Below are 72,089 nucleotides of genomic sequence, written 5' to 3' on the forward strand. Positions count from 1 at the left end.
CTGGACAGCGCTGTAGCACCCATCCTTGGGCACTGTAGCGCCAGAACTAGGGTGTTCCAGCCCTGGTTTTTCCCCTTCGAGTTCTCCAATTTTCAAACTTCATAAACTGAATCCAAACCTCAACCAAACTCACAAATGAACCCAAAAACACATTCTACAAGTCCTAGGCATCAAAACCCAATCAAACTTTTCCAAAAACTTCATTTAATTCACAACTATCAAATCCAAAATTCCAACTAAAAATCAATTGAAAAATAGAGCATAAACCAGAGTTTCCATGGATGAATTCTTACCTCAATCTCAAGATTAAACCCTCTTCAATGGTAGAACACAATCCTAGACCCTCAAGGCTTGATTCCCTAGCTTGAATCCTCAATTGGAGCTTCAAAATTCCAAAGGAAAAAGAAGAAATAGATTATCGGGGAGGAGGAAGAAGAGTACTCTGTTTTCCTACCTTATTTCTACAGCCTTCAAACTTAATATATAACCTAAGGTCAAATGACCAAAATGCCTCCAAGCTTAATTATTTCCTTAACAGCTCCCAAGGGAAAAATCGTCCTTTCCCGTTTATCTCGTTAATTATAATTAACGTCCTCCAATTCCTGTTATTCCCAATCTTCTCAAATGCTAATAAATCATATCCCATTGCCTTTTAATTCTCAGTAATGTACTAATCATCGAATTACCCCGAGACTCACCCCGAGCCCCGAAATTAACTCCGTTATGACTAAACCGCTAACTTGCATTCAAAGATCGTCTCATGCCGAATAGCTCGAAAAAATCCACATTATAATGTGGCCTCATCAATAATTCACCAACATGCATGAAAATATACAAATATGCCCTCAATGGGACAAATTAACAAAATACCCTTATAATGAAAAGTTGACCCACATGCATGCATTTATCATCATATAATAATATACTTCACATAATCATGCATATGATCATTTAATGGCATAATAAATCAATTATGGCCCTCCCGGCCTTCTAATCCGACCATTAAACCTCATTAGGGATTTTGGGGCATTACACGCCTCATCTAGGTTAATCCATTCTTGAGCTCGGGCCAAGAACTCGTCCATACTCTTAACTCCTTTTCTTTGGAGTTCCTGCCACAAGTCGCCCCCGACAAGGATTCCTGTCCTCATTTCCATTAGCTTAGAGCTGTCATCAGCATCTCTAGCTCATGCAACAACATTGGCAAATCTACTTAGATATGCCTTCAACATTTTGTCAGGTTGCTGCTTTATGTTGGCCAATGAATCAGCCTCAACTCGAGCTGCTTGTGAAGCTCGGAATGCTTTTTTGAACTCGGAGGAAAACTTCTTCCACGAGCTTATGAAATGTCTCTTGTATTGCTTAAACCACTGCCTGGCTGGCCTGATCAGAGTTGCATGGAATAAAATACACCTTAAATCGAGCCCAAAATTGTGAGCCATAATCATGGTGTTAAACATTCCGAGGTGATCTGACGGATCTCCATCTCCATCAAATTTTGACAAGTGTGGCATTCTAAAGCCCACCGGATATGTGGTCGCCGCAATATTTGGAGCGAAAGGCTCGAGCTCATCCTCTAAGTCACAATCGTCTTTTTCTTTCCCAGATAAAAGTCTCTTTATTTGCTCTTCCATCAAAGCTAATCTTTCGAGGTTTTGGTCCCTAGTCCCTAGGTTACCTAGGGGTTGTTCAACAGCTCCCATCCTATCGTATGCGTTTGATGGGTTATTGTCCCTCCAAGCTCAAGCTTGGTTTTTTGGGGCATTCCAATTATCGCGTACTATGGACGGACCTCCTTCTTGTCGAGTATAGCTAATATCTTCATTTCGAGCTGGATTTCTTCTCTGTGAATTCAAACGATCGCGCAAATCGGGTTGTGGATCGTACCGAGGGCTCTGTGCTGAACTCAACTGATTTCTTAGGTCGCCCTCAGACCGACCACTACGACAACATTTGGTCTAGCAACTCCCATTTCCAAAGCTTACAGCTCACGGTTGGGGCTGAGGATCTTGATTTTCGACACGTGTCCGTGGGATGTAAGTATTGGCAGATGGGGGAGGATTTCTCCTCCTGTCTTCATAAGATGGAATGTCCCGTTGAGGATGAGGAAGTGTTGGACGTCTTATAGGTGACGGGGATGCCTTATTGGTGAGGCTATCCTCGTTCCATCAGGGCGGACTAAATTAGCCTGTCTCTGTTCTACTCCCATGTCTCTAGCTCTCTGTGCCTGGCGATCCGATCGTGACGAAGGAGGGTTTGTTGGAACATTTTGTCTTTGTGAGCCTGTCCCACCCCCTCCTCGTGGATTTCCATGGGCATTCCTGGGGACCTGTGAAAAAGGCACCGAACTTGGGGTTGCAGTCCTAACCGACCGACTGACATGCTGACGATCCCTATGATGGTCATTGGGTCGAGCATTTTTGTAACGACCCAAAATCGCTAATAAGGCTTAAGGGCCTTGATTAGTGTGCCAGGAGGGCATGTTGGGATTTATGTGTGATTTTATGAGTTAAATGCATGGTTATGATTTAAAGCATGTTATTTGGCTATTTGTTTAACTGAGATGCATGGCTATGTGTATTAGTATGCATGTAGGCCCGGATCGTGTTAGAAGGGCATAACTGTAATTTTGGCCTTGTTGGGCATAACTGCGTTGATATGTGATAATTGTATTCTGTGAATGGTACCACGTGAGTGTGGTTTTATTATTGTGATGCACGTGCCGAGACGGTCCTAGAGAGCTAGTTAACTTAAGAGTCACAACGGGATTTCTATACCCGGCTCGGGAGGAGCCTAGGGGTACCTCGGGAATTTCATGGTTAAGTTGAGATTTAGCGGGTAATGGTTATTGGAGATTTAGTAACCTGGGTAACCATTAGTTACTGCTGAGAGTAACAAGTTTTAGAAAGAAAATGGTAGATATGAAATAGAAATGAAAGGACGTAAGTGCCCTTGAGGTTTAGTTGGGAAAGGATAGGCTAGGAGGGGCAAAATGGTCATTTGGTTGGGAATTAGATAAATGGAAGCTGGGTTATATGGGGTACACGGTTTGGGGCTTAGTTATTTTGGTCATTGATTGGCTTTGTTAAAAATAAAGAGAAGAAAAAACTAAAGAGAAGGAAAGTTAGGGCAATGAGAAGAAGAAGAAGAGAAGTGAAGGAGCTGAAATTTGGAGACTTAGGAGATGAATCAAGGGAGCTTAGGATGGGATTCTCTACTTGAGGTAAGGATTTATGCATATTTAAGTTTGATTATGTTTAGATTTGTGAAACTTAAAGCTTGAGTTAAGTTTTTAAAGTTTGAGTTTGAAGTTGCTGATTTTTGCAATCTAAGGGTGGATTGTTGGGTATGTTTGTGTTTTGAGCTTGAAGCTAGAGTTTATGAGTTGTTGGGTGGTTCATTTGAGGTTTTAAATTGATTTTGGGGTTTGGGTATTGGTTTGGTGCGATTTGGAAGGATTAAGTTCGGGAAAAACGTAAGAGAAAACCCAGATTTTCTGGGTTCGCGTATGAGCGCCCCGGCCCTGTTCTTGGGCGCCGCGGCGCGAGGTTGCATCAGGAGGAGGGCAAGCCGCTGGGCGCCGCGGCCCATGAAGGGAGTGCCGCGGCCCTAGGCCAATTTGGCAGCCAAAAAGTTGGGTTTTTAGGGCTTTTGCCTGGGGACACGGGGGATGGTTCCGATGTTTTGTTTTATGGAATTATAGGTCCCGAGAGTGCGGGATTGGTCCCGGGAAGTGGTTTTGGGTTGATTAGTATTGAGGGATGTTTCTTGTGTGTTGTGACTAGGCTATTGGAGAGGCTCGTGCTAGAGGACCGTGCTTGCGGCTTCAGTGCATCAGGAAGCTCGGAATGCAGGTAAGAAAACCGTAACACCCGAGAATAGGGCATGGCCCCAGATTGTTTTATGTGCAAATGTTTAACCTTAAATGAATCATGATGTGTGTGAATGATTATTTCGAATGTACTATATGTGTGATTGTGATGAAATGAACGGCAAGGGCCGAGTACGGCGTAGGCCGGGGCGGCCGTGGGGCCGAAAGTAACACACAGCACATGGGATGCTATAGTCAGGGCGGGGCCCGGTGGATACATGTGTTATGCTATATTCAGGGTGGGACCCAAGGGATACATGAGTTATCCTCGCGGTGAGAACCGATACCCCAGGCTTCGGTAAGGCTCTGGGGCGGCTTGGCCGTGTTTGCTTAGTCTAACGGTTGACTTGTTTATCTGTGGATTATCTGTTATGATAAACTGTATAAACTGCATATGTTATGTTCTGCATGAGTTTTCTTGCTGGGCTTCGGCTCACGGGTGCTCTGTGTTGCAGGTAAGGGCAATGGCTGAGTCAACCAACCATGAGTACGGAGAGCGTGAAGCGACGCGTACATGTTTGGCCTGCCCGACTGCTTTGGTTGGGGGTTTATTTGAAAATGGCTGTAATAATCTATGATTTTAGAACTGATCAACTGTAAACTTATTTCAAGATGTAAATAGCTTTCAAACATTATTTTGGGATCCCAAATGTTTATTACTTGAAGTTTTTATTGAAACAACGCATTTTTAAAGATTACAGCCTTAACATTTAATTAGTCACACTTTTGTTTCAAAACCTCGGTTAGCGAGTTCATTGCACACTGTTTTGTCTTAAAAACTCACTTAGTAACGGCTCTAAGGAAGTAGGGCGTTACAATTTTGGTGATCTCGCTCCGCAGGTACAGAACTTGGGGTGGCAGTTCTGACTGATTGACTTGGTTTTGATCGATTATTCCTGTGGGACTTGCGAGATCCACTTTTCCTCTTTCTGACATTAACATCGGTTGCAAGAAGGGGTAACCGAACCAAAACCTCCTCAATCTGCCTGTTTTCCTTAGCGAGACGGCCTCTCAATTGCATGTTTTCCAACTCGATGGCAGTTAGGTAATCTGGATTTGGATTCGGTGGCAATGACACCGAACTCCCAGTGTCACCTTGTCCCGCCGGTTGTTTTCCCAGACGTTGCTGGATCTCAGGGCCACGCTCGTTTGAAACAACGGTATGATGGGCCTCTTGCCCACCAGGATGTTCTGTCTCATTATCGTGCATTGAGCGAGTAAGCACCATGATGAGAATCGACTGGGATTTTGTTGAAGCACTAATAAGCTCTCAATGAAAGCACCAAACTATTGACGCGGTTTTTTGCCAACAGTGTATTAAGAAATAATAAGGCAGATTAATGCTTAATGGAAAACCGTACTGAAAAATAAACAGAATTCACCCAAGAACACATAACTTTTGTGTGGTTTAGTGGTTAAAATCCACCTAGTCCACGAGTCAATATTATTGTTTCTCTCTCTATTTTGGCAGAGTTTTGGTATTACAGAATAATGGTCCCCTTTCCTGTCCAATATTCCTAATATTTATAGGGGAATTCCATGGACAGGTTTGGGTAACTGCGTGAGTCAATCATGCATTTACATAATGTCTATATTTAATATAAATAATTCCCATTTATATTGGGATATGATTTGATAACAAGATAACAGGTTCCTATTATCTCGGATCATAAATATGACAACCTGGTCATAAATAAACGTATAAAAGGGATCCCTGAGTATGCAATATACTAGAATTACCACAAGCTAGATATCTCCTCCAAGCTCATGCTTCGCCAGCTATTTAATATTCCGAGCTCGCGCTTCACAGCCATCGCATCCTTAGTTCGAGATAAACTCAGGCTGCCTAACACCACGTATGATCACTATGAATCTCGAGTTTTCCACATGGATAATAAGTAGATATTATTTCCCTTAGTCATTTCTTCGTGTATTTATCTGCCAGCTGTACCCGAGCTGAGTGAATAAACTTGTGCTAAAATTAAGGTACAACAAAAAGATTTAAAATTAAGTTGTTAATCTATTTTTAAATTTGAATTTGAATATTTATAGAAAATATCTAATTATTTAAATCTCAACCAACAAAAATATCTTATTTTTAAAAAAATATATTTTTAAATACAAAAGAAAATCTGATATTTTTGGCTTTGATTATAAATAATTAATTTTCACAATATTATTTTTTTTTAATTTAAAAAAAAAAATTCACCGTGCGTTGATGGCAGGGGTGCGCGCGCGTGACGCCTTCTGGCTGCCGAGGTGTGCGCGCAGGTGGCTGGGCTGGCTGCCTGGTGTGCGCGCGCGACTGGGGGGATGCGTGCACACGCGCGAGCGCAAGGAGGGGTGACACGCGCGGTGTGTGCGCCTGTGGGCAACCAGGACAAAATTTTCTGAAAAAATGTTTTGTGCAATTTTTCAAACCAAAAATATTTTCTAATTAATTTTTAACATGTTTTACACAAAATAAAGCATATATAAAAATTAATGGCATAGAAAACACAACAAAATAACCTAAAATTGCTAATAATCACATAAAATTCAATATGCTTCATAAAATCATGAAATCCATCCAATTATTCAAACACATCAAATAATTCAATTTTTAACATGTTCATGCATAAAAATAAAGATTACCAAAGTCTCTAAGGCCAGTTATTAGGAAAACTTACACAGGATCTTTATTTATTTTCATGTAGATCTAATATTAAACAAATTAATATGAGATAACCTAGAACATGTTTCTAAAATAGAATTTAAAGAGAAATAATGATAAGAATACTTACATTATATGCAGTGGAATGAATGAGTCATTCATTCAGTTTCTCTAATCCTTGTATCATTTCTGTCGCAGGGTATTATCAAGAAACTAAACCGATCTTCAATTTTCTTCATAGCCTTCCAAAGTATCCTTAGAATCACCTAGACTAGAGTGGGCAGTTCTCAACACATGAGATAGATATAGAGAGAAGAAGAGAAAAGAACAATAAGGCTTAGAAAAGGACTTATGTTTAGAGAGAATCTAAAACCTATCAGAAACTTGTGTCTGTCATCTGAAATCTGACTTGTGATTTCAACTCTCACTTAACATTCCTTTTATAGACTCATTTAGGTCATTTATTTAATTAAAAAATCAATAAAATAATAGCCAATTAACAGCCCAAGGTCGAAATTATCATGGGCTTTAGGCCCATGAAATTTCTCATTTGATTATAAGCCCATTGGACTTAAAATCAAGGCATGTATTATTTTCTATTGATTTAATTAATTGAATAATTATTTAAATCATTTATCAAATTAATTATTTATAATTTGAACATTGATTTAAACTTATTTATTATTTTATATACCAATTTATCTTAAGTAATAAATCTGCCATAATTTCCCTTTTCTTCTCAAAATTACATAACTCTGTGAACCTATCTAAAATTGACCTGGTCAACTTTGATAATTCTAATTGATAATAAAATCAATTAATTGAGACAATCTAGATGATTTTATCCAAGGTATAGTGGGGACCGTGGGCTTATGAAATCAAGCACCAATACGTTATCCTAAATCTAACAAATAAATTACTAACTTATTAATTCCTCGTGACTCCACTAAAGACTCGGAATTACACTCTTGAATTCATAGAACGCTCTATAACAAATATAGATACTCTATTAATTATCCATTGTTACAACCATAATTGTCACTCAATCCTCTATAGACAGTATACAATGAGATGGGACTAAAATACCGTTTTACCCCTCATTGTATTTTATCCTTAAAACACTTGATTCCTTGTAAATGATATTTCAGTAAACTAATATTAATTATTGAAATGAGATCTCCATCATTTAGCACCTTGAACCAAACTAAAAGGAAACTATCGTTTCACTTCTTCATCGGAAGCTATAGATGTTCATATCTATGATTAACACTCCCACTCAATTATAATACTGAGTTCCCAAGATGTAAGTATGGTCCAAGTAAAACGACCCAAGGAGATAACCGACGGCCTGCCTCCGGAATGCTGCTGGTTATATAGAGTGATTGAAACCAGTACCAGCTTATCGCCAACCGTCCTTCCTACAAACTCTGCCAACACCAAACAGGGATATTGATTTAGCCGCACCTGAACCCGCAACTGCTGCCTATACTCTGCCTACTTCTTGTGCCGACTTCGCAATCCTCGCGGGTACCGATTTCCTCCTGCTTCGTGCGTTGGGCCTGTATCCCCCAGGATTGTCTACTCCTCTTTCCCAGATTTCCCATACTGTTCTATTAGCCAGCCTGTATACCAACAAGAGCAACAACTTTTATTCAAAAAGTCACATGTACCGCGTGCGCCGCAAGAGCCCCAACAACAGATTTGTGATTGACATATTGCATGTTCCCATGTCCGCCTGTAACTCCTCATGAACCTAAAAAAACAACTTAATCAAGCTACAAACTGAGCGCCTAGCGCAGGTTATTATTCCAAGCACCAAGAAGTTGATGTACGTACAAGCGAAAGACCACACCAATGAACCAAAAGACCGCCTTTCCTGCGTGTGCATATCGTTGACTCCTCTACTTAATGGGCTATTTCATATTTCATTTCGAAACCTACTTAGTTAGAATTTCTATTTCGTCTATACGCCCATGGGATATATAAAATGAAAAGAAAGATTTGTTTTTTGCGAGACAGGATCACCGGGAATGGAATACATAAATTTAAAAAAGAGAAGTGTGTACCCTTGACTAACCAAAGAGGAGAGCTATAGGAGCAAGACTGTGTTTGGACTTGCTGAACGAAGATTGTGTCTATTTACGCAAAAACAATCCATATAGGTAGAAAGCTGGAAGCTTCAATAGTTCCCTGCTGAACCTTAGAGTGTTGTGATGGGGTATTTCAATCCGTCCCTACTAAAGCGGCTTAGGCGTTGCGGGCATCAAGGTTGAAATCCTTCGAAGAAGAGTCCAGTTAACCACTCCTATCATTGGCTTCCCGCATCCTCAGGGGGTCGCTTGGACGAAGAACTGGCAAATCGAGTATAGAATTAGAGCTCGGGTGGGGCATCAACCACAACACAGGTTGCAGACTTATCGAGATGCTTCCTTGCAGAACCCAACAAGGGATGTAACTCAATAGAGTGAGTGGGAAACCTTGTAAATGCGAGCAGGAGAATATAGATGGGTCTGTCTTGTCTTAGACTAGCCCTATTCCATCCATCTTGGCTATCTTGAGCTTATTCATAAGCTTGGGGCTACTTTTCATTTTCCGCATACTACTAGGGCTTCCAGCACTAATTCCTACGCTTAATCAGGTCTCATAGCCTCCATGTGACCTTCACAGCCTAATTAATGCACTTTAAAAGTGCACTTCTATAGCCCTTCGCCGAGCATTTTAGAGTTTATTTCTCAGGATGTGCCTTTATCATCACCGGTGGATTGGCATACTTATTGTGAACTTTTGTATGTGATTCCTGTTGTTCGTTACCAGTGAGTGTAGCATTGATTAGTTATATAGTCTTGAGAAATGGTTGAGCATCTTGTATAATAATATAGGTTTTAATAATGTCGAGCATCTTTTCGCTATGCTAGCTTCTTTGATTCAGAGCTAGTTTCAAACAATAGGGTAGGGGCTCTTCTCGCGCTATTGCGTACGTACTTAACTTAGCTAGTTAAGGGCTTCTATCTCGCTATATTTTAGCTAATTTTAGGCAAAAAAACACAGGTTTTCAAAGCTAGAGACATTCTCCATGTTTTTTTTTCGATCGCTCTTCTTGTGCGCGAAGTACAGCAAGATATAGCCACTTTTCTTTCAAGCGCGCTCATCAAGTTGAGAGATCGATTCTGACATTGAACAGGTTGCCTCCCTAGGCGCATCGGTGCGCGCGAAGGTTTTGTGGGCCCACGACATCTTGATCCAATCCCTCTCTTGACTTGCAAGATGTGCTTTACTCACCATAGAATAGATCGAGGGAGGTTCAAACTCCCATTGCCTGCTTGTCAGGCTAGATTCCATCCAATCTTGTTTGACTGCTTATATACAAAATTTGTTAACCCGGCCAAAGGTCTTTCTTTAGAGCAGTAGTTCGGCTTGCACATACTTAATAGGGTGACCACGAAAGAAGCAGGCAAATCTCTCTAGGTGAATAGAACCTACCTCGGAAAACTAGATAGGCTGCTTCCGAAAACTATTACTGCAGATTGACATTGGAGGCGGCCCAAACCTAGGCTGTGAGACTTCCTGTCGAGTACAATTAGGACTTGAAGTTTGTTTACACAGTAAGATAAAGAAAATTATATAGAATAGGACTCAGTCTTGAGCAACAACTATAGATTATATTCTTTAATATAGCATCAACATGAAAATAACATTACAAAGCGATATAGGCATTCATCCCATCCATCAACCGAGAAAGACACTATAATGCCCCAAAATCCCTAATGAGGTTTAATGGTTGGATTAGTAGGCCGGAAGGGTCATAATTTATTTATTATGCCATTAAATGATTATGTGCATGTTTATGTGAATTATATTATAATATGATGTTAAATGCATGCACGTGGGACCACATTTGATTATAGGGGCATTTTGGTAATTTGGCCCGTTGAGGGCATAATTGTGTATTTTCATGCACGTTGGTGAATCATTGTTGAGGCCACATAATAATGTGGATTTGTTCGATCCATTCGGCATGAGACGATCTTAGGATGCAAGTTAGCAATTTTGTCATAACGAGGTCAATTATTGAGATATTGGATAATGAGAATGATTATTTGATGATATATTTGGAGTTAGTGAGATCAGGAGGAAATTCTGGGAGTTTTGACTATTTTTCCCCGGGGACATTTTTCGGACTGCGAGCATTAGGATTTACTTGAGATTACTTAAGCTTGAAGTAACATGTCAGAAGGAAAACTACATTCAAACACATTTTCTCTAGCACCTGTTATCCCTTTTGACCATTCGTCGCATTTTCGAAGGAAACTTGAGTTTTAGGACTCAGAATCAAGCGAGGATCGAGGCATAGCGATTCTAGGAAATATTAGAAGCTTTTTAACTGAAGGATTTAGCGAGAAACAACTTAATCAAAGGTAATCCAAGATTTAAGTTTTTAGTTTTTGAGTTTCTAAGCTCTGATTTGGATTTTAAGTGTTGATGAGTTTTTTATTTGTTTGAGCCTCGGGATTTGATGATTTTGGATCATTGGGATGTTTTGGAACTTTGATTTTTGGATTTGGAGATGTTTGAGTAGGTTTTTCGAAGGATTTAAAAGTGGAAAAATGAGGTTATGGTTGAGTTTCCAGGTGGGGCCGCAGCCCTGTTCTTGGGCGTCACGACTCGAGCTTGGTGCAGGTGGGCGGTGGTGCTGAAGGGCCTGGGGACAGTGGCGCTTGGGAGGCTGGCCGCGGCGCTTGGACAGATGCTTGTGGCTGGCACCTCTGTCATGGCTGGGGGTCGCGACTCAGTGAGGTGGGGTTGCGACGCTTTAGGGCATTTGTGGCCAAAGTAGTGTTTTGATCATGGGAACTCAAACCTTAGGCCTCGGGATCGTTCCTACAACTTAGTTTAGTAGGATTCAACATTCCGGAGGCTAGGTCTTGGTTCGGGAACCTTTTATTATTCATTTTATTGATGGAGTCCCATAATTGGTTATGACTAGGTGACCGCCAAGGAACTAAAAGGCAGATCGTTCTCGAGGGTCTTTGTTTTACTATTTCTCGCTCGAACCAAAGGTAAGAAAAATGCACCCCATATGTGACATGCATGGTTATTCATGAGGCATGTTGAGTGTTTAAATGTGGACATTGATTACATATCAAATGCTTAGCAATGGTGTCTGACTAATTAGTCAGAATTGGCAATGGTGTCAGTATTAACTGTGAAGCTGTGACTCACTTGTCAAGTTCGGCAGTAGTACTGAGCACTGGTCACATGGTATTGACTAATAAGTCAAGAACGGTCTTAGCATGTTTAACGCAAGCCGCCAAAGATTAGATCTAATCGACATCTGCATTGAATGACTCACAATGAGCATTAATGTCGGACCGACCTCAAGTTTGATGAAAACTAAAAGCACTTATCTAGCCTATGGCTAGTCACTTATAGCTAGGGCCAGGAGGCCCAGGTGAATGCTTTGTCACATGGCTATGGGTGTTGAGCCCGTAGTGACTACCCATCAGTCACTCATCTGATTAGAGCTATACGCTCCATCATGGTTAAACAGAACCTCAAGTGTTAAATCACTCATCTGATTAGAGCTATACGCTCCATCATGGTTAAACAGAACCTCAAGTGTTAAATCACTCATCTGATTAGAGTTATACGCTCCATCATCATTAAACAGAACCTCAAGTGTTAAATCACTCATATGATTAGATTTATACGCTCCATCATGGTTAAACAGAACCTCAAGTGTTAAATCACTCATCTGACTAGGGCTAAAAGCCCCATCATGATTAATGGAACCTCAAAGTGATATTCACTCATCTATTCAGGGCTATAAGCTCTGTATGATTATCTTAATCATCATTTGATATTATTTACATTCAGTAATGAGTTTTTTTGCGGGGCTTTGGCTCATGGGTGCTATGTGGTGCAGGTAAAGGGAAAGAAAAGCTCACCCAGCCTTGAGCGGAGAGCTTAGATGGTGATGTGTACATATGCGGCCGCTTGACCACCACGGCCAAGGAGTTTCTCAGAGGAACTAGGGGGTTAACCCTATTTTTTTCGCTTAGGTAGGCGGGTTGTAAATTTTACTCTGTAATGACCATTTTGGATTGTAAATATCTTGTAAACATTTTTTATGGGCCCATCAACAGTTTTATGTTTTAAATAAAATATATCATTTCCTTTTTTATTGGTTTTTCACCTTAACTTATTAATGACACCTAGATGCACGTTTATAACCAAGGAACTCGATTAGTGAGTTAAGCACAATTCAAAGTTCACAGTAACGGTCTTGGAGTAACCAGGGCGTTACAGACACCTACGTTACACTAACTAGGAGCGCGGTTCTTTATTCAAAAATACGTTACAAAATGAGCCCACATATAAACGGGGGCACATCTGCTCATTATTTGTGTTGGTGCATTCTTTCATTATTGCAGGCCATTATTTCCATACAGATACATAAAAGTTTACGCCTTCACTATACTAATTGTGGCACCAGCTCGGGCCGGATGGCGGAACCGGCCTTCTTATAGGCAATAAAACCGCCCCATTCTGCGACAGAACTGCGGGCACCACTAATTCATCCTTCAAAAATCCCGGACTTAGCGAAAGAGAAGAGAAGAAGGAACAAGTGCAAGAGTGGTTGGTCACCTAGGAAAGAAAGATAATATATATTATTCCCCCAAAACAAATATCTAATATCTACCTTTAGCGCATATTTCCTGCTTTGAAGAAAGGAAGCGAACAACCACCTTTTTTGCCGGATTGATGCTTGAGAGACCTTAACAGAAGAAAGTCACGTGAATCTCTCCGATACGAAAATTCATTTCGAGCTATGAAAAGGAAGAAGTTCATTCCCAGCTAAGTTCTTCAAGAAAGAGGGCTAGGCCTAGGAGAGGAGATTCCTCTTCAATCAGGGATTTCTGTTGTTCGAGCTATCTCCTCATCAAGTAATTCAGTAGTCGAGGATTCCGCTATAGCCTTAGGAATAGGGTACGAATCGGCTGTGGGAATTCTTGCTTAAGCATTCTTCGCGAAACCATTAGTATGGCATTTGGTAGAAAGCCCATTCATATGGTTAGGCAATTATCGAACCACTAAATATCTCCTATCTAGCTTAGTTTATTACAAAGAAAGAGTTGTTCGAACTTGTTTTAGGGTTCAGAGCCTAGAGGTGGGTCCCACCGCGTTCTAGACCATGATTCTTAAAAAAATGAGTAATTTGAGGGTGAGTTGAGGAGTTCTTAGCTTTCTAATTCATAGATTTCCTAAGAGGAAGTCTAAGGTGTCAGCTTCAAGTGGATAGCTTTCTTCCTTTTTGAGGTGTATTCTGTGAGCATCATCCGATGGGGCAGAAGATGTTGCAGTGGATTCACGCCTTGTCTCTGTTCCTGCTTCAAGCTGAGTAGCCAAATACCTTGGGTGAAAGCTTAAGTTAAGGAACAAAGCCCCGATCGATCTAAAAGATTAGGGACTCCCTACATCGAGCTTCTTGCCCAACCCCATTCCTAAACTACCCAAGGAATGTAAATATTTTAGGGATTCTATCACATCAAAAGTCTCGTATCGACTGACCTTGTATTCCTTTATAATAGGTTTTGGTTAGAAGAGATCTGGTGCTTTAGTTGCTTTGCCAGTCATAATATTTACTGCTTGACTCAATAGGAGTTCCAAGGTAGCAGCAAACAATGCCCACACATGCATTTCGATACTTTCACGCCCCTCTAGAACTTCTTTCTCATGGATCTATGCTTTTGAAAGTGTCATCCAAGGGCGAACACAGATAATAAGAATCAAAGGGGAACGCTTTAGTATTCGATAACAGGGCTTTCGTATTCAATAGTTGGAGTTTCCCCTATATAAATAATTTGGAGTTGCAACAATCTATTCGAAGTTTAGGGTAGTAAGGGTAAGGTACAGAACCAGACCCAGAATCAGAGACTTTTCATGGAGATTTTTCCTCATGGTAGTAAGCTGCAAAACCTTCTTGTACTAACCACACTTAGAGCATTACTAACCCAAAGCAAGGCCAATCCCTTAGGGCATTAGCCAGAACCAGATAACTTAGGCTTGATGGTAATTCACCTGTACCAACCTAGTCACAAGCCACAATGGATCCCCGGTAGCCAACCCATAAAGGGGAGGAGTTAGCTGGTAGGGAAATCTTTCGTGTAATCAGAATAATCCTTGAACCTTCTAAGAGGAGAGCTTGAGAAAGACAGTCTCGACGAGGTCCAGGTTGTGTTGTGAACAAAGCTATAGTTCTACTCGCTTGGGATTTGCGTGGTAAGTAGTTCGTTATAGGAATGTGAAGAAGAAGAAAAGAAGAAATCCTTTCTAGATCGGGATAGGGAAGCGTTAGCTTGACTTGACTCCGCTCACCTGCTAAAGCTACGTAGTCTTTTCAAAGTGGTGAAGTGGCTGTATGGGTTTTACCCGATTTATCAAAGGTATTTGAAGTGCCCTTCTTTATGTCACTAGGCATTGGAGTGGTGCTTAGCCAAGAAGAAGGTAGACCTATTGCCGTTTACAGCGAGAAATGGAAAGAGGTCTTTACTTTAAATAAAGACAAGAGAAGAGGAGATATTGTTCCATGGACAGAGAAGCCAAAGACAAGATGCGCAAGCAAGTCTATTAGAACGAGATACCGATACAAATACATTTCTATTCTATTTATTTAGCGATTTTAAAATTATATTTATAATATTAGAGAATTGTATCGAATGAAAGAAAAGCGAAGCGACTTTCTAATTTGAATTATTGAATTTGAATATAAACAAATAAACGGTGTCTTCTTTCCAGCACAACAAGCAAGTTTTTATTCCATAGGGTAAGCTGGTAACGAACAAGTCAATCAACTCAAATAATACAATCAGTTAGAATACTAACCACTCAGAATTAAGATTGAATTGACCTATGGTCAACTATATGATATGACTATAATAGATAATAACGGTATGTTTACTTATCCTATCAACTGTCAATATCGGTCTAGTCCAATGTAACAAATACATCTGATCTTATCTACTTTGCTAATGTTCTGGAATGAACATAACACTACGATGTGTAAGTAGATCATATCGTAGATTTGCAAGTCAGTGTAAATCATGTGCACTGACTAATCTTAGGACTAACTTATTTTGAACATATAATCATATTTATATTCCACTGTGATTACGTCACTATAAATATGATTAGCTATATGCTCGGGATCTAATAAAAGTTTATATTAAACAAATAATCATGAAAATAAAACATGTGAGCAAAGTGATTGACCAAGTCAAAAAATTATTTCTATTCTTTTATTGATAATAAATGAGATTATAAATGATCCACTTCAAGTTCATCGTACAGAATATCAAGTAGTTGCTCATACGTCACACCCTTCTCCAAAGGCAGAACTTGATTTTCAGCATCCCTGAAAATCCAATCCCTATTTTCCAGTTCCCAAACACCACTGAATGCAATAAATATGGAAACATTCGAATCTGTATCAAAAAAACAAAAACAAAAAATAGGTCAAAAATTAAAACTATAACATAAAACAGCAACAAATCGATTTCTATCGAGATATGTTGAGGCCTATCAAGGTCTATTGAGTACAATCGAGGCAAACAATCCAATGTAATTCTCATTACCTATCAAGGTCTATCGAGGACAGTCGAGGCACATCGAGGCAGACTGTCCAAAATTTCTTATGAACCCATCGAAGCACATACTACATACATTAAGTTCTATGCCTTTATCGAGGTCCATCGATGACCATCGAGTCATATCGAGGTAGCCAATTTCCCTAAACGTATGAGGGTTTTATCGAGGTTCATCAAGGACCATCGAGGCATATCGAGGTAGCCAATTGACATAAAACATATGAGGGTTTTATTGAGGTCCATCAAGGACCATTGAGTCTCATCGAGGCGGACAAAAAACCCAGAAAAAAACCGAGAAAGGAACGAAAATCCATTCTGACAGTAAAAAATTACAATAAAACATGAAGGCATACACATATCTGTTCAAAATAGCACAAGCAATGTATATAAACAAATTTTCTCAGTACATATAACAAATATATACTTACCCATACAATTTGTGCCCCTAGATCCGAAAGAGAAACCAAAATGAAGTTTCTTGGCTTGAAATGATTCACAACTTGCTCCTAGATACGAAATACAAAATGACCTCAAAAATTAGTATAGATTAAGATAATGGTGGTTGCCTTTATGTATGAGAGCTTAGAGAGATAGAGAGGGAAAATGTGAGAGATAGAGAGGGAGAAGACAATAGGAGAAAAAAAGAGGGAAACTTATGTCAGGGGCATTTTGGGTATGAAAGGGAATACTAAGATAAAAATGTGATGTTTTTTTAGCTAGGTATTATTTTGACATATCAACCCCTATTATGCACCAAAAATCAAATTTCCCTTCATAAATGGAATAAATGCTCCAAGAATTAGCATCTTAAATAAATGTTTTGGGAATTGACACGGGGGAAAAGAATTCAAAGTAAATGGAAAGATACGTGCAGCATATGAAGCTTAGAAATTATCTGCTTAAACACACCGACTGTGGGCAGTATGCAAGTTTTTTTAAGAGTTTTATACTCTTATTTGCCCAATATGTACTTATTGAATATATTATACGTGTGCATACAAACATTTGTGTCTGTTCGATCGGGCTTGGCTCAGATTCCTCCCACTAGTTTTGTATAGAACAAGTGCATCAGCAGCACAACAGGGTTTCAGATTCATCTACTAATGCAAAAGTTGTTAAGCTTGTCACCACATTCGAGAAAGGAAACCTCTGAAGAATCAGAACACACTGATCCAATCTAGAATTATTTTAACAAACAATCTCAGGAAATACAGGCAACAATCGGGATTATAAAACTCCCTATTCTGCACACTAGTCAACTCTAAGGCCTATACATTCTTTAACCAAATGTTGATCAGTCAGAAGTTATTGCCCATTGGCTCACTCACTCACATGCCGAACAACTTGTGTCCTTGATATCATTAGGAATTCCAAACCACAGAAGACCCTTTTTTTGCAAACTGACAAGATTCGAATCCTCCCATGGTTTTCCCCATCAGGGCCATTGCAGCAAGGCTTGGAAAGTGCTTCTTTTGAAACTTGTCAGTAGCCCCCTTTTGGCATTGTGTTTTTCCATCCATTACTGCTTTCGACTTCTTCAAAGAAGATACAAATTCATTATGGCACCACCTTCGAATCCAAGGATGTGATAGTGTTGCATCTCGATTTTCCTTCACTGAATCCAATGGTGAGGATTCATCATTCCATAAAAATTCTTTCTGATTTAATGCTGCTTGATCTGTGCCACCAGAACGACCTGTGATGGGCTCTGAACTTGATATGCTGCATTTCTTTATTTTACAAAATATATTATTTACTTTTTCATGGGAAAATGCTTCTTCCATTTTGGAGCCCTTAATACCACAAGCCGAAGTAGGACTTAATCTGAGACGCTTGACCCATCTACTGCTTGTATCTGGTTCTTGACAACCTACAGGGAATACATTGGACTTCAAATTTGTGGGCCGCTCAGCATGGGAAATGAGGTGGTCTGCATCCAAACTCTGTGTTTTTGAAGTGCCTGTGTCTGTAGAACTAGCACAAACTGCAAGTTCATTTATATCAGGTAACTTTCTTTTGGGCAATTTTCCTCCAATTTCTGTAGCTGGTGCTAAAGCTGCTTGAGATTTACAGTACTGCTGCTCCCATTCCAAGTACTGTAAAAATCACAATTTTAACAGTTTAGTAAAATACCACAGAGACCAATAATATTTTTAAGAGTTTAGGTTTACTTGTAAATGATATAAATAAAAAAAATTGACATAAATGTTTGAGCTCAAGAGTGTTTATGCACGTCAAGAACAATCTTTTAATTTGCAAGCTAAAATGTATGGAAAGAAGGAAAACATTGTAAATAAAAGAACATGGCACATCAATAAATTCCATCTTATGGCCAGTCTGTTAGCATTTCAATCCTTATCTACCAAATGTTCAAGAGTTCGATCAGTAAGCTTGCCCAATTCAGATTAATTCAAGCAAAAGTAAAACAAGCAAGACAGATGACAACAATGATGAGTATAATGAAGAAATCAGATAAAATTTGCAAGAAATGAGTGAAAATTACTTATGCACTACTCTATCTTATATTCTATTAAAAACTAAAAGATACGGTGGGACATGGAGATCAAAGCGCAAATGCTTTGTACAACAGAGAAATGTACTGTCACCGTAATATGAAAAAAGGAGGGGGGGCAGTGGAGTAAAGCACAGACCACACATATCAGATCAACTTTTTGCAAGGACTGTTGAAGAGTACAGGTTAAGAAGAATCAAAAGAACTATCAACGCTTACCTTATGTGATGAAGAAGAAATCAACCCTGCAACAAACAAAGAGAAACTCAGCAAGAAAAAAGAAAACAATTGAGTTGAAAACATGCGTACAAAGTGATAAAGTTGCCAAAATGGCAAACAAGTTGGGTTTTTGATAGACCTCCCATAAGGTTTACCTACATGCGTCATAAAAGAGCCAACTAAGTTGTTGGTTGGTTGTTTAAGTGGCTGAGCATTGTGCTGATGGTAATATTTATTGTTTTAGTTGGTTAGGTTGTTGGAGGATCAATAACCAACTATGACTGTCTCGTTAAGTGTTTTGGACTGATGAGATTGGCTATCTCAAATTAGCTACCACATCGTTCTTCACTCTAGTCTCTAATTTGGGGACTAGGGCTTGAGTAATGAGGGGAGGTTTTTCAAGAGTATTGGTTGAGCTCTATTAATTTGTATCAGAGTTTAGATTCGTAAATGGAAAGAAAGAAAGGTGGGGCTAGAGGTAAAGCTTTAGAGAATGAAACAGAGTCTAATGAGAGAGGAATTGTTGAAATTACCAAATCCAGAAAAATCTTTAAAATTGGTTTAAGAAATGCAACAAGAGTTCAAAGAAGCTCAAAAGGCTATGGCGAATTCCTTGACCCAGCTCGTGAAGAACTTGGTGGTGGCTTTGGCAGGAGGTGCGATGATGGGAAAGATAGCATGTGGGTGGCTGAGGAGGCAAGATTGAGTGTTTGCACGTGCAAGATGGGAACTCTGACAGCAACAGTGAAGACAACTCCAACGCAGAACATGTCAGAGATGACATAGGCAGTGATTGGCGCGGCAGTCAGATAGGCATTCGTGACAGACACCAAGTGGTGGCAGCTGAGTATGTGTTAGTTTAATGGGTCACACCCAAATTCTTGGATTTTCAGGGCCAAAGATTTACCCTAAATCAACTTACCATTGCAGAGAAGCTGGAGGGTACCATAGTGTATTATTAATGGCCCCCCAAAAAATGCTAATTATGCTAGGAGAAACAAGAAAGACTAAGAAGAATTAATATGTATTTTAGAAAATAATTTTGTTATCAGTTAGTTTGTTCAGTTGGATATACTGTTCTATAAATACTCTTCCCTAGTTTGAAAAGAGGCATTCGGGTATTTTGGGAATTGAAGACTAGAACTACCTTCACCATTGTAACTGAATCCTTATCTTCAATACAGAATGCTTTCAGCTCAAAGTTCTTTTCTCATTCTCTAATTTTTCTAGCTGCTCCTCTAAATGTCTCCAAGTATTATGGCTACTGTCACATGTAGATTTAGGAACCCAACAGTGTGGCATCAAACCTTTCTTTCCTTGGCCGTGGCACTCACAAGAAATGAACAATCCCTCACTGAGTTGACTGCCAAAGTTACTGCACTACAACAAGAGTTTGAAAACCTCAACATTCCCTTGGTTCAAGAATGCATGAACCAGATTCCCTCTCTTCAAGAATCGGTCACTGAGATGAAACAACAATTGTGGTAGACACTAGTTGATTTTGAATAAAAAGTGTTCACTGTATTGATATCAGAAATAGAATTACAAAGTTTTCCAAGTCTTCAAGTCACTTGGTGATCTCCACACATGAGAGAATACTTTCTTGTCTAATCTCAACTAATCAACCCCTCTCTCATAGCTTTCCAGCTATTTATACATTTAGAGGGACTCTCTGCTAGCAATTTAATAGATGACAGTTGGATTCCTAATTAACTCATTAATCCAATCAGCAATATTAATACAACTAAGACAAGCCTTTTAATAAAACTAGGATGGGTCATTTAAGCGGTATGCTGGGTGTGCTTCCTCCTCGAGTACGTGTGCTGTATTGGAGGTCTAGCAAATTGGTAGCCATTCCAAAGCTTCAAGTGGGCATTAAGACCTTAGTCACCAACATGGAACTTCAATGGCAACAACCATCAGCTCCTTTGACCTTGCTGGCACCAGCAATTCTTGAAGTCAGTTTCAGCACTCCAGCCACGTCCAAGAATGATCGAGGCAAAGCTCTAATGGGTACAAGAGCAAAGGTGATCATACCATGTTTGTCAAACACTCTACATGTGGGAGGACTTCTATCCTTATTATTTATGTGGATGATTTCCATGAAGAAATTGAGAATCTAGATAAGGGGCTCACTAAAGAATTTGAAATTAAAGACCTAGGATATCTTAAATACTTTCTAGGCATGGAGGTAGCAAGATCATGACCAAGTATTGTAATTTCTCAACGAAAATATGTCTTGGACCTACTCAAAGCATGTAAGCCAAAGCATGCTTAAAAGAAGATAGTCTACCCATTGATTGTAATTTCTCAACGAAAGTATGTCTTGGACCTACTCAAAGCATGCTTAAAAGAAGATAGTCTGCCCGGTGATAAAGGTGAGTACCAATACTTAGTGGGGAAACTCAATTACCTCTTCCAATTCCATCTTAGTGGTGATTAGTAGGATTGTAACAGTATATTTGGGATTGTCAATTGGGAATCAATTAGTTAAAGAGAAATTATTCTAATGTTTGTTAGCTTTAACTTACCTCTTCAAGTAAAAATAGGAGTTGCTAGTCAGCAAAGGATATTTGATTGTATTTTGTAAGTTGTTACTTTTGGGGAGCATAGCTCTTGTTGGGAGAGATCCAAACCCCTCGAAAGTTTGGAGTTTTACCTTTGTATTTTTATTCTACATTTTGAATAAAGTTTCAGATTCAATTTCAGCCAAGAAACCATATTGATAGGAAGAAATTCCTATCAAATTAGTACCAGAGACAGGTTTTGATCATCAACGATAATGGCGTTTTTTCAACATTGTTTTGAAGAGAAAGTAGAGGCTGTTCTTGCAAGATTTGTTCGGCTTTTGTGGTTCGAAGATTTTAAGCAGCAACACAGGGAAGCATTGCAGCGGTGCACCTTGCCCAAATTTAACAACACCGACGTCGATGCATGGATTAATCAAATTGAACGGTATTTTTCTATGCAAAACACGACAAAGGCACAAAAAGTGTTTCTTTCCATTGAATATATGTTCGACGATGCCCTCATGTGGTACATAGGGATAGATAGGGTTTAAACCGTGTGCACGTGGATGGAATTAAAGATTTTGATCTAGCAAAGCTTTTGACATCTATCAGTGGCTCAAATTGTGCATCTAGAAGATTCATAGCCAACATCCATTGAATTGGCCCAAACACAATGACCACAAAAGAACAAAGAAGAAAATGATGGAAATAACCAGCTTACTGTACCAAATCTAGTATTTGATCAAGACGTTGCTGCCAGTTTTCATGATTCCAACAAAGAGACTATATACTAGGTAGACGATGGAAGACAAGACATTTGGTCATTGCAGCTGCGTGTGGGATGTTCCAAACCAAAGAAGATGGTGGTGTAGCTAAGAAAAACCCACCTAATTGGATCTATTTGCAAGGATGAACATGGGCAGGTCAAGAACAATGAGGGTAAGATGAGTCTGTAGGCTCTTTGGAAGAAGGAATTGTACTTGAAAGAGTCATCTTCCTCAAGAACAAGCAATTGTTTTTTGCAAGAAATCCCAACCTCTTATTTGCACCATTTGTCGCTACTCGAAGGTGAATCACTACCTTAAGTGAAGGAGACGCCACTGCCTGGTGGTTACCAGGATCCCCCAACCACTACCAATGATGACGAATAAGTTATTTGATCATGGAAAAGACAATACTCCATCCGAAGAACACAACATAAACGAATCTCAACCAAATTTTCGAACTCGGCGGTGGAGGGTGCGACTCGACGAAGAACCATCACCAGCATTCTTGGTGGTGGGTTGGAAAGAGAATGAGCGATTGATAGTTTGGGTGGAATGGGCACATAAACGAGTATAGTTAACTGCTCAAAATGTGATTATGAGGCAAGGATCAAAGTTGAGATATATGGGTGAGTCCCAGTGTGTATTGGTGGAGGAGCAATGTCGTTTGCCGAAGACAGAGGATAATGTCGAAGCTAGTTGTGTTTGGTATAAATTGAGCAAATACGCCCATTTTGTTGCTTTAAAGCTTCCATATAGCAACAATTATTACGAGAAGTAATAAGACTTCATGGAGTTCCACAAGCAATTATCTTAGACTAGGATAGGATTTTTATGAGCAAGTTTTGGAAAGAACTCTTCAAGATATAAGGGCCAACCCTTAAGACTAGCATAACTTACAACCCACAAACAAATGGGCAAACTAGTAAACTGATGCCTTGAGACCTATTTATGTTGTTTCTTATATGAGAAACCAAAGCATTGGCATAAATGGATTAGTTGGTCTGAATATTGGTATAACACCAATTCCCATTCAGCAGCCAAAATGCACACCCCTCTGAGCATTATATGGACGTGAGCCCCCTAAGATAATGATGTATGATCGAGGCACAACACAAGTATCAGAATTGGACAAGTTGTTAAAAGACAAAGATGCCATCTTAGATGACTTAAGAATACAACTTATGAGAGCAGAACAAAAACTGAAGTACTATGCAGACCAAAAATAACACTATGAGGAGTATGAACTGGGGGATTTAGTATTCTTAAAGCTACGACACTATAGAGAGAAGTCTCTTGCTCGACTGGGGGATTTAGTATTCTTAAAGCTATGACACTATAGAGAGAAGCCTCTTGCTCGACGAAGGAATGAAAAACTATCAGCAAGATATTATGAACCTTTTAAGGTATAACAAAGAGTTGGTAAGGTTGCATACAAGCTGGAATTACCCCGAACAACAGCCATTCATCCTGCCTCCATGACTCACAGCTACGTAAAACTATAGACCAGATACTAGCATCACCTCACATTCTGCCACAACTCACAACAGAACTTGAGTTCAAAGTGGAACCGAAAGATCTCCTGGAAGTCAGAACAAAGCGAGGAAGGAACCCGGAGGAGAAAGAAGTATTGATCAAGTGGAAAAATTTTCCATCATTCGAAGCAAATCAGGAAGGTTATCAACTTATAAACCATAAATTTCCAAAGTTCCACCTTGAGGACAGGGTAAAAGTTTGGCAGGGGGAAAAATTAAATATACCTATTCAAGAAGAAATAAAGAAGTGGGTTGGTGGACCAATAGAATTTTCCCTAGTCATTCATAACTTATTCTATGTCCAATCCTTATTTTACTACGGGGTCTATGGGAAGTTGAGGGCAGATTGTATTTCGTAACTTTGGGGAGCTTCACTCTTTTGGGGGAGATCCAAACCAATCAAAAGCTTGGAGTTCGCTTTCATATTTTTCATTTTCAATAAAGAATCCAGATCAGTTTTCAGTCATAAAACACCTTGATAGGGAGAATTTCCTATCAGTTTACCTAGGTGAGGTAAAAGAACCAAAAGTTGTAATTGGTTAGTTGTTTAAGTCGCTGAGTATTCTGTCAAGTGTATTATTTTCTGATTTAGATGGTTAGGTTGCCGGTAGATATAAAACCAACAATGATTGTCCAGTTGAGTAGTTTTAGACTAAAAGGAGATTGGCTATCTCGAATTTTCTACTGTAATTTTCTTTACTCTAGTCTCTGATTTGGGGACTTGGGCTTCGGTAATAAGAATATAATTTCAGGAGTATCGCCTGAGTTCTATCAATTTCATCAAAAGAGAGGGAAAACGAGTAAATACCAGAGAGATTATTCCTCTTGAAACTGTCCAAGTCCATGGTACTAGTTTCAGCTGATGATTCATTCTTTAAATTAACTGATGAAGTCTTGAACTCTCTGGAATCTTTCTCTCCATCACTCCATGTTGAGTTTCCTAAAAGTTGCAGCTTTACTCCAGTTTTTATTGGGAATCCATTATCCTGGTCGGAATGAAAGAGCTGAGGAGAAGTTTTTTCTTTCAGTTTGGTTGATACCATTGTTTCTTTCAATAACTGTCCTCCTCCTCTAGTCAAGTTAAAATCAGTAGTCTCGTTGAAAAGTAAATGATGGGTTGTAGAAACTTTTTTAGGACCTTTAGACGATGGCTCTTCCATGACATCCATTGCGCCCTCAATATTAGGCATTGAACGTGAAGGACTTGGGCCACCATATAGTTCTTTTGATTTTGACAGTTCTATAATATTGTTCTCGCGTGAGAACAATCTAATACCAGTATGATCTTGCATCGTGCGGCACTCCGTAGGCTGCTTACTTCTGCTTGTTGAGGGATTATGCGGCAACATAACTGTCTCACTCTGCCTCAAAAAATTCCTTGAACTTCCAAACAGGGTACCCACTGTCTTCTCATTAACCAAAAGCACAGAATTGCTATGATAAACAGTATTTGTGGCTCGTTCATCAGATTCTAGAATCGAGTGTGGTTGGTTAATGTCTTCCTGTTTACAGATGGATCGTGCTGGAGTCTTCAGGAAGTTATATCCATATGGTATAATTTTAGAAGTTGATCCAATAAAGTCACCATGAATAGACTTGGTTGTAGCTAAGCTTTTATTTTCAGTAATCCTCGCTTGCTTCGGGTAATCCGCAGTACGCTCAAGCTGCAAAGGATTTTCTCTCGATGAGGCTTCTGCTTCAGGAACCCATTGTAGCATTGGGGCCAAGTTTCTCCTACTTCCCTCAAGAGAGACTAGAGGATATCCTGAGTAGTCATCAGTTTCAGACCGAAGCTTTCCCCCAAGTGTGCCAGAAGGTTGCTCATTCTTTTGAGCCAAAACATTCTCCCCCTTTTGCTGGAGGCTGAACATTGGAAAGGTCTGATAATTCAATCTTTCACTCCTTAATCTGTCAGAGCTTTCTATTAAACTCCCATCCATGATTTTTACCCTTTCGCTTTCAGAAGCTTCAGAAAGCCCATTCTCAAATTTAGAATCACTCTTCACTGTCTCCCTCCTATTGAGTTGAGGCTTTGCGTCATGATTGTCAGCTTGAGACTCATAGCAAATCGATAAACGACTACAACCTTGGTTCGTTGACTTGAAGCTTGTGCTCATCCAGTGAGCCATCCAAACAGAGTGGTGAGAATGAATGGCTTGCTTAGACATTCCATCACTATCAGACATGGTTAAAGCTAAACACTTATCCTTCACAACAATCTAACCAATACTACCCCCAATATGTCTTCAGACTCTACCTGAACTGCATCCCAAAAAAGAAGTGCTTAGAGTTCATGAATCAATAACTTACAACCATTATAATCACCAAAAATAAAAATGAAAAAACCAAGTCAGTTAAACCAAAACGAATGTATTTAATGCTCAAACCATCGTATGGGTAGCTTCTAAAATCTAGAAAACAGGATCTGACAAGCAAGAAAAAAGACAAAGGAGGTGAATTCTGACACACCCAGAATCCAGAAAACTTAGGTCAACAAGTATAGGATGGCATTACAATTTACAACAATCACAGGGATAATTCCACCCCAAAATAGCCCAACAATTGACTCAAAAGAGAAACGCTTTAGACTATATAATACTTGTAGAGACAAAAGAAAACTGATATAGATATTATTATGCTTTTAAAGCGAATTTTCGAGTTTAGTTTGGCCTAACTTACCTCCACAAGTAGAACAAAACTTTAATTCAGAAAATATAAGCTTCAGAAACCAGGAATATTGATCAGAGATATGAACATGATATTATCTATATTTACATATATCAAATATAAGGAGTGAAGTGAGGGAGGAGGAAAAAAATATGGAAATGAAAGAAGGAGAAAAGCATCAAAAAGTCAATGTCGCTGAGCAGCTGCTGCTCTGAAGCTCAGCCACATAGCAGTATATTAGTCTGGAACCACCCATGGGAACAACGATGCAGCCGCATAAATCCGCTCCAAACGATGCACTTTCCTATTCATCATTTCCCTTTTTATCCTCGTTATTATTATACGCATAGCATCAGGTGGCTGTAGTGTACGGCCCCGTTTCTCGAAAAAAAAACATTTAAGTGTATTTTAAATAAAATACAATAAGTGAAACTTTTGGCCCGTATGGTAAAAAATTTTGTTTTTAATTTTTTTAAACATAAAATTAGAAATATTATTTTATTTTTGTTTCTTTATTTTTTTTAAATAAAAATATGTTTAGTAACTATTTTTTTTAATTTTTAATAATAAATGCGTTTGATAACTTTTATTTTTATTTTTATTTTTTGTTTAACAATAAGAATTGATTTGAAGAAGAGAAGAAAAAAAAATTAAAAACTGTTTAAAAAAAAATTGAAAGTGAAAAAATTCTATTTTCAAAATTTAATAAATTTTAGTTAAAATTTTAAAAAATAATAAATAAAAATAGAGTTACCAAACACATTTTATGTTTAATTGTCAAATTTTCAATTAATTAAATAAAAAAACTATTTTTTTAAGTGTTACCAAACAACACATTTATAAAAAAACAAAATTTTAGATTTTATTGTTAAATAAATAAAACAATGTCAACTTACGCAAAGTCAAAATAATTCAAGAGCTTTCAATAGAACAATCAATGAATAATAAATGAGCCAATAACCTAGTAAGGATGAGCAATAAATAATAAAAAACACCGGGATTTATAGAGGTTCGAGTCCAAGAACTAGTAACGGCCTACTTCCTCTTAGATTTGTATTAATCTTAAAGATTTACATAAGATCATATGGGATTACAAGTGGATTTCTATGTGTAAAAGACAATACAATAAGGCAGAATCATTGCTAGGTATAAAAATAAGTTGTCTGGTATGTTTCTAAACACTGGTCGGTAGGTGAGTTCGTGAACCCCCTTCACTGTGGTGGAGAGTTTGTATTTATAATGCTTTGTTGGCCCAAGGCTGCACACGGTGTAACTGATGTGGAAATATCTCGTTATTCTCGCAGGTAGTTACAGTCATATTTGTTAGGAGGCTTGACCGAGTTTTCAGGGCTGTTAGGCGCTCCTGGAGGGTGGTTGGGCTATTCTTGCAGAGTGCTAATGGAGAGTGTAACCTCCCCTCGCCGACCAGGTTTGTCTGTCTGTTATATCGACCAACTGGTCTTGCTAGTATTCCTGCCAAGCAGCAACTATTATACATTTTGTGTTTACACGCCCACCAGCTTGCCTGCCTAACGTCACGTGTCCAAAGCATAATTGTTATATGTCTATGTTGACGCGGTTCTTCGCCAACAGATAATTAAGAAAAGATGAGAAAGGGATTAGTGCTTAGGTTGAACCAAAATAGATAAATGATCTTAGAAAATGAAATGGTGACTCAAGATGCGTTTTTTAAGTGGTTCAAAGGTCAAAATCCTTCTACTCCACTAGTCAGTATTATTGATATACACTGGGTATTTGATTACAGGGTATTTCTTACAATATAGAATCCAACCCCTATTAACTTCCAAGGTCTCCATATTTATAGGAGAGGGCACCTGGGAGTTGGTAAGAAGGTCATCCCGTTACCTTCTTACCTATCATGTCAACTCTGTGACATTCATGATTAATTCATAAACCTGACACATGAGTGTGGTCAAATCAATAGGTAAGGGGATAATGGGCTGCATGGCCCTACCCAATCGTGGGTGTCTGAATACGCACGTTCCTGTTGTGTGTCCGAGAAGTCAGGGATATATCAGACACGTGATGTCCGATATATGCACGTTTACCTTGCGTGGTTGACTTTATAAAAGGTCACAACCTCCAACTCCAGCTCGTACCACGAGCTGGATGCTTACCTCGACCTGCGGCCTTCAGAGTCCAGACTAAGTCCTTGAGCAATCTTGGCGAACCCTTAGGTTACCTCAAGCTAAGGAGGTAGGACCTTACGATGGCAGCTCCGGTCTTGGGGATGTCCACGTGATAGTCATGATTAGGCCGTATCTCAGCTCGTTAATCAGCCCGTGGGAAAATCAGGGCGTACATCTGCCCCCCAAGCCTCTGCTCGTGGTACACGACGTCGTGTAGGGCCACAGTAGGGGCTTTTAGGCTTCCCCATGAACTCTTCATATTCCACATTCTACGCAAGCGCCGAATACGTGGAACATCGTGGTTGGTGACGGTACGTCTTCCGAGAACCGCATTTAATGGCCTAGCCTATACCCAGCCGTTGTTTCGTCTTTCAAGTGGAGGGCCTTGGATCCCACATCAGGGCAATCCAATGACCCTCCTCACGTGACCCTTCACGCATATAAAAAGGGGTGGCCACCTTACGCACGGGCCACCCGTTCATTTGAAATTTTTCAGAAATTTTCCTCTTCTTCTCTCTTCATCTTCAAGAGAAAAAACCCTTTTCTTCCCGACCGTCATTCCTAACATTCAAGAAATTCAGGCGCAAAGACTCCTTCGAAGCCTTGGAACCAACTGCTCCGACGAAGCCCCAACCCAGGCGATATCCTCATCCACTTCCCAGCCAAACACTCTATAAGTCTCCTGACTGTGCATGTTTCGAAATTATTTTTTACTGTAGCTTAGGTAAATATTTACTGTAGCCACATGCAAGGGTTTGATGGGTTTTGTGGGAATGAAGGGTGAAAGCCTTTTAGGTTAGGGTATTTTTGCAGTAGAAAACCGTTTAGGGGCATGGTTTACAAGATGCATTTTCTGGGGAAAATTTCTGGGTAGGATTTTTGGGATATTAGTTCAAAATATCCAGTATTTTGGGTGCAAAACCGGGTAGCTTCGGGGACACGCTTCACAGGTGGTTTTGCCTTTCTTGCCTATTGGAACTTTCCCTCCAAGGAAAAATTCTAACCTGACCCTCCTGACACACGAATTCCGAGTAATTGGGGATTTGTTGGGAGCACAGGCGCGTGTTCTTAGAACCGCGTGGTCTCACTCTCCACGAGCTGGGCTTACCTCAGCTCGTGTCAAGGAAACAGATTGTTCTCCATTTCTAAGTCTCCTTCTTCTAAAATTTCTTCTTTTTGTTCGCTAGGCGATCAGATGGGACCCAAGAAGAATGCTCCCAAGAAGCCTGTAGGCAGCTCGTCCTCCCGTTAGGACAAAGGAAAGGAGGTGATGGCCGAATCCCCGATCCCCAACTTCGGGCCAGCGGTGGAACAGGAGCTCGAGGTGGCTCCTGACGCGTTCTTTGAGGCGGAGAGGATCGTCTCAAAGATTCCCGACCAGACGAAGGTCAACAAAATATTCCTCTCCCACAACATCGGGCTAGGGAGAGCATCAATGATTGCCCGACCTCCCGCAGAGGGCGAGCGGAGCTGCGCGCCGCTTGACGAGGCATTCGCGGCCTGGAGCGACGAGCATTTTAAGGCGGGGGCCTTCCTCCCGCTGGATCAGTATTTTGCTGACTTCCTTAATTACGTGAAGTTGGCCCCATTCCAGCTCCCCCCCAACTCTTATCGGCTGTTGGCGGGGTTAAGATATTTATTCTTGAAACAAGAGTGGGAGGTCCCCACTCCTACAGATGTTTTGTACTTTTTCTGCCTCAAGGCCAGCCCGGAGCAGCGGGGGCCAGGCGACGGGTTTTATTACTTAACCCGGTTCCCCAACACGGCTGCGGTCATCGAGCTGGCCAGCCACCCCAACGACTTCAAAGATCAATTCTTTATGTCGACGGGGTTCCGAAACTGCGAGCTCCACTACTTCAATCGTCCTCGTAAGTGCTTTCCAACCTCAGCTCGTAAGTTAAGTACCATTTAGCTCCTCCTGTATCCCTTTCTGACTTAGATTTATTCTGCAGCTATCTTCACGAGGACAGAGAAATCTGTGACCCTCGGGGCTCAGTACGAGACACTGGCAGGCTTGCCCCCCAGTGAAAAGGATTACTGCATGCTCGTGACAAATGAGACGATGGTGGCCTGCAAGCTGATCTTCCCAAATCAGACTCTGAACCTAAGGAGGCCCCGGGCGCTTCCCCCAGCTCGCGATACCAGACCTACCATCGTGGAGGAGGTCGCGGGGGACAAAGATGAGGAGGACGAGGTTCCCCTCATGAGGAACAGGAAGCGGGCGCTGGAGGTCACCTAGAGAACGGACGGGGAGAGGATCCGGTCCGGAGCAGCCGCGGGTCCTTCTGGCCAAGGTAACCCTTACATGTTTAGGAATTTAGATAGGGCCATTGCCGACCCCCGGCTAGCTAGGTTCAATCCCAGACAGCTCGTCCAGCGTCACCGAAGTGATCCAGACCTAGATACAACCCTGCTTCACTGTGTCGACCAGCTCGTGCTGGATTACCAAGATAGCCGACCTAGGGGTACCGTAGTAGTAGATAACACCCTAGCCTTTAGGTCGATCCTATTTGGGGAGTATGGGACCAACCTTCGGTCATGGCCATCACTCCGGAGGGGTGCCGTAGCTCCGGTACTTAGGCAATATGTAGAAGAATCTAGCCTAGAACCAGAATCGGATCTAGAACTTACGCCAGCTCGGGAAATAATCGACTTAGATTCTCCCGCAGGAGCTCCGGGGCCGATGGTCGTAACCATAGGTTCTTCTTTTAGCTCGGGGGGTAGGATCCTTTTTAGTATATATATATATACTTGAATTTCTCATTTTTCCCCCTTTGTTTTTAAATGGCTGTTAATTCTTGTACTAACCATGTCTTTGTTTTGACAGAAGAGATGTCTCAGCCCGACGGGAGTCTGCGAGCTGCGTTCGCCGGGGGGAACCCCTCAGCCGGGGCCTCTGGGCCAAAAATGAAGAAGCTCCGGTCATCGAAAAAAGCCGCCGGAACCCCAACTAAGTCTCCTGCAAAGGAGAAAGAGCAGCCCCCAGCCGGCCAGGTCGCGGGAACTGTTCCTCCTGCTGCAGGGGGGAGCAGCATGCCCCCATCCCCTCTGCGAGCTCCGGCCTTCGTCCGGGACGCAGGGGTGGAGCTTGGGGCTTCGGCGATTGTACCTTCCGAGGTGCGCATCCCAATTGATCCCCAGGACCTGGAGAAGATTCCAGAGGCCTTCCAGGGGATGGTGTATGAGTCGGCGAACTACGCCGTCAGCCACATATACAAGTTCAACGAGAAGGAGCTCAGGACCATCGAAACCAGGAGCCCGGTGGGCGTGCTGGAGTCTTCACAGGGCATGGCCCTAACGGTAAGCTAACCTCAACCTTTTATGGTTTTTGAGTATTACACCTTGCCCTGTTTTTTCTTTCTCCCTTCTCTTTTTTTCTAAGGCAATTGCCTCTCCGCTTTCGCAGAGCGTCGTTGCCCTTCATCGGAGCATAGCCAGGACCAAGGCTCAGCTCGAGGAAATGAGGAGCGAGCACCAGGCAGTTGTGGCCACCCACCAGACTTCTCTGCAGACGGCTAAGGATGCCTTGGCGGCCTCGCAGGCCGAGCTAAAAGAGACTCGCCCCAAGCTTCAAGAGCTCGAGATCGCCCTCGCCACTGCGCGGGCAGACCTAGATACCGCGAAGGCTGAGGCCAAGGCCGCCCTGGCGGCCGAGCGGGCAACTTCAGACGCCGCCATGGAAGACATGTTCTACCATTGCTGGGCCTATAACCAGGACGCCGACTTCTCCTTCCTAGCAGCGGCCGTCTGGGAGCCCTTACTGGAGAAGTTCAAAGCTCGCCTCGATAAAGAAGCGCCCTCCGAGGTCGGAGAAGGCTCTGGTGCAGCTGAGCAGGGCGAGACGGCGACCTCCAAGGGGCCAACTGGCGGAGCTTAGGGCCTTCCTCTTTCGTGCCCTTTCCTTGAATATTTTTAAAATTTTCTTTGTAACTTTTGCATGAGGTGCTTACACCTCGAGACAATTTAATTATCAATTTTATTTTTAATTGATTTACTGCCCTTTGCCTCTACGCATTTTAGTTACTATTTTGAAAAACTTAGTTCGCGTTAATCTTTATCAATATCTCGAGCTCTTTAGGAAGAACAATGATCAATAGATTTAAATTAACTTCTAAGTTTCATGACCTGGTTATATCCAGGAACTTAATTTGAAAACTTAGTTCGTGTTAATTTTTATCAATATCTCGAGCTCTTTAGGAAGAACAAAGATCAATAGATTTAAATCAACTTCTAAGTTTTATGACCTGGTTATATCCAGGAACTTAATTTGAAAACTTAGTTCGTGTTAATTTTTATCAATATCTCGAGCTCTTTAGGAAGAACAACGATCAATAGATTTAAATCAACTTCTAAGTTTTATGACCTGGTTAGATCCAGGATAGGACTTAGTTCGCGTTGATCCTTATCAATATCTCGCGTTTTTTAAGAAAAACAACGATCAATCGATATGAATCAACTTCTAAGTCATTAAGGCGACCTGGTTATATCTAGGTACCATATGCCCCCCAAGTAACTGGGAAAGGGTCTTTCGTGGTTACTTTAGATTACACTTGAAAACAGGTACAAATATAAACAAAAAGTTGATTCTCATTGCTTAATACATAAAAAATGGCCTTTTAGGCCTTACAAGTGAATCATTGATAATATCTCTTCAAATGGATGGCGTTCCAGGTCCGTGGGACTGCCCCTCCATTTAACCGAGATAATTTATAAGTTCCTTCTCTAATGACCTCGATGACTTGATATGGCCCTTCCCAGTTTGGTCCCAATACTCCATCTTTGGGGTCCTTACTGGCCAAGAAAACTCTCCTGAGGACCAGGTCGCCAACGTTAAAGGCACGATTTTTGACTTTTGAGTTGAAATAGCGAGTGATCTTCTGTTGATAATGGGCGAGCTGGAGTTGTGAATCTTCTCGTCTTTCATCAACCAAGTCAAGGGATGCGCACAGTAGCTCGTGGTTGCGGTCCTGGTCATAAGACTGGACCCTATGCGAAAGCACCTTAATCTCCACGGGGAGAACTGCCTCACTACCAAAGGTCAGGGAGAAAGGAGTATGACCCATAGGAGTCCGATGCGAGGTTCGGTATGCCCATAGGACCTGGGGGAGCTATTCTGGCCAGACCCCCTTTGCTTCATCTAGTCTCTTCTTGAGGCTCGCCTTGAGAGTCTTGTTGACAGCCTCGACCTGGCCGTTCGCCTGAGGATAGGCCACGGAGGAGAAACTTTTCACAATTTCGTACCTTTCGCAAAATTCGGTAAACAGGTCGCTGTCAAACTGAGTCCCATTGTCGGAAACGATCTTCTTGGGCAGCCCGAATCGGCAGATAATGCTCTTAACCACGAAGTCGAAGACTTTTTTGGAAGTTATCGTTGCCAGAGGTTCTGCCTCAGCCCACTTCGTAAAATAGTCAATGGCCACCACAGCGTAACGGACCCCGCCTTTTCCAGTAGGGAGGACGCCAACCAAGTCGATCCCCCAAACTGCAAACAGCCATGGGGAAGAGATCATCTTCAGCTCGACTGGGGGAGCTCAGGCAACTGTGGCGAATCGCTGGCATTTGTCGCACTTCTTCACGTATGAGATTGAGTCTTTGGACAGAGTTGGCCAGTAATAACCTTGCCTCAGGACCTTTAAGGCCAAGCTTTGCCACCCAGTGTGATCTCCGCAAAAACCCTCATGCACTTCCTGCAGAATGGCCTTTGCTTCGCCTGGAAGAACACATCGCAAGAGAGGTAGGGAGTGCCCACGTCGGTGTAACACCCCATCTACTATAGTGTACCTGGGAGCTTGATACAGAACTCACCGCGCATCATACGCCCTTCGGGTAACTTTCCTTCAACAAGATACTCCAGGATGGGGGTCATCCAGGTCGGCCTGGCGTCGATCATCTCGACCTCCGTCCTGACTTCTTCTATACTTGGTTTCTCCAAGAATTCTACTGGTACTAACCCCAAGGTCTCCGTTTCCCTAGAGGTGGCGAGCTTGGCGAGAGCGTCCGCGTTAGCATTCTGCTCCCGAGGTATCTGCTCGATCGAGCCTCGCCCAAACGCGGACAGCTCAACTTTTACCTTTGCTAGGTAGGCAGCCATCTTGGGTCCCCGTGCTTGATACTCGCCCAAAACCTGGTTCACCACGAGCTGGGAGTCACTAAAGCACTGGACGGAGCTCCCCTTCAGCTCCTGGGCTATCCTCAGCCCGGCCAGCAAAGCTTCGTACTCGGCCTCATTGTTGGAGGCCTTGAATCCGAACCTCAGTGCCGAGTGGAACCTATGTCCTTCAGGGGATATCAAAATGATTCCAGATCCGAAGCCGTTCTCGTTGGATGAACCATCCACGAATATCCTCCACGATGCCTGGGGTGAGTCTTCTACAGGATCCTCCCGGAATCCTGTGCACTCGGCTACAAAATCGGCCAGGGCCTGACTCTTTATAGCAGTTCACGGGGTGTACAGAATCTTGAACTGGCTGAGTTCGATTGCCCACTTTAACAAGCGTCCTGATGCTTCAGGTTTTTGCAAAACCTGCCTTAAAGGCTGATCAGTCATGACGTGTATTGAGTGGGACTGGAAGTACGGCCTGAGCTTTCATGAGGCCATGATTAGGCAGAACGCCAATTTCTCCATCAACGGGTACCGGGATTCAGCTTCGAGAAGTCTCTTGCTGATGTAGTAGACTGGCTTCTGAATCCGGTCTTCTTCCCGGACCAATATGGCACTGGCTGCATCCTCCGTGACAGCCAGGTAGAGAAAAAGAGGCTCTCCTGCTTTTGGTTTGGATAGTACGGGTGGCTCGGCCAGATGTGCCTTCAACTTCTTATTTCCTCAGAGCAAGTTGTAGAATGGCAAACACTTATCGGTGGACTTGGAAATAAACCGATTGAGGGCTGCCACTCTTCCTGTCAGGCCTTGGACATCTTTGCGCGACCTGGGTGAAGGAAGCTTGAGCAGTGATATGATCTTGTCGGGGTTTGCCTCGATTCCTCGGGTATTGACGATGAAACCCAAGAATTTTCCCGATGCGACTCCAAAAGTGCACTTTTGTGGATTTAGCCTCATGCCATACTCCCGTAGTATCTTGAAGCATTCCTCCATGTCAGAAACATGATTATCGGTAGTCTTTGACTTGTCTAGCATGTCATCAACGTACACTTCCATGTTTTTTCCGATCTGGTCTGCGAACATTCTATTCACCAACCTTTGATACGTAGCTCCGGCGTTCTTCAACCCGAAGGGCATGACCTTGTAACAATAAACGTTAGTCGGGGTCATGAAACTGGTGTGCTCCTGGTCCGCCAGATTCATGGCGATCTGATTGTAGCCTGAGTACGCGTCCATAAAGGACATGAGCTCGTGCCCCGCCGTGGCATCCACCAACTGGTCAATCCTTGGCAATGGAAAACAATCCTTGGGGCATGCTTTATTCAGGTCGGAGAAGTCGATGCAGGTCCGCCATTTCCCGTTGGGCTTCGGGACCAGCACGGGGTTGGCGACCCAGATTGGAAACTTGGCTTCACGGATAAAGCCACATTTTTTTAGCTGGGCTACCTCTTCCTCTAAGGCTTCAGCCCGGGTTGTTCCTAGGCGTCTCTGCTTCTGGGACTTCGCAGGAACGCTTTTATCCAGATGAAGCGTGTGCATGATGACACTCGGGCTGATTCCCACCATGTCCTTGTGTGACCACGCAAACACATCCAGGTTATCTCACAGAAACTTAGTCAACTCCGCCTTCCTCTTGCTATAGAGGTTTTTTTTTAGCTTGACCTTCCGTGAAGGGTTCTGCGGATCGATGTTCACTTCTTCGAGCTCCTCAATAGCCTGGAGCTCGGATCTGTCCTCGCCTATTCGGGGGTCAATATCCTCACTTAAGACGATATTTTCCCCTTCGGCGCTTTGAGGTTTTTCAATCTCAGGATCAGCTAAGGGTTCCTGAGATTCCTCTTCACCACCTTGGATGGCCATTGCCAGCTGCCCGGGTTTCGATTTTCCCTTCATGGAAATGTTGTAGCATTCCCTGGCAGTGAGCTGATCGCCACGGACAGTGGACATTCCCGTGGAAGTAGGTAATTTCATCGCGAGGTGGCGGATGGAAGTGACGGCCTCAAAAGCTATGAGCGTAGGTCGTCCCAAAATTGCGTTGTATGCAGCGGAGCAGTCGATGACCACGAACTCGAGGAGTTTTGATACTATCCGAGGTCCTTCTCCCAGGGTGATCACCAGCTCGATTGTCCCTATGGCCGCCGATCCTTCTCCCGAAAAACCATACAGCATCATGGAGGTCGCCTTCAGCTCGGCGACAGTCAAACCCATCTTCTCTAGTGTGGACCGGAATAGGAGGTTCACCGAGCTCCCATTGTCGATCAGCACCCTCCTAATCCTCCGATTAGCGAGCTGAACTGCTACAGCCAGAGGGTCATTGTGCGGGAACTGGACATGGCCCGCATCTTCTTCTGTAAAAATGATCGGTTGCTTTTCCAATTGCTGTTGCTTTGGCAGACGCTGCTCCGGGACGAACTCTACTCCATTGTGCGCCTTAAGTTCGTTTATGTACCTCTTCTGGGCACCCCTGCTCGTGCTAGCCATATGCGGACCTCCAGAGATGGTGGATATCTCCCCTCCTATTACAGGAGTAGGGACATCCTGATCTACTCGAGACCCGGGCTGATTGACCAGGACTTCTGGAGCAGGTCGACTTGCTAGAACCCTGTTCCCCGCGTACTGAGCCAAGGGGCCGGCTCGGATGAGAGTCTCGATCTCATCTTTCAAATGCCTACAATCATCGGTATTGTGGCCAACATCGTTGTGAAAGCGACAAAACTTGGAGGTGTCTCTCTTCCCCTTTTGGTGCTTCAACGGCTCCGGCCTCTTCCAGGGGAGGCGAGTAGAGTTAGCTAGGAAGATATTCTCCCTAGACTGGGTGAGCTCTGCATAAGTCGCATATACGGGCTTGAACTTGTCTACGGACTTATTCTTCTTTTGGTCGTGCTAGCCGCCTTCACCATTCCCCTTTCTTTTGCCTCCACCGAGCTGGTTGTTCTGTGTGACATTTTGGGTCGCTGCCACGACCTCCGTCCTCACTCCAGCGGGCTGATCAGGGACCTGGCTGGTTCCTGCAGCTGAGGCTTCAGCTTCCTCCAAGTTGATCCATTCCTGGGCCCTGTTGAGGAATTCGTTAACCGAGCTGACTCCCTTTCTTTGTATATCTTTCCAGAGTTCCCCTCCGACGAGGATTCCAGTTCTCATGGCCATGAGCTTGGAGCTATCATCCGCGTCTCTGGCCCGAGCAGCGACGTTCGCAAATCTGCTCAGGTAGGCCTTCAGAGTTTTGCCGGGCTGCTGCCTCACGTTAGCCAGAGAGTCGGCCTGAACGTGGGCAGCTTGGGAGGCTCGGAATGCCCTTTTGAAATCAGCCGAGAAAGTTTTCGAGGAGCTGATTGACTGTCTTTTGCCTTGCTTGAACCACTGCCTGGCTGGTCCAGTCAGGGTGGAAGGAAAGATTAAACACCTCAGCTCGGGGCCAATGTCGTGGGCCATCATCAGGGTGTTGAACATCCCCAGATGAGTTGCTGCTATGCTGGGGGCGAAGAGCTCCATCTCGTCCCTTGAATCATATTCATCTTTTTCTTTCTCTGGCAGGAGCTTCCTCATCAGCTCCTCCATCTGGGCCAGGCGCTCGAGGGTTTGGTCCTGATGTCCTTGGTTATTCCGGGGCTGTTCAATAGCTCCGGATCCATTGTACATATTTGGTGGGTTATTGCCCCTCCTATCTTGAGATAGGTTATTTGGGGCATTCCCGCCGTTACGTACTTCGGACAGCCCCCCCCCCCCCTGAGCGAGCATGGCTGTCTCCTCCTGCTGGCTCCCCTCTATGAGAGTTAAGGCGATCTCGCAGGTCGCCCCCTTGGGTGGCTTGTGGACTTTGTGCCGAACTTAGACGCTAACGCAAGTCTCTGCCAGAGAGGTCGCTCCGGCGACTACCAGTCCAGTAGCTCCTGTTAGAGAGACTTGGAGTCCGCCTTTGGTGGTGAGGATCTGGGCTTTCCCTCGGTGCCCTGCTATGTCGGGGAGGTCCAGCTGATGGCGGATTCCTCCTGCTACTTCCATAGGCTAGAATATCTCAGACGGGCCGAGGAGGAGATGGATATCTGATTGGAGACGGAGGATGCCTGACCGGAGAGGCGATCCTAGTTCCGTCAGGACGGATCAAATTAGGTGGGGGCTTCGGCCCTGCCAACTTGCGTGTCCCGCGCCTGGCGATCTGGACGAGGCGCAAGACGGCTATTGGGGATGGGCTGACGCTGTGAGCCCTCCCCGGACCTCCTTCTGGAACTTCCTCGAGCTCTCCTGGGCGCGCTCGAGGCTGGTTGGGAGCTAGGAGTTGAAGTTCTGACCAAACGGCTGTACTGCTGTTGTTCGGCTCTAGGCATTTCTCCGAAGTTTGCTTCTCGACGGTGCGACGAGGGAGTGGAGTTGGCTGTCGGAAGTCTATCCGAGAGGCTATGCCTGGACCGATTACCCCGGCGAGACTAAGGAGCCTCGCCTTGCCTCTCTCCGACGTTAGTGTCGGTTGTGAGAGGGGGTAGTCGGGCCAACACATCCTTGATTTGCTGGTTAGCTATTGCTAGCTGGCTCCTCAGCTGAGCATTCTCCATCTCCACCGCAGTGTAATAACATGGGTTCAGATTAGGTGGCCGGGGCGCCGAACTTCCAGTGTCGTCTTGGCCCGCCAGCTGCTTGTCGGGCCGCTGTTGGACTTCAAGAATTTGTTCACCAGGGATGGCAGTATGATGAGCCTCCTGCCCATCATGCTGTTCCGTCTCGTTACCGTGCCTGGATCGAGTAGTCACCATAGTTGGATGTTTGCGACAGCACTAATCGAACTTGCTCTCAATGAAAGCACCAAACTGTTGACGCGGTTCTTCGCCAACAGATAATTAAGAAAAGATGAGAAAGGGATTAGTGCTTAGGTTGAACCAAAATAGATAAATGATCTTAGAAAATGAAATGGTGACTCAAGATGCGTTTTTTAAGTGGTTCAAAGGTCAAAATCCTTCTACTCCACTAGTCAGTATTATTGATATACACTGGGTATTTGATTACAGGGTATTTCTTACAATATAGAATCCAACCCCTATTAACTCCCAAGGTCTCCATATTTATATGAGAGGGCACCTGGGAGTTGGTAAGAAGGTCATCCCGTTACCTTCTTACCTATCATGTCAACTCTGTGACATTCATGATTAATTCCTAAACTTGACACATGAGTGTGGTCAAATCAATAGGTAAGGGGATAATGGACCGCACGGCCCAACCCAATCGTGGGTGTCTGAATACGCACGTTCCTGCTGCGTGTCCGAGAATTCAGGGATATATCAGACACGTGATGTCTGATATATGCACGTTTACCTTGCGTGGTTGACTTTATAAAAGGTCACAGCCTCCAACTCCAGCTCGTACCACGAGCTGGATGCTTACCTCGACCTGCGGCCTTCAGAGTCCAGACTCAGTCCTTGAGCAATCTTGGCGAACCCTTAGGTTACCTCGAGCTAAGGAGGTAGGACCTTACGATGGCAGCTCTGGTCTTGGGGATGTCCACGTGGTAGTCACGATTAGGCCGTATCTCAGCTCGTTAATCAGCCCGTGGGAAAATCAGGGCGTACAGTCTAAAGTATAATGTCATGTCAGATATGCCAATTTTTGGGATAACATTTGTCCCCCCAAGTTTGCAATGATGTTAAGCAACATGGAAACTTTCTTCTATAGACTACCCCGTCCAACCTGGTCGAGAGTGCATGCCCCTTGCCACGTGGCATAACATATGGTATAGTTAATAGCTTTTGTTCTCCATCAAGTTTACAAAAAATGGCTTTTCACTCTTTCCCGCCTCTCTTTGGAACCATAAATGTCATAATGGCTTTCCTCAATAACTGTATTGATGGTTGTGCGGTTACCAAAGAATGGGCTGACGTGGGAGGCGGTTAAGGAAACGTGATTGGAGGGATGTGCACGCAGGCGTGTTGACGTGTCTGGGGAGACGTGCCTGCATCGGACGAAGGGACTGCTAAGTGGACGATTCCATTAATATCTGGCAGGAGAGAGGACACTCTTCTTTGCCTATAAATAGAAGTTCTCATTCATTTTTTCATTTTACCCTCTTCGATCTTCAAACACACCAAGATTTCAGAGTCAAACCGAGCTCTGAAGCTCTTCATACTCATCTGCTCTTAGACGCTCATTGTCGACGTTTCTCAACTACGAGAACGTTTTGCAAGCTTGCAGCAAGTAAGTGTCCCGGCTTTTCCCTTTCCTATTTTGGCATTATGTGCGATAAATTGTTCCTTTTTCTTTGCACTCTTTACTGTCGCCGTAAGTGGTTTTTTAGAAAAACCCCTAGATTTTTCTGATGCAAGTAGAACACACCTGGAAATAAATGGTTGTCATGGGTAGTTCTTTAGAATTACTCGGGGCATTATAGTTGGTTCCAGAGCCACAGTTCATATGCATGAAGTTCTCCTTGATACACACGCAAAAGCTCTGAATCTAACCACCAATGTAAGTGTTTATGTTATGATTATTATGTTTATGTTTATAGCTAACATTTTAGTCATTATATTTTCACTTAAAAAGGAATGGAGCTTTGACCTATCATGATGTAACGACCCAAAATTACTAATAAGGCTTAAGGACCTTGATTAGTGTGCCGGGAGGGCATAATTGGAGGTTATGTGAATCAATAGTGTGAGGATGCATGTTTATGAGTATTGGGTGAGCATGCGGGCCCTGTTCGACTGGTAAGGGCTTAATCATAATTTTGGCCCGTTAGGGCATAAACTTAATTGTGTGTGATAAATTGTTGAGACCACATTATTATGTGGATAGGCATATATATATGTGAAATATGTGATAACCACATTATTATGTGGATAAATATGCAGCCAGTGACTTGGGGCGATCCTAGGGAGCTAGAAAGCAGGAAAGTCACAACGGGGCTTAATGCTTGACTTTGGGCAAGTCAGGGGTACTTTAGGTATCATGTAGTGATTTGGAATATCGGGTGATGAAAATAAATATATGGAGATATATTTAAGGTTAGAATGTTTAGGCGGGAGTACTGGGGAATTTTACTATTTTGCCCTCGGGGACGTTTCCGGTAGCCCAAGCTTTGGGATTAGTCTAACAACCTAAGGATATACTTGGAAAGACTTAGAAAATACTAGATAGAAAATGCAAACCGACCTTTCAGCCTTCTCTCCCTTCTCTCTCTCTTTCCTCTCCCTCTTAAGGAAGAAAAACTCTGATTTTGTAAAGGGAAACCAGCTGATTTCTGGGAATTGAAGCGGATAAGCTAGAGGATTAGCTCAAGAACTAATCAAGGACTGAATTAGAGCCAAGGTAAGCATTGATTTTTGTTCTGTGGTTAGGAACTTTAAGAAAAATGGCTGAGTTTTGAATATTTGTGGTTTTGGCATTTAGGGTGGAATTTGAGGCTGGAACTTTGAAGCTAGGTCAGGAAAACTTGTGGAGAGGTGATACTGCAGCTAAGGTAAGTTTCAATGTAGAGTTTAATGGTCGAATTCTAGAAATACCATGGCTGGTTTTGAGTTTGTGGGTTTGAAATCTCAGAAATTGGAATTGGAATTTTGGTGAGTGTTAGACTAGATTTTTGGTTGGATTGTGTTGTTTAAATTATTCTAATGATGTTGTTATTAATTGGTTTTGAGTTGGGGGCTTTGGGATGGCTTAAGATGAGGTTTAGAGATTGAAAATGGTGGAGTTTTCTGGGTTCGAAGAGTCGGGCCGCGGCATGGTTCTTGGTGAGCCACGGCCCTTCGAGGTTGTTGCACGCTAAGGAAGGAGGGCGGGCTGCGGCATGGTCCAAGCAATGCCGCAGCCCTTACCTGTTTTTGTGCCCATGGAGGGTTCTGTCAAGGGCCATGCCGCGGCGCTTAAGGGATTTTGAGATTTTAGGCTTGGGAATTTAACCTAGGGTGCTCGGGGTTGAGTCTTTTACCATATTTGGTGAAGTTCAATGTTTCGAGGACTAGAACTTGGTTTAGAAGCTCATTTAAGATTGTTAATGGTATCCTTTATCTTGGTTGTGACTAGGTGCTAAGCTAGGGCTCGAGGATCGGATCGCACTCAAGGAGCATCGCTTATAACTAGCTCATTTGAAAGCCAAAGGTAAGAAAGCTGCACCTGATTATGTGGCTAGGTTGGGACTAAGTGTTCCCTATGTTTGTATGCATTGTAATGTGAATGTGTTTAACCATGTGGACACGATGGGACTAAGAGCTCCCTACACTTGTATATCATGTCATGAGATGGTATTATTATGCTATGGGACATGCGATAACCGGCCTAAGAGTGTTGGAATCAATATTTGCGCACAGGGCGCGGCTCGGCCAATGGTAGCTGAGGCAACTTATCTATCACTGAGCTCGATTAAGCTGGCTGGAGTCAGTGAGTATTACACTGGGGGCGCCCCAAGAGAGTCGAAGACAGTGTATTAAATAGAGGGTGCGACTAAGGGCGCTGACCCTGAATATCATTTGATGATGTGATGAACTGTTGATTATGATTGTGAATATTGTGTTATGAACGTGATTTGTTGGCTGTTTGGATGACAAACTGTTAATCTGTCGTGTGATACCATTGATTGGATAAATGATGTTGATCTTGCTATGTTATCATGCTTTCTTGCTGGGCCTCGGCTCACGGGTGCTACGTGGTGCAGGTAAAAGCAAGGGTAGGCTGAATCAACCATGAGTTGGAGAGCTCTGGGGGCGAGGTGTACATTGTCAGCTGCTCGGCCGCCACGGTCGAGGAATTATACAGGGACGGAAACCTAAAATGTATATTTTTCCATTAGAGTGGCTTGAATTATTTGTAACTCTTGGAATTTGTTGTAACTAAGACGTCTGAATCCTGTTTTGAGTTTCCATGTATTAAACTGTCATTTTTTTTAATGAAAATAGCCTGTTTGTGACCAAAATCTTTTATTCCTAATCTGTTGATGACATTGAATTCACACTTTGTTTAAATGACTTGATTAGCAAGTCTTGCACTATTTTAAACACACAATGTAACAGTCTTGGTTATCCAGGGCGTTACACATGATATTTGAGCCATTAAGGAATTGAAAAGGATTAGAGAACCAAGGGATACAATAGGAGTGCTAGAAAGAATCACTCAAAGATTGATCCTATTTCACAAGGAGATAGTTCACCTTCAAACCACTAAGCAAATTATGATGAGAGTCATGGAACAATATGTCTTAGTAATTAGGCTTTTTAATGTTTTTCCTTCTGTGGTTTCAAAATTGGAAGAATTATGGGAGACTATGGATGATGAAGATGATTTACCGGTAGCCATGAGATATTATTTTCTCACACTTAGGTTTACCTATAGGTTTGAGTAATGAATAAAAGCATAATATCCTAATGAATATTCCCCGAGGTAGTTTTGAGGCTCATGATAATGGTGATTGTGAAGAAATAGATGATGATATGTTAGATGAAGGGTCAGATGTAGAAGATCATGATTTTTAGATATTTACCCTAGTTATTTTTAGTATAGTTTCTTTATTTATTTTGAATTTGTGATTATAATTAGTGAAATTTTTTTTTTCCAAATGAATAAAGTTGTTATTTTTGAATGGCATGTATGAGTTTGATTTTTTTTACAATCATAATAAATTCAATAAATAATGATTGAGTTCGGTGAGGGTGGATACAAATCAATGGACTGAGTTCTGTATTGAGAGTTTAGGGGGCCATAGTAGCGGGAACGATTTTACTGATCCCAACCCTCCCTCAATATGGTTAACTTTGGAACAACGACGAGTTTTGAGCCTGAGAATTAAGTCATATAGGGTGGTTAGAAATAGACTTAGAAAATAATAAATATGGCTTAATATTCTAAGTATAGAAACACACCCTAATTATAAAGAAGGCTTACATAATTTTTCATAAGAAACCAAAACTTATAGGTCTAAGTTATGTTTGCTTAGACTAAGTTTTGCCTTAGAACCTATTAGGGTAAGTTCTAATGTGTTTCCTCAAATGTTAGAACTTTGCTGAAGATATCGCTACGAAGATCTGCATGCGCGAACGACAATGCCTCCAGCACCGCCAACGAGACTAACAAAGTCCCTCCAGTCCAAAGAAGGGGAGCGCATGCTACTACTGCTACTGCTAATAGAAATGCACCACCACTAGTTGACAACACCGCTGAGATTATCCGGTTACAAAAACAAGTGGAAGAACTACTGCAGCAACAACGACAACAGCCTCAGCCGCAGCCTCAGTTAGCGACTCAAGCACCCCAGCAAGTAGGATAACCATATGGGGGATGGCTGATGGTGAACTATGCGCCTTATCCAGCTCAGCACATAGAGCCAGTCTACGAGCGTTTCTGTAAGCAACATGCTCCAAACTTTGAAGGGACAATCGACCCCTTCGAGGCAGAAGAATGGCTCAGGAATGTAGAGCTGATTCTAGCACACATGAACCTTGGCAACGTAGATCGCATATCCTGCGTTTCTTCTCTTCTGAAAATGATGCTAGAATCTGGTGGGATTTAGTACAGCAAACTCATGATGTCGCCACCATGACTTGGGCTACATTTGTGGAGCAGTTTCAAAAAAAGTACTATAACTCAACAGTTATCGCTACGAGGGTGGAAGAGTTTTCCAATCTGAAGCAGGGCAATTTGATAGTAGTCGAGTACACTTGACAATTTGATCGTCTAGCCAAGTTTGCACCAGAGTTGGTCCCAACTGATTTCTTAAGGGTAACCAAGTTCACCAGGGGACTCAGACCCAAGATTGAGTTAGGAGTCAAGCTTGCAAATCCTGGAACCACTTCTTACGCCGATGTCCTAGAAACAACTATAGAGGTGGAAATGCTCCAAGCAAATGTTAGTAAGGAGGAGGCAAGCAAGTATGAACCCAAGCAGCAAAATCAGACTCAAAATGGTAGAAACAACAACAACCACCATCACAACAATAATGGGCAGAAAAGAAAGCATCTTGATAATAAGCAAGTCGATGGTGACAAAAGAGCACGGACTAACAATGGTAATAATAGGTTGGGTTATGTGGAATACCCTCAATTCTCCAAGTGCCAGAAAAGACATCCTGGGGAGTGTCGTGCAAATACCAAAGGTTGTTTCAATTATGGCTAGGAAAGTCATCAGAAAAAGGAGTGTTTGCAGCTCAAACAGGATTAAAAGATGGACAACAAGATGGTTCCAGCTAGAGTCTTTGCCTTGACCCAAGGAGAAGCCGAAGCTAGTAACAAAGTGGTCACAGGTCAGCTTCCGATCCTCGATAATATGTGTTCAGTATTGTTTAATTCGGGAGCAACACACTCGTATATCTCATTAGGAATGATTGAAAAATTATACAAACCTTGTGAAATATTTAGAACTACGTTTGTTACAGAACTGCCTTCGGGCGAAGTAGTCCTATCATTATGAATAGTACGAGGAGTACCGATAAAAATTGAGGACACGGAACTAGAAGGAGACCTAATAGAGCTAGAGATCAAGGACTTCGACGTAATACCGGGCATGGATTGGCTAACAAGGCATGGCGCAACCATCGACTGTCGACGTAAGCAAGTGATGTTCGAAACTCTTGACAGCCAGAAACTATGTTTCATGGGAAAGGTTTCAAGACTACGGACACCGCTTATCTCATCTCTCAAAGCTCAAAAGATGATAGAGAAAGGATGTCACACATTCTTAGCAAGCGTCACAAATGTGGCACAAGAAATACCATTAAAGGTTGGAGACGTCCGCATTATAAAGGAATTTCCAGAGATATTTCCTGACGACTTACCAGGGTTACTGCTTACTCGGGAAATTGACTTCACAATCGAACTAGTACTGGGAATCGAGCCTATCTCAAAGGCACCATATCGGATGGCACCAACCGAACTCAAGGAATTGAAAACACAGTTGCAAGAACTCTTAGACTTGGGTTTCATCAGACCAAGCCATTCACCATGGGGAGCACCGGTTTTATTTGTGAAGAAGAAGTGTAATGACCCACTAATCTAGACTCTTGGACCATTATCGAACTATACATACAAATTCTTACTAAAACATACATTTGCGAAAATACCATAATTTATTATAAACTTGTAGAAACAAAGGTTACTTTCATAAAAATAAGTAGGATATGGGTACCCATTGTCTTTAAAACAAAAATAACTTAAAGTAAAAAGAGTTACATAGAAAATGCGGAAAAATACATCTAAAACCATAAAAACATAAACAAGACTACATCCTCGAATCGAATAACGCTCGGCCCCCTTGACTCCATTCACCATCGATACACATCCTCTAAGCGACACGAATCTTACCGCCTCTAAAGCTTATTTTCCTGCACATAAAACAGAAAGGAATGAGCCTAATGCCCAGTAAGGAAAATCTAACACATAGTCATACACATAAATTTCATAATAAACGTAAAGACATATCATAACACTTAATACATACACTTATTATAATGGCCATTATTACTTGGGGTCCCATAGACTAAACAAGCATATGCCCATGGGATTAGTGGGGTCCTACTAGCTAAGTAGGTCATATGCCCATAACCCATTTGGGGTCTTGTTAGTCATATGGGTCATATGCCCAAGCCTACAAACATACATGCATACATATCATAACACATTTAACAACATAAAACATAAGATAACATAAGCATATAACATATTGATTCTAGCCTATTTTCCTTACCAAAGTTACCGGGATATGATGGACTGAGTTGGGACTTTTGGAACACTCCTAAAACCATATGAGAAAGAGTGAGTCTTATGAAGAAGAAGAAATGAAAATGAATAGGAAGACTAAACCATTGAGAAATATGCTTACCACAACTTATGTGCTTAAGAACTTGGATTCCCTAACCAAAATAAGAATGAGATTAGGGGACTGAGTAGAAGACTAAGAGAAAGAAAATAACATAACACAGAAATGAACTAGAGTTTTGGTTACCTCAACCGAAATACTATAGAACCTCACTTCCCAAAGTGTTTGATAAGCTTATGATTTCCCAAACCAGGTGTTTACACTCTCACACTCACTTAGCACTAGCAGCTTCTGAACTTAGAGCAAAAGGTGAATAATGGCTGGGTACTAGGTCCTATTTATAGAGTTTGGAAATGAAAGGATCTTAATTTTACTTGAATAAAAATAATAGCTTTTTAGGTGAAAAATATTTGAATAATCGTTCAGCAGAGGCTGAAGACTCGTTCAAAAAGATGCTGGACTTATCAAGAGGTTGAATGGCTGAAAGGAAAAGAATTCAAAAAAAATTGAACATATGCTGAAGGAGGCGATATATCGCCCCCTGTAGGCGATATATCGCCTGGGCCAGTATGCCCGAGGCGATCGTGCATCGTTTCGTGTTTTTCGTATCTACGTGCTGCGACATATCGCCCCCTATAGCTGCGATATATCGGCACATGCTGAATATTTAAACACGAAATTACACATTTTTAGCTAAGTTTGAATGGAGTAAACAGCCTTGACTAAGCCCTCAACGTACTCAAGGCTGCTGACTGACCCTATAACATTCAAACTTTACCCTTATTTAATTTAATCCTAAAAAATACTTAATCATTAATTACCATTCATAACATGTGCTTAAAATCCTATTGGTTGATATCTAAACCTTATAGTATAATAAATATACTCCTTAATATCAGTCACATTAATCAAACCTTAGGTTAACTTAATATTCTTAAACTATAGATTAAACTTAGAAAATCTATAAGTACTACTATGAGTGTCCAAATAATTCCCGGTCTGAACCAAAAATCCACAGTAACAATGATAATACTATACATACTATCATACTACTATCTATCTTAGCTAAGTAAAGTTCTTGGACTCTACAAGAAGGATGGAAGCATGCAGATGTGTATCGATTACCGCGAGCTGAACAAGGTGAAAATTAAGACAAGTACCCGCTACCCCGGATCGATGATTTATTTGATCAACTCCGAGGAACGACCGTATTTTCAAACATTGATCTACGGTTCGGTTATGACCAACTCAAGGTACGGGAAGAGGATATACCAAAGACACCTTTTAGAACTCGATATGGACATTACAAGTTTCTAGTTATGTCTTTTGGTCTTACCATTGCTCCAGCTGTATTTATGGACTTAATGAATCAGATCTTCACGAATTACTTGCACAAATTCATCTTAGTGTTCATTGATGATATTTTGGTGTACTCCAAGAACAAAGTCGAGCACGAAGAATATTTAAGATTGACCATGTTGTGACTAAAGGAGCATCAACTTTATGCCAAGTTCAAGAAATATGAATTTTGGCAATCGCAAGTAGCGTTCCTCGACCATATAGTATCCAAAGACGCAGTTATTGTAGACCCAGCTAAGGTAGAGGTTGTGAAGTATTGGCCAAGACCTAAGAATGCGTCAAAGGTTAGAAGTTTTCTCGGGCTAGCAGGCTATTATCAGAGATTTGTATAAGGTTTTTCTAAGATAGCCACTCCACTTACCAACCTGACCCGAAAACAACAAAAGTTCAACTGGACGGATAAATGTCAAGAAAGCTTCCAGTTGCTCAAAGATAAACTATGCTCAGCACTAGTACTTTGTGTACCAACACCCAACAACAAGTTTGTAGTATATTGTGATGCGTCAAAGCAAGGTTTGGGTTGTGTGCTGATGCAAAATGATAAAGTGATAGCCTACGCCTCAAGGCAACTGAAGGAATATGAGCAATGTTATCCAACACATGATATGAGTTGGCAGCGGTGGTCTTCGCATTGAAAATCTGGCGCCACTATCTTTATGGAGAACAGTGTGAGATTTATACGGACCATAAGAGCTTAAAATATTTCTTCACCTAGAAGGAGCTCAACATGAGGAAGCGCATGTGGTTAGAACTAGTAAAGGATTATGACTGCGAAATCCTATACCACCCAAGAAAAACGAATGTAGTTGCAGATGCGTTAAGTCGGAAGAGTAACAAAAATCTAGTAGCATTATCTGGACTTGAAAAACCACTACAGCAAGAGCTAATTAATGCCAGAATAGAAGTAGTCATGGGTCAACTAGCTAACTTGTCCATCCAGTCAAGTCTATTAGAAGATATACGGATCGGACAAGGGCATGATGACACGTTAGTATGGTTGCAGTCAAAGAAGGCAAGACCACATATTTCTCTATGTCAGGACAGGGGTTCTTGAGATATAAGGGTGGGGTATGCGTGCCAAATGACCATGGAATTAGGATGAAGATTTTAGAAGAGGCACACACTACCCCATACTCAGTTCACTCGGGGTCGACCAAGATGACTCGTGACCTTAAAGCACTATATTGGTGGTCAGGAATGAAGAAAGACGTAGCAGAATATGCGTCCAAATGCCTTATATGCCAGCAAGTGAAGGCGGAACATCAACGACCCACAAGTTTATTGCAACCACTTAGTATTCCGAAATGGAAGTGGGAAGACATAGCCATGGACTTCGTGACAGGATTACCATGAACAAATAAGCAACACAACTCGGCTTGGGTTGTGGTACATAGACTCACCAAGTTAGCTCACTTCCTACCTATCAAGACTACGTACACTGCTGATTAGTACACAGACATTTATGTTCAAGAAATAGTACGACTGCATGGAATCCCTAAGACTGTAGTATCCGATAGGGGATCAGTGTTTACATCGAGATTTTGGGGAAGCTTGTAGCAAGCCATGTGTACCAAGCAAAGTCTCAGTACGACATTTCATCCTTAAATTGACGGTCAGTCTGAGCGTACCATACAAATTTTAGAAGATATGTTGTGCGCTTGTGTACTAGACTTCGGAGGATCATGGAGTAAGTATTTGCCACTTATAGAGTTCTCCTACAATAATAGCTACCAGGCAATGATTGGTATGGCACCCTATGAGTTACTTTATGGAAGGAAGTGTCGATCGCTGTTACATTGGGACGAGGTAGGAGAAAGACAACTTCTTGGACCCAAGGTTGTTAGAGAGGCTCAAGACGCAGTGGAGCTGATTAGAAAGCATATGCTCGCTGCTCAGGGTCGACAAAAGAGTTATGAGGATGCCACGACGAGATGTGGAATTTAAAGTCGGAGATCAAGTCTTCTTAAGAATGTCTTCTATGAAGGGAGTAAAGCGATTTAGGAAGAAAGGCAAACTTAGTCCCCAGTTTATAGGTCGTTTTGAGATATTGGACAAGGTGGGACAAGTAGCATATAGATTAGCCCTACTGCCAGCTCTAGCAGATAGACACAATGTGTTTCACATCTCGATGCTGTGTAGAAATGTGTCAGACCCATTACATGTTCTCAAGTACGATACGTTAGCACTTCAGAAAGACCTGAATTGTGAGCAACGATCGGTTATCATCCTAGAGAAGGGGATGAAGGAATTACGGTCTAAGAGTATTCTGATAGTCAAGGTCCTGTGGAGTAATAGTACAAAACGGGAGGCAACGTGGGAGTTGGAGGGAGACATCCGAGCACAGTATCCAGAATTGTTTGGTAAGTAAATTTCGGGGATGAAATTCTTTTAAGTAAGGGAGAATTGTAGTGTCTCAGAATTTTAGTTAGTTAGATAATAGTAGTAGTAGTAGTAGCTTAGTATGTTAGTTCGTGGTTATTGGTTCAAGCCAGGATTTAGTTGGAAACTCATAGAAATAGTTATGGATTTTACAAGTTTAACATATAGTTTAGAAATATTAATTTTAACATAAGGTTTGATTAATATAGCTGATCCTAGAAATATTATTTATTATAACCTAAGGTTTAGATAGAATGATTAAGAGCGTGACACTTGTCACATGCATGTTTATTAAGGATTTAAACATTTTAGATGAATAAATTAATAAAGGATAGATCTAGAAGGTCTAGAACCTTCCCGCATCTATTAGGATCATGTTTTACTCAGCCAAAGTTGTTTAAACAAACTTCAAGTGTGCTGAAAGTGTGCCAAAATGTGTTTAAAATATCAGCGTATGCCGATATATCGCAGCTATAGGGGCCGATATATCGCCTAAGGTTGATATTATAAACACGTCGACTTCGCACGAACGAAACCACGAAGGCTCAGGACATAGGGGTAAGCGATATATCGCCTATAGGGGGCGATATATCGACCCTTTATGGTATTTTTGAAACTTTGTGGAAATCGAATTAGAAATAGCCCTCAACAACTTAGAATTGCTCTTGAACGTTTTTGACTGAGTTTTGGGCATCTGTTGAACAGAAAATTCAAATTTATTCAATTATTATTCATTCATTTATTCTTTTGAAAATTGGTTAGTTTCACTCCTTGAACTCTATAAATAGGACCTTGCACTCAGCCATTTCATTCATCATACAAGCATTCTTTAGAGCCGCCAAGCTGCTAAGTTTATTCTAGAGAGAAAACACTAGGGTTTTGGGATTAAAAGCTTTCCAATATAAGCTTTTCTAAACACTTGGGAAGTAAGATAGAGTGACGTTTCGGTATTGAGGTGTAGATAAAAGTTCTAGTCTATCCAAGGTATTCTTATCCTCAAGTTTAATTCATTATAGTTCTTTTTATTCTTTCATTTTTTTTCTAGACCCTAACTTGTTATTATGGCTTTTGGTTAGGTATTTGAGTTTCTTGAAACTTAAGGTTTTCAATAAGTTACTATCTTGATGGTTTAGATATTTTTTTCATCTCCATTTCTTTAGAAAACTTATGGATCTTACTATTTGATTTTAGGAGTTTTCCATCCCGTTCTTGTCTCCAATATCCTGGTTTTTTGGTAAGAAAAATAGGTTAGATTTTATGTGTTATGATTATGTTTATATGCTATGTGTATGTATGTATATATATGTATATGCTTTATGTTGTAGTCACTTGGGAAATATAGTTGCCTAGATAGAAAATAAGCAAATCCCAAGATTTTTTTTATCATTATCGTAGACTATAGTTATGATTTAACCTACCTCGAATAGTAGCAAGAGGACCCAGATGATTTATCATATACTATATTGTGTTTAAGCCTACCTCGAATAGTAGCAAGAGGACCTAGATGGTTCCTATCACATACTACAGTAATGAGTTAATAGTCATTAATATTGTAGTCCTATGTTTTTATGATTTACGTTTTTACATCATATGTTTTTAGTCTTATGATTTATGATATATTTTAGTAGATTTTCCTTGTTGGGCATTAGGCTCATTCCTTTTTATTTTAGATGGTGCAGGAAAATAAGCTTGGAAGGCGGGATGGATTCATGGCTGCTTTGGCATGTGTATTGGGAGAGGACTGAATGGATGGACTGCTAGAAAAGATCGAGGATGAGGTTTATATTTTGAGTCTTTCTAATTTATGTATTTATTTTTCCGCATCTAGTATTTGAACAAGTAAATAAAGGTTTTTTTTTTTTATAACAATGGGATCCCGTATTTTTTATTTTTGTAATAAAGTTCTATTATCCTATGTATGTATTCCAAAATAGTAGTTATGCTTAGTAGTTTTAATGGTCCGAGGTCTTAGAATTAGTCGGAGCATAATAGATGCATGTTGATTTGGTTGTGTCCCGAGTAGGCATCCATATACATTAAAATCTTATGACTGGCTGTAGCATCCACCAGCTGGTCAATTCTTGGAAGTGGGAAGCAGCCTTTTGGGTATGGTTTATTTAAGTCTGTGAAGTCTATGCATGCCTTCCATTTGCCATTAGGTTTTGGTACCAATACGGGGTTGGACACCCATACCGAGTAGAAAGCTTCCTTAATGAAATTGTTATTCCGAAGTCTCTCCACTTCCTCCTTCAACGCCTTAGCCTTATCTTTATCAAGTAACCTCCTCTTCTCTTGTACGGGCTTGAAGTGGTTGGTATTAATATTAAGGGCATGGCTTATAACTATTGGCCAGATCCCAACCATATCCTCATGGGACCAGGTGAAAATGTCTTGGTTGTCACGAAGGAACTGGATCAAAGTGGATCTTATGTCCCCGGACAGCCCTTTCCCCACCTTCACAACCCTGGTCGGGTATTCTGGGTCAAGAGGGACTTCTTCTAATTCTTTGACTGGGCCTACTCCTGTATCAATATCTCCTCCCCTCGTTTTGGGCTGCATCCTATTTCTGGTTAGTGGGACATGTAGGTTGTGCGGTGGAGACTGCCTTTTCTGCTTTTTTCACTGAAGAGTTATAGCACTCCCTAGCTACCAGTTGATTCCCTTTGAGACATCTGATACCTGCCTGAGTTGGAAACTTGACGAGTAGATGGAAGATTGAAGTTACTGCTTGGAGGTCATACAAGGTTGGTCGGCCTATCATGGCATTATATGGAGAAGGGATGTCGATTACGGCAAACAATGCCATGACAGTGTTGCACTTAGGTGCTGCCCCCACCGTTAAAGGTAGCCTTATGCTTCCTGCTGGGGCCATGCCGCTTCCTGTGAACCCGTACAGTAGCTGCTCGCATGGCTCTAGATCTTTGATGCTCAAATTCATTCGCTCCAGGGTATTCTTGAACAGGATGTTGGCGGATGACCCATGGTCAATCATTGTTCGGGTCACAATCATGTTGGCAATCTGGACTTCCACAACCAAAGGGTCATTATGCGGATGACACACATGACCAATTTCATCCTCATTGAATATGATGGGCTCACACTCATAGCGAGGCTGCTTAGGAGTACGCTCCTGGATAGCCAGTACATCATTGTCCTGCTCATATCTAAGGGAACGAGCATATTTTTCTCATGCCTTGTCGATATTACCGGCCAAATGTGGTCCTCCATAGATCATATGTAGCCGGCCAGTGACTAGGGGTGGTAAGAGAGGTTGATTACCTTTATACTGTTGCGGGGATTGTTGCTAAGGATGTTGGTCGACAGTAGATTGTACATACCTCTTCAGATGGGCATTGTTCTGTCGAATGAGGAATTCTATCTCTTCCTTCATGTGGTTACATTCATTGGTTTCATGACCATAATCATTGTGAAACCAACAGAGCTTAGTCATATCCCGTCTGTTAACATTCTTCCTCATTGGTGGAGGTCTTCTGTACGGTACGACTGTCTGTGTATCATTGAAAACATCTGCACGGGGTTCAAACGGGATGGAGTAAGTAGTAAACTTAGGAACATAATTGTTACACCCAGATTTCGAACATGAGGTTATGATCCCGAAATCTAGGCTCGTTAGGTGTAAGCTCGAAATATACACGGTCATCATGTGATCCTTCAGTCGGACTGCTTTGCTATAAATAACGACCTCGAAAAGCTCAAGGATGTGTAGCCTCGAATATGCTCTGAGCTTGCAAATAGCATGGTTTGACACTGGAATATATCCTTGAACCATCCCTTGCCTTCCGAAATGGTTCGAGCTCGGGATGTGTGAGTTCGAATGTGGTGACATCATCAATGGTTACTTGTTTTGTACATAGACGAAGTTAGGCAATGAGCTCGTGATCAACTGATAGTCTCAGAGATGTAATGAATCCTGTATCTGAATTAATCAGTTACATGTGAACATATTTATTGTTGTGCAATCCCAATGTTTAAGGGATATTATCTGAGTTGTTATCTGATCCCACATTTTATGGGACGTTTCCATGTACGTAGGAAATAATGCATTAAATAGCATTATGTTATTTTATTCCCATAATATCTTCCCAAAATATGTGGGAATGAATTCTGTAACATTATCTATAAATAGAGAAGGAAACTCCATTTGTAAGGGACCGAAGACTGATTTCTTGAGAGAAAACTCTGGGCAACTATTCTCTAAAAAGTTTCCAGAAAACTCCCAAGTGCTACTAACACCGAATCGTGGACTAGGCAGATTTAACTGCTGAACCACGTAAAAATCTCTTGTATTCATCTTCTTTCATTTTCTCTAATATTTTTCTTGTTTAATTGCTCTCCTTTTCAAGTTGACGAAAAACAACATCAACAGTTTGGTGCTTTCATTGAGAGTCATTGATAACTCTACAAAATAGATTTATTTTACCACTTTTTATATGTTAATTGTTGCTTCATTCTTGAGTTTTTAATTGATTTATTAAGTTTTTAAGTAATTTTGAATTTATTGGGTTTATTTGGATTTTATAGATTTTTGTGTGTTTTTATAGTTATTTTGTTGTAAAATGTTGTAGTTAATTATTTGAATTATTGTTGTTTAGTTTGAGGTAAACAAATGTTGTATTATTGAAATTAAATATTAAATATAAATTAAGTTATAATTGATATTTTCAAATAATTAAATTAATTTATTTTATAGTTGAAAATATTTTATTATGATTTATTTTATATTTTGTAGGGAATTTATGGAATTTTTGGGCTTTGAAAAGTAAAGAAAGAAAGAAAGAAAAAATGGCATTTTTAAAATGTCATAACCAAGCCCATGCTTCAGCCACTGCCCAGGCCCAACTGCCTTAGCCCCCTGGGCCCACGCCACTCCTTCCTTTAGCGGCCCACTTCAGCTGCACTCAGGCCCACAGTTTCTTCCACCTGATGCACCCCTTCCATGCCCAGCCATCTCCTTCAGCAGCCAACTCCACTCAGCCTTCCTTCACCCATTCGGCCAACTCCAGTAACCAGCTCCCCCACACGCAACAGCAAGCCACGTGGGCCTACGAACCACCCCAGCCCAGGCACGCCAGGCCAAGCCTGCCACTAGCCACCTTTGTGCATTTTTGAGCCCAACAAATCCTTTTGTCCCTTTGTCCCCTTATGTCTAAAAATACCAATTTTTACCCAAACTTTTCTACACATTTTACCCCCAAAATATCATCATTACACCCTACAATTTACCCCTATTTGTCATATTATAATTAATTCAATTAATTTAATCAATTTAATTAATTTAAATTGATTATTTTAATACCCTTTTTTTGCTATAAATAAGGGAGTTTAGTGTGCTAATTTTGGAAAGGAGGTTACCATACCACAAATTCTACACTTTCAAAACCTCTCAATTCTCTTCATCTTTTTCTTCTTTTTGATCATTTTTCCTATGAGTTTTTAGAAGAAAAATTTGGGGGTTTCTCCTCCAAATTTTCTTGTTTATGTTTGTAATTTTTACTTTGTATTTGCTATTTTAGTTACGAGTTTCTAATCTTTTTAAGATTATTAAGGTGATGATGAAACAATATGTAACTAGATAGTATTTATTTTGTATGTTGATTTCCCATTTTGTGCAACAAATTTTATGGATTTTTCTTCTTCAAATATCTTATTTCATCTTAAATATCATGTATTTTTTATTGTTAGCACATATTTACACTTTGTTCTTCATTAGTGCAAAAACATAATATTCTTTGTGTAAGATGTGTCATTAAATTGTACACATCCAATGCTTAGAACAAAAATATTATGTTTTGCCTTATAAATAATGTTCATTTATTTATTTGTTATTTCATTATATTGATTTACACTAAATGCTTTGAAATTATAATTTTACAAAGTGAAGATAGATCCTATATTTTTATAAAAACTTGTGCTAAAATAGAATATCTAATTTGAATAAGTGATGGTTTGATTAATTTCTACTATTACTAAAACTTGGGAATCAATGTACTTTTAAATATCATTGAACTTATATTTTGTGGATTTTATTATCTTAATAATCTTTCTTTTACCATCTTGATTTCTACTATTAATTTATGTTTATATATTGTCTTTAATTTCTTTATTATTGTCTTTCATTTTATTTTTATTGTTACAAATTTTCATCAATCTTTGGAGCTAGGTTAGAATTTATTAATTTTGGTTTAAAATAGTTTTCTTTTTTTGATTTTAGATAACTCCTTTGGGTTCGATCTCGTGCTTACACAAACACTATATTTCACATACAATTGTGTGCTTGCGAGTATAAATTTTTAAAACATGCTCATTTTAGGTCCATCAAGTTTTTGGCGCCGTTGCCGGGGAGTTGCAAGAAAAGAAACAAAATTTATCTCAAGGTTAGTGAATTCTTCAACTAATTATTTTAATTTTTTACACTTAAAAAAAAGAAAAAAAACTATATATACAAAAATATAAAAAAAATATTTATTTATATAAAACTAAAAAAAAAGATAAAAAGAAAATTTGGGATGGTTCTACCACCCATAAAAAAACTTACTTACATATTTATATTTATTGTTTTTTTTAGTTGACGGCACTTGTGCCTCCTATCTATCTTTTTAATTTTTATAGTCGATGGCACTTGTGCCTCCTAATTTTGTTATAGTTTTATTCCTTGTATTTGTTTGTTAGTTGACGGCACTTGTGCCTCCTAACCTTTGTTGTAATTTTCTTTATTTATTTTGTTGTAGTTTTTATTTTATTTTTGCAAGTTACTAGTTGATGACAATTTTGCCTCCTAGTATTTTATTTTATGTTTTAGTTGATGGCACTTGTGCCTCCTAATTTTTACCTTAATTTTTTTATGGTTGATGACATGCTATGCCTCCCTACTCTTGCCTAATTTTTGATAATCTTATTTAATTTTACCTTATTCTTCGTTGTCGTTTATCATATTATTGTGAAAAGAAAAATACTTGAAAAGAAAACTTAAAATATATATATATATATACTTGAAAAGAAAAGAAAAACTTAAATCTTGTCCTAGCTCTTGTTTTCATATTTTAATATTGTTTATGTTATCTTAATTTTTTTTAAAATTTTTTTGTGTGTTTAGTACTCTTCTTAATTTCTGTTATAATTTAAAAAAAAAAATCTTTTGAAATGGATCATTTTAATTATAGTTGGAATTCTGAGTACAACTATTATGAGCAATCAAATTTAAATTATGGAGAAACTAATGATATGTATGATATGCATGAATCCTTTGATATCCATTTTACCCCCATCTATAATCCAAATTTTTTATGGAGCCATACCCAATCTCCAATGAATCAAGGGCATGAATTCAACATGCCTAATCCAAGTCATGCCCAATCCGACCTATCATATCCCATTCAACAAGCAACGAGTCCATCTTTAGAGGATACCCTACAACAGTTCATGCAATCAACCTACCAAATCTTACTAGCCCAGTCTCAGTCAATCTCAAAAATTGAGACAATAGTTGAACAACTTGCAACTGTTATAGAGTCGGAAAAACAAGTTTACCCCAACCAACACATTCTCAATCCAAATAGTGAAAATGAAAAGGAGAATGAAGTTGTTGAAGAACTTGTAATATGCATCCAACCCTCTAATGAAACAAAAGAGTTGGATGAAATAATTTTTGAGGCTCATGAGGAAAATGAAAAAGATATAATTATATCTCAAGAGCCCATGAATGAACAAATTTGTATATTTACTCAAAATGAAAATGAGTCTAATATAGATATGCAATTTTCTTATTTTATTGATACTCCCTTAAAATTGCATATTTCTAACTTTCTTGTAGGTGTGATGTTATCAATTATTATTTATGGCATTTGCATCAAAGTCATAACTCACTCTACTGATAAAATTTTACACCATCGATTGGGTGTAGGTTGAAAGAAAAAAATTATAGTCGAGCTAAAGAATATAAACTAAAGCGCTTTGTGGGAGGCAACCCATACTTTAATGTTTCATTTTATATTTCACTTTTGTTGTATGCTTTTGTTTCATGTTTTTCAAATTCCAAAAAGCTTGAAGGAAACTTCTTACCCAAAAAGAAAAGAGGAGAAGAAAACAAAAGAGCCAAATCAAGGAAGCATTCATCAAATGGAGTAGTGATTAATTTTTTCCATTTTTATTAAACATTGAGGACAATGTTTCATTTAAGTTTGGGGGTAGTGTGTATGTGTGTTTTCTTTGTGTTTTTGCATGTTTTTCATTTGTTGTAAAATTCAAAAAAAAAATTATTTTCTTTATTTGTTTTTCTTTTTGTTTTTATGTGATTTTCATTTGTTATATAAAAATTATTTTCTTTGTTTTGTTTGAAAAAAAATATTGGTGATTTTCATTTTCTAATGATAAGAATTATGATTGAAATTGTTCTTAGTTCTTAGAAAAATATAAATAATTATTAAGCTTTATTTTTAATTTTTAAAGTTAGTTTTGTTTAAATATATATATTTGTCATAATATGACACTTTTCTATTCTATATGAATTATTGTGATATTTGGGCAAAGTTTATTTAAACATTAAATTCTTTAAATCTCTATTTTTTTTTTTTTTTGAAAAATCATAGAATTTGCTTGATTATCTCTTGAGATTTAATTTATTTTTGTTTGCATAAGCTTGTCTAAATGTTCACATGATGATTTGATGTTTTGGTGTTTGTATGTTAAGTATCTATTTTGTAAACAATTTTAACTTTTCAAATTAATTACATAAGCTTTACTTTTATTTGTGATTTTCTTTGAACTATTTCCATTGAATAATTTTTGAGTTAAACATTTGACATCACCAATTGAAAAAAAAGTGTGTTTTTAATTTTTCTTTTGCTCGAGGACTAGCAAAATATTAAGTTTGGGGGTGTGATAACTCTACAAAATAGAGTTATTTTACCACTTTTTATGTGCTAATTGTTGCTTCATTCTTGAGTTTTTAATTGATTTATTAAGTTTTAAGTAATTTTGAATTTATTGGGTTTATTTGGATTTTATAGATTTTTGTGTGTTTTTATAGTTATTTTGTTGTAAAATATTGTAGTTAATTATTTGAATTATTGTTGTTTAGTTTGAGGTAAACAAATGTTGTATTATTGAAATTAAATGTTAAATATAAATTAAGTTATAATTGATATTTTCAAATAATTAAATTAATTTATTTTATAGTTGAAAATATTTTATTATGATTTATTTTATATTTTGTAGGGAATTTATGGAATTTTTGGTTTTTGAAAAGTAAAGAAAGAAAGAAAGAAAAAATGGCATTTTTAAAATGCCATAACCAAGCCCATGGTTCAGCCACTGCCCAGGCCCAACTGCCTCAGCCCCCCTGGGCCTGCGCCACTCCTTCCTTCAGCGGCCCACTTCAGCTGCACCCAGGCCCACAGTTTCTTCCACCTGATGCATCCCTTCCATGCCCAGCCATCTCCTTCAGCAGCCAACTCCACTCAGCCTTCCTTCACCCATTCGGCCAACTCCAGTAACCAGCTCCCCCACACCCAACAGCAAGCCACGTGGGCCTACGAACCACCCCAGCCCAGGCACGCCAGGCCAAGCCTGCCACCAGCTACCTTTGTGCATTTTTGAGCCCAACAAATCTTTTTGTCCCTTTGTCCCCTTATGTCCAAAAATACTAATTTTTACCCAAACTTTTCTACACATTTTACCCCAAAATATCATCATTACACCCTACAATTTACCCATATTTGCCATATTATAATTAATTTAAATTGATTATTTTAATACCCTTTTTTTGCTATAAATAAGGGAGTTTAGTGTGCTAATTTTGGAAAGGAGGTTACCATACCACAAATTCTACACTTTCAAAACCTCTCAAGTCTCTTCATCTTTTTCTTCTTTTTGATCATTTTTCCTATGAGTTTTTAGAAGAAAAATTTGGGGGTTTCTCCTCCAAATTTTCTTGTTTATGTTTGTAATTTTTACTTTGTATTTGCTATTTTAGTTACGAGTTTCTAATCTTTTTAAGATTATTAAGGTGATGATGAAACAATATGTAACTAGATAGTATTTATTTTGTATGTTGATTTCCCATTTTGTGCAACAAATTTTATGGATTTTTCTTCTTCAAATATCTTATTTCATCTTAAATATCATGTATTTTTTTTATTGTTAGCACATATTTACACTTTGTTCTTCATTAGTGCAAAAACATAATATTCTTTGTGTAAGATGTGTCATTAAATTGTACACATCCAATGCTTAGAACAAAAATATTATGTTTTGCCTTATAAATAATATTTATTTATTTATTTGTTATTTCATTATATTGATTTACACTAAATGCTTTGAAATTATAATTTTAAAAAGTGAAGATAGATCCTATATTTTTATAAAAACTTGTGCTAAAATAGAATATCTAATTTGAATAAGTGATGGTTTGATTAATTTCTACTATTACTAAAACTTGAGAATCAATGTACTTTAAATATTATTGAACTTATATTTTGTGGATTCTATTATCTTAATAATCTTTCTTTTTCCATCTTGATTTCTACTATTAATTTATGTTTATATATTGTCTTTAATTTCTTTATTATTGTCTTTTATTTTATTCTTATTGTTACAAATTTTCATCAATCTTTGGAGCTAGGTTAGAATTTATTAATTTTGGTTTAAAATAGTTTTCTTTTTTATTTTAGACAACTCCTTTGGGTTTGATCTCGTGCTTACACGAACACTATATTTCATATACGATTCGTGCGCTTGCGAGTATAAATTTTTAAAACATGTCCGTTTTAGGTCCATTAGCCATTAAATTGTGCATGAATTTGTTTAGTCAGAAGTCCCTCTCGAATTAGCAATGGATGCAAATGATCCCAATATTCCTGAGGAGGAAATCGATGAGTACCCCCGGTACCCTGGAAAGCAGCCTATGGTGAGTCCTAATCCCGATGAAAGAAGTGGTTCATCCGACTCTCGGGGACCACTTGCTCCCAGGGTTGACGAGGACATGTACTACAATCTAGAGAGATATGTCCCGATTGTGGAACTCAAATATCGCCAACTGCGTAAGCAGTTGGCAGAAGCTAAAACACGCAACGAAGAGCTAGCCAGACTAGTTGCTGAAGCGCAGGCGGCTCGAGCCCCGCCTCCGCAAGATGCCCAGGCTCTGCCTCTACAGGACATTCACGTCCCACCTCGTAGGCCTCGGGGACGACCATTCAAAAACGCAGCCACTCGAAGAGCAGAGCAACCTCCGCCGCCAGCATAACAGCCTGCCAACCAAGACCTCGGAGAGGTAATCGGGTTGAAGGTGCTGCCAACCCAACTACAGAAGCACCAGCAGGAGTAGGGAATAACCAAGCCCCCTCAGAGGCTCGGACCCAAAATCCTGATGCTACGCAGAATGTGTCAGAGCTTGATCGTGCGAATTCAGGGCTTCTAGGCCCCGTAATGGACGACAGCCACATTCTCCAATAAGGCATCCACCATCGCCAATAAGGCATCTCTCGCCATTTCGGAGAGATGCGCAAACGGTCGATCACGATAGGGAAAGGCGAGCTGGGCGAAGATATGGGAATGATGAAACTGCTAGGGAGCGTAGGGGTCCCCATCCCACAAGGAGCCAATTGTCTCGATCTCAAACTATTGAGACAAGGAGGCCAGCAGGAAACCCATCTCGAAATAATCATGCAACGAGCCATGTCAGCGAGAGTTTGGGTGACACGAGATCCGTGAGTATATATAACCTGGAGCCTAGGAACGCTGGAAATCGAGGAGATCACCCAGACTTACGGGAGCATTTAAACCATAATTGGGGACGTGATAATCCCCCGAATCCAGACCTGAGAGATCATCTCAACGGGTGCAAACATCCTGTGCCGAGGCGGGGAACTGGAGTTGTAATCAACGATAACCAGTTCCCCTAATTCAGGCTAGACCTCCCATAGATCCAGTCCAAGAAAGGATTGAGCAGTTGGAAAGAGCATTCAGGCTCTTGCAGAACAAATGCAACCGGGAGCGGGACGAAGAGTTCGATGAGGACTCGAGCCCTTTGCCCCACACATCTCCAGCACCCCGTTTCCTCAAGGATTTGGAATTCCCCATGTCCCTCCATTCGATGGAAATTCATATCCATATAGTCACTTAAGCACGTTCAACATGATCATGCGAGCCAGTAATGTGGGCTACGAGCTCAGGTGTATGCTGTTCCCAGCCTCTCTCACGGGACCAGCAAAAAATTGGTTTGAAAAATACAAAAGGCATTCGATTGCTTCTTGGGATAAACTATCGAGAGATTTCAAGAACAATTCAAAGCCATGGTCAGCATTAGGCCTGAGGCTTTTGCCTTAACCAATGTCCGACAGCAGCCAAATGAGTCGCTGAAGGGTTATCTCACAAGGTTTAACTTGGAAGTCGCTCGAGCTCATGATGTTGACGATAGTGGTCATTTAATGGTTGTTTGAGTTGGAGTAATGCCTAGAAGTCCTCTCTGGGAAGATATGCAAAGAAAGCCTGTAAGGTCCTTAACCGAGTTCAATCGAAGAGCTCAGAGGTTTGTTAATGTAGAGGAGGCGAGGTCAGCTTTGAATATGACCTCTCAACCCGTAACTACAACAACGAACACTAACTCTGCCTCGACCTCAGTAGATCCTACAACTTCGAAACCCCCTGGGGACAACCCTTCTAAGAGAAAGAAAAATGAAGGGAATAACCCCGAGGCGGATATGGGAAAGAAGAAGAAAAGGGAAAGATACTTCTCTGTTTACAAAGTGTATACCGAGCTCATTGAGTCTTGGGAGAATATCTACCTGGCTAATGAAAACCAGGTCCCTTTTAGACGACTTGATCCCATGAGGAACCAGAAGGCGAAAAGAGACTCCAACAAGTACTGTAGATTCCACCGAGACATCAGACATACAACCAATGAGTGTCAGCAGTTGAAAGATGAGATCGAAGAATTGATCTCGAGGGAATATTTCAGGCAATATGTAAGAAACCGAAACCCCAACAAGGCTTCCACCAGCCAAAGGGCAGCAGCATTACCACCTGCCCAAAACAATAACTCTCGACCACGGGAGGATGAGCGACCCCCTCCGATTGATGGAGAGGGTGTTATAACCATCTCTGGGGGACCTCACATCGCAGGCTCGGGCTAGAATGCCCAGAAAAGATATGTCAATGAGTTAAAAACTAGTGACGATTCTCCCTACGAACCTGAATCTAGAGCTCTGAAACAATAAAGGGTTAAAACGCAACCCATAACCTTTACTGAAGAGGATGCGTCTCATGTCCAGTTCCCCCATAATGACCCCCTATTAATCACCCTTCAGCTCGCGAACAAGAGGGTACACCGAGTCCTGATTGATAACGGGAGCTTGGTAAATATCCTCTACAAAGCCACTTTAGAAAAGATGGGACTCGCGCTTTGCGACCTAAAAGCCTGTGCAACTACGTTGTACGACATTTCAGGAGAAGGGATTGCCTGTATGGGATCCATCGAACTCCCTGTAACCTTGGGAGACTACCCAGTCTTGGTAACCAAGATGATGGATGTAATGCCTTGGTTACCCCAAGACAGTTACGGTGAACGTTGAACCGTGATTTAACTCGTTAACCGAGTACTTTGGTTAAAAACGTGCTTCTAGATGTTATTATTAGGTTAAGGTGGAAAACCAATCAAAAGGAAAGGATATATTTTATTTTAAACATAAAATTGTTCATGGGCCCGAAAAACATTTACAAGTTATTTACAATCCAAAATGGTCATTACAGTTTAAAATTTACAACCCGCTGACCTAAGCGGCAAAAATAGGGACAACCCTCTAGTTCCTCTGAGAAACTCCTTGGCCGTGGTGGTCAAGCGGCCGCATATGTACACATCGCCACCTAAGCTCTCCACTCAAGGTTGGGTGAGCTTTTCCTTCCCTGTACCTGCACCACATAGCACCCATGAGCCAAAGCCCAACAAGAAAACTCAATACTGCATGTATATAATATCAAACGATGATCATAATAATCATCCAGGACTTTTAGTCCAAAATAAAGGAGTGACAGTTGTAAAAGTCACTAAGGTGGGTTCCGTACCCTTTACAAATAAGTGATCATTTCACTAGCTTAAATGAGATAGGTATCTGGTGAAATAGTCACCAGCATAAACCTACCGAATGACCATAGAGTCACTACTGTGGGTACCGCTCCCTTAGCCATGTGACAAAACAGTCACCTAGGCCTTAGGCCCTGGCTCTGAGTAACTAGTCATAGACTGGACAAGTGCTTATAATTTTCATCGAACTTAGGGTCGATCCAGCATTAATGCTCCATATGAGTCATTCAATGTCGGTGTCAATTAGATCTAATCTTTTATCGGCTCTCTGTTCATGACGCTTATGCCGTTTCTGACTCTTAGGTCGGTAACATGCAACCAATGCCGATTCTGACTAGTCAGTGCCATACACAAGTAAGAAAGATTTGCTAAGCATTTAATATGCAATCAATGTCAACATTTAATCACTCAACGTGCCTCAATAATAACCACGCATGTCATATATAGGGTGCAGTTTTCTTACTCGGGTTCGAGCGAGAATTAGTAAAAGAATGACCCTTGAGAACGATCTGCCTTTTAGTTCCTTAGCGGTCACCTAGTCATAACCAATTGGAATCGATTAATAAAGTAAATCAATAAAAGGATCACAATCTAAAACCTCACTCCCGAGATCAATCCCGCACTCTTGGGACTCCCAATCACCCAAACGAGGTAGTGGAACCATCCCCCGAGCCCCCAAAGTCACCCAAAACCCCAAAAATAGGTTTGCTGGAAAGTGGACTAGCGATGGGGTGCTGCCCCAAGTCAGAGAGGCTCAGCTCCTTGCCCTGCCTAGCGCTGGGGCACCAGAAGTGGCGTTGGGGTGCCAGAAGTGGCGCTGGGGCGCTACTGCTAGACTAGAAATTTTTTTGGTCTTCTCCCTTGCGACATCCCCTGAAATCTAAGCTTCCAAATCAATCCCAAACATCATCCAAACATCAAATTCAACCCCCAAAACTTCATCCATATCACACCCTCATCAAAACCCAAGCAAACTTACTCAAAAACTTCCATTAATTCCCAACTAACCACTTCAAATTCTCTTGACTAAAAACCATAAGAAAAACAGAGTATAGCTTAAGTTCATGGATGATTTCTTTCCTCAAGCTAGATTTGAGTCCTCTTCAATGGATGAACTAAAGTCCTAAGCTCCAAACTTTGATTTCCTAGCTTGGTTCTTCAAATTGGGCTTCAAAAATTGAAAAGAAGAAAGGAGGAGGATGATGATCGTGAGAAGGAAAACTAGCAGCTCTGTTTTGGTAAGCTTCTATAGTCTAAAGGATTGATATATATCTTAGGGGTGAAATGACTATTTTGCCCCTAGGTCATTTAAAGGTTTCTAAAGACTCCCAAGGGTAAAACCGTCTTTTCCCGCCTATTTTGTTAATCATAATTAACACATTCCAATTACCGTTATTCTCGATATTCTTAAATACCAATAATTCATATCCCGTTACCCTTTAATTCCCAGCAATGCTCTAATCACCAAAATATCCCAAGACTCACCCTGAGCCTCGAACTTAATCCCGTTATGACTAAACCACTAATTTGCACTCAAAGATTGTCTCATGCCGAATAGCTTGAACAAATCCACATTATAATGTGGCCTCAACAATAGGTCACCGACATGCATACAAATATACAATTATGCCCTCAACGGGCCAAATTACCAAAATACCCCTGTGCATACAAATAATGTGAACCCACATGCATGCATTTAACATGATATCGTAATATAATTCACATAAACATATATAATAGTTTAATGGCATAATAAATCAATTATGGCCCTCCCGGTCTACTAATCCAACCATTAAACCACATTAGGGATTTCAGGGCATTACAACTATCCCCTCCTTACAGAAATTTCTTCCTCGAAATTTACCTGAACAGCTCGGGATACTGACTCTACATATCTAACTCCAGCTCCCAGGTCGCTTCCTCGACCTTGTTGTTCCTCCACAATACCTTAACCAAATGTATTGTCTAATTTCTGAGGACCTTGTCCTTCCTGTCAAGTATCTGGACTGGCTATTCCTCATAGGAGAGATCTGCCTCAAGCTCCAGATCTTCATAGCTCAAAACATGAGTCACATCAGAAACATACCTCCGAAGAGCTGAAACATGAAACACGTTATGCACGACCGACAATGCCAGAGGTAAGGCCAACCTGTAAGCCACCTGACCAATCCTCTTCAGGATCTCAATGGACCTACAAACCTAGGGCTCAACTTGCCCTTCTTCCCAAACCTCCTCACCCCTTTCCATGGCGAGACTCTAAGGAAGACATAGTCTCCCACTTGGAACTCCACGTTCCTGCGCTTGGGATCTGCATAACTTTTCTGTCTACTCTGAGAAGTGAGCATTCGAGCTCTAATCTTCTCAATGGCCTCACTGGTCTTCTGAATTGCCTCAGGACCCAAGTATCTCCTTTCACATGTCTCATCCCAATGAATGGGAGATCTGCACTTCCTACTATATAGCATCTCATAAGGTGCAACTCCAATGGTAGACTGATCACTGTTGTTGTAGGAAAACTCTATCAAAGGTAGATACTTACTCCAGGATCCACCAAAGTCCAGCACACATGCTCGCAGCATGTTTTCCAATATCTGGATCGTCCTCTCAGATTGCCCATCTGTCCGAGGATGATAAGAAGTACTGAATTTCAACTATGTTCCCATGGCTTTCTGTAGACTCCCCCAGAACTTGGAAGTAAAAGTAGGGTCCCGATCCGACACGATTGACCTCGGCGCTCCATGGAGGTGCACGATCTCTCTCACATAGAGATCTGCATACAGGTCAACTGTATAAGTAGTCCTCACTGGTAAGAAGTGAGTTGACTTGGTATATCGATCCACTATAACCCAAATAGAATCATGCTGACCAACAGTCCTGGGTAACCCCACCACGAAATCCATCGTGATGTCCTCTCATTTCCACTCTGGAATATCCAGAGGTTGCAATAACCCTGCCGGCATCTGATGCTCAACCTTGACCTGTTGACATGTCAAGCACTTAGCCACATATTCCACTACATCCCTCTTCATCCCCGGCCACCAATACAATGATCTCACATCCTAATACATCTTCGTGGTGCCTAGATGCAAAGAGTAAGGTGTAGTATGAGATTCATCTAGAATCTCTCGCCTCATAGCAGTGTCTAACAGAACACATATCTGATCCTTGTATCTCAACAAGCCCAAATAAGACATTGTATAATCTCTGGATGCTTCAGGCAAAACATCCTCTCTGATCTTGATTAGCTGTGGATCACTCAACTGGCCCTCCTTGATCCTCTCTATCAGTGTAGACTGTAGCGTAATATTGGCCAACTGGCCCACAAACAACTCTATACCAGCTCTGGTCATATCATCTGCTAACTCTCTGGCTATCAGCCTCGCACTGTAAATCTGCCCCAGAACCTTCCGACTTAAAGCATCAGCTACCACGTTGGCCTTTCCTGGATGATACAAGATCTCACAGTCATAATCTTTTACTAACTCCAGCCAACGCCTTTGTCTCATGTTCAAATCCTTCTGCGTGAAGAAGTATTCAGACTCTTGTGGTCTGTATAGATCTCACACTTCTCCCCATAAAGGTAATGCCTCCGAACCTTTAAAGCAAATACCACAGCCGCCAACTCTAAATCATGAGTAAGATATCTCTGTTCATACTCCTTCAGCTGACATGAGGCATAAGCAATTACCTTCTCTGACTGCGTCAGAACACAACCCAAACCTTGATGAGAAGCATCACAGTAAACCACAAACTTCTCTTGATCTGTTGGAAGACTCAGAATCAGAGCTGTAATCAACCTCTGCTTCAGTTTCTGGAAGCTGTTCTCACACTTGTCTGACCACACAAATTTCTGATTCTTACGTGTCAGCTCAGTCAATGATTTAGAAATTTCAGAAGCCTTTCACGAAACACCTATAATAACCTGCCAATCCAAGGAAACTTCTAACCTCAGAAGCATTCTTTGGCCTTGACCAATCTCTGACTGCCTCAATCTTTGCTGGATCTACCTTAATCCCTTCCTTACTGACAATGTGCCCAAGAAAAGATACCTGAGATAACCAGAACTCAAATTTCTTGAACTTTGCAAACAATCTGTGCTCCCTTAATCTTTGTAGAACCAACCTCAGATGATGCTCATGCTCTGACTTTGACTGAGAATAAACCAGTATATTATCGATGAAGACGATCACAAACTGGTCCAAATAATCCTTGAACACTATGTTCATCAGATCCATAAAAGCAGCTGGGGCATTAGTCAATCCAAAAGACATGACTAAGAACTCATAATGCCCATACCTAGTACGAAAAGCAGTCTTCGGTATGTCTCCCTCCTTGACCCTCAACTGATGATAACCAGAACGAAGGTCGATCTTTGAGAATACCTTTTTACCTTGCAATTGATCAAACAGATCATCTATCCTTGGCAAAGGATACTTGTTCTTGATTTTTAACTTATTCAATTCCCTGTAATCAATACACATTCTCAGAGAACCATATTTCTTCTTTACAAACAGAACTGGCGCACCCCAAGATGAGAAACTAGGTCTGATAAAACCCAAATCCAACAGCTCTTGCAACTGTACCTTTAATTCTTTCAACTCAGCTGGGGCCATTCTGTAAGGTGCCCTAGACACTGGCTTCGTCCCTGGTGCCAGTTCTATCACGAACTCAATCTCTCTGTGTGGTGGCAATCCTGGCAAATCTTCTGGAAACACATCCAGAAATTCACAGACTAGTCTGGTCTATTCTGGTCTCACTGGCATGACCTGAGTGGTGTCAATCACACTGGCTAAGAATCCAATGCAACCTCCTTGCAATAGATCTCTAGCTCTTAATACAGAAACCATAGGTATGCGGGGTCCATGCACAGTACCAACAAACACAAAAGGATCCTCACCTTCAGGCTCAAAGGTGACCATCTTCCTTCTGCAATCAATGGTTGCCCCATACTTCACTAACCAGTCCATACCAAGAATCATGTCGAAGTCAATCATAACTAACTCTATCAAATCTACTGACAACTCTCTGCCCTCCATTGTCACTGGCAAAGATCTGACCCACCTCCTGGATACTACTAACTCCCCAGTGGGTAATAAAGTTCCAAACCCCACAGCATAAACATCACAGGGTCTACACGGTCTATCAATAATTCTACTAGCAACAAAAGAATGTGTAGCACCAGAATCAATCAAAACACTATAAGGGGTTCCAGCACTAAGAAGCTGACCTGTAACTACTGAGGGAGAAGCCTCAGCTTCTGCTTGTGTCAATGCGAACACTCGAGCTGGGGCCGAGCTGTCCGTTTTCTTAGGTTCTTCTTTTCTTGCCTTAGGGCAATCCTTCCTGAGATGACCCATTGCTCCACATGAAAAGCAGGCCCTTGCCCTACACTCTCCCAAATGGCGCCTCTTGCATCTAGGGCATTCAGGATAAGACTTCCAGGCCTCACTACCACCCTGACGACCCATTGAAATACCTCGGGATCGCTTATCAGGACCTGGAACTGGGAAGGTGTCAAGAACCTTCTTTTTCTGCTCACTGGGGCCTCCACCCCTACCAAAACCCAAAAATGGAGAACCTGTTCTCCTAAACTCTTTCCTCGCTGCATTGTCTCGCAGATCTTGTTCTTTGCACTCTCAGCTGTGAGTGCCTTTTCAACCACCTGTGCATAGGTAGTAACCCCTACCACAGTGGTAATGTGAACATCATGGGCTAATATAGGCTATAGCCCCTGGAGAAATCTCTCCTTCCTGGTCCCATCAGTGGGCACCAACTCCATGGAAAACTTTGCCAATCGATCAAACTTCAGGGCATACTCAGTCACTAATAAAATCCCTTGAAGTAACCTAATGAATTCCTCAGCTCTTGCCGCCCTGATGGCATCATTGTAATACTTCTCATTGAACAGAGTCTGAAACTCTTCCCAACTCAAGGCATTAACATTTCTGGTATGGCATATAACCTCCCACCAAATTCGGGCATCCTCCTGAAACATATATGTGGCACAGGCCATTCTCTCATTACCAGTCACCCTCATGAAATCTAGGATGGTGGTAATCATGCTCATCCACTGCTCAGCTTTAGCAGGATCTGCACTGCCCTCAAAGACTAGAGGTTGCTATTTTCTGAACCTTTCATAGAGAGGCTCCCATTTATTACCAACCTCTAGTATCTGCTCAACTACTGGCACCAATATAGGGGGTGCCTCAGATACACTGGCTACTGTAGGAACCTGCTGTTGTCTCAGGAGGCGGAGTTCTTCTCCCTACCTCAACACTGTAGCCTGCAGCTCATTAAATAATTGCTGCTAGTTTGTAGGAGCTGGCTGTGGAATCTGACTCTGGTCATTATTTTGACCCTGATTATTATTCTGGCCTCGGTCACCCTGGCCAGCTGATGAATCTATCTATCCTGGATTCATTCTTATCAACTTGAACCTTGCTGAAATAGTCAATATGGCCAGTCAGGTAGTAATAACTAAAACTCTTGCCACCTCATGGTCTTAGAACAAGCAGATAACTATAATATTCCATAGTCATACAAATACACAAATGGATACATAATTATAGATTCAACACTTAACATGTATCATATAATAGTTCACAATCAATAATACTAATGAGTATGTTCCAACAATATCAGTACTATTTAGCACACGGTTGCTGAAGATGCAATATTCAGGGCACAATCTTAACATGGTGTCTCATGTAAACAAGTAAACCATTTATACTATATTTAAGCAGTTATACATATAACTACATAAATAGTTACCAAACCATGAGTCGAGCATGTCTTCAGTGGTGAGTGTACATGCCTAGCCAGTCTACAGGAACCCTAAACCTTGGCACGCTCTGATACCAAGTTGTAACGCCCTGGTTATCCCAAGACAGTTAGTTATGTTGAACCGTGAT

The 72,089-nt window shown here is 41.0% G+C and overlaps 1 protein-coding gene across 2 annotated transcripts; it reads right to left on the bottom strand.

Moving 5' to 3' along the window:
• Window positions 1-17,238: 17,238 nt before the first annotated feature.
• LOC133799512 (uncharacterized) lies at window positions 17,239-26,670 on the bottom strand. Of its 2 annotated transcripts, none has more exons than XM_062237530.1 (4): window positions 26,388-26,670; window positions 24,517-25,965; window positions 18,900-18,925; window positions 17,239-18,264 (listed from the first exon to the last, which is right to left on the bottom strand). In XM_062237530.1, exons 2-4 carry the CDS (start codon window positions 25,892-25,894, stop codon window positions 17,530-17,532), a joined length of 2,139 nt encoding a protein of 712 aa, XP_062093514.1. In that variant the 5' UTR covers window positions 25,895-25,965; window positions 26,388-26,670; the 3' UTR covers window positions 17,239-17,529. The 2 variants fall into 2 exon arrangements, with proteins under 2 accessions (XP_062093514.1, XP_062093510.1); XM_062237526.1 differs by having other exon boundaries at window positions 24,517-25,970.
• Between the last annotated feature and the right edge of the window lie 45,419 nt (window positions 26,671-72,089).

This window comes from Humulus lupulus, chromosome 1 (assembly GCF_963169125.1).
Source record: "Humulus lupulus chromosome 1, drHumLupu1.1, whole genome shotgun sequence".
NCBI lineage: Eukaryota > Viridiplantae > Streptophyta > Magnoliopsida > Rosales > Cannabaceae > Humulus > Humulus lupulus.

Bases quoted from the DNA above. Each gene is read 5' to 3' on its own strand.
- LOC133799512 (XM_062237530.1), bottom strand. From the start codon at position 25,894: ATGTCTGATAGTGATGGAATGTCTAAGCAAGCCATTCATTCTCACCAC. The intron at 18,926-24,516 runs GTATTTACTCGT...TGTTTGTTGCAG, and splicing joins CAAGAGGAATAATCTCTCTG to GGTTGATTTCTTCTTCATCA. The intron at 18,265-18,899 runs GTAAGCGTTGAT...TGATTTTTACAG, and splicing joins TTTCTTCTTCATCACATAAG to TACTTGGAATGGGAGCAGCA.